The sequence below is a fragment of the Epargyreus clarus genome, unplaced genomic scaffold (genome assembly GCF_041222505.1).
Source record: "Epargyreus clarus isolate Ecla_fem2 unplaced genomic scaffold, WU_Ecla_fem_2.2 ptg000013l, whole genome shotgun sequence".
NCBI classification, from domain to species: Eukaryota; Metazoa; Arthropoda; class Insecta; order Lepidoptera; family Hesperiidae; genus Epargyreus; species Epargyreus clarus.
The window spans coordinates 1,119,575-1,191,663 of record NW_027332221.1 but is presented as its reverse complement, the minus strand read 5'-3'; the positions used below and the strand labels follow the sequence as shown (position 1 = coordinate 1,191,663).

Here is a 72,089-nt window from a genome sequence, read left to right as displayed (position 1 = left end):
TTTTCTTCAAATGTTATGAAATTTCGATATTTGGTAGATAAAGATTAACCATCAAACCGAAACTTGGCAGCCTAAAAGTCTTCTCTTCAATCTTAATCGCAAGAAACTGGATACGCCAAATGCGGCGGTCAACCTCTTACTCGTTTGACACTGTACGTGGTGAAACAACTAAGAAGTTCAGGGCCGCAATCGCGAATTGGACATCCTTCTTTCTTCTTAATTCTTTCTCTGTTTACCGTTTTACATATACCTAAGTCATATATGAAAAAATACGAAATTAATTAACAACTACTATTTTAATACAATTAATAATTATTAAATCAATATAATAAATTAATCGTACATAACATTAGGTATATTAAAATTCAAATTCAAATCATTTACTGCCTGAAAATGGGTAAGTACAATTGATCGACGGTAATAGAATAGGTTCGTCAAATTCCACCTGTCAAGGCATGCAATTTATAATGGGTTACAATTCATTATTATATTAATTTACATGATAAGTCATGGTTAAAGTACAATCCTTCTTTAATTTTATATGTAATAAAACGGATTCCAAATAATTAATTGATTACAATATAAAATTTCAAAAACTTAATATCTAGATAATGTCAGTACATAGTCAATTCAATTAAAATTTAGCCATTATTATTACAATACACATAGCATTATTACATTATTGTAGTAGGTATAGTTTTCACATTTATTGATGTAATATGATATTATAATATGATGAGTTGCGCAAGCGCAATAAAGAAATAAAAGATATTAAACATCAAAAAATAGGTATTGAGACATAAAAAATATAAGAATCTTCAAACAAATATTACATAATTGATTAATAAATCAAATATAATTTAATAATTAATCTTCATACCCAAAATATCCTTGGCAATTTGTTTGTAACATTTTCACATCACTTGTTTCTTCTTTTTTCTTCTTGAAACTATAAAACTGCCAGCAGCGAGTCCTTCCTTCTCTGCCACTATTGATGAAAGTGAAAGAGAAGCAAGGCCTCGCCACCGCATACTATTTTCTTTTATAGATACTTTTGAATTGATATCTTCTTTGTTTAAAAAAGTTCTTCACTTGTCTTTATCACATAATTTTCTACAGTAAAATTTTGTTGTTTGTTAACAAAAACAAGAAATATAACAACAACACATTAACGACAACATGAGAAGAAGTAAGATACGGAATATAAGGTAGTATAAATGGAGAATAAATAAATAAATGGACATAACATCACGTAATAGGAATTGTTACCTACATGAAAAATCTACGAATAATACAATAATTATTGTATCATGCATTCATAAATCAAGTACTTATAATTTCATAATTTATTTTCATTCCTAAAATATCTTTGGCATTTTTTCCCTAATATTTACACCTGTTTGTTTCTTTCCTTCTTTTTTCTTAAAACTGTAGAAACTGCCAACGGCGAGTGCTTCCTTCTTTGTCACTATGGACGATAGTAGAAGAAAAGGAATGCCCCACCGTGACGATACTGCATCCATACTATTTAATTTTATAGAAACTATAAATTGAAATCTTCTTTCTTCTTTATTCCAAAAGTTCTTCATCTTTTTCAATAAAGAATATATATAATAAAACTTGTTTTATCAAAAACTTACAACAACAGATTAAAACTATTAATTGGTGCGCCAAAAAAGTTACGTTATTAGTCGCGCGGGGTCGATAGTTACCCCAATATGTTTGAGGTTAAATAAAAAATATTTTAAGTAATTATTAATATTATTGATTTTTATTTTATTACTTAACTATTTGTATTTAAGAAAATTGCTAAAAATATTTAATATATTTATAAATTTTATTTATTTAACAGTAAATAAATAAAAAAAAATTTCGTGAGTATAAGTTTAGTTAAAAATCGTAATATTCTTTTTTCGTGGGGTCATCACATATAAATTTGGCAAGTTTATGTCACTTAAGAGTTGTTTTTATATATCAACAAAATAAATGAACAGTAAATCAACAAAATAAATGAAAGAAATGCATAAAATTAATAATTTTCAAATATATTCCTAACTAAATTTCAACTACGTTGTTAGTCGCGCGGGGTCGCAGCAGCACCCCAAGCATTAATTTACAGCAAATCTAATCACTTCTTCTGCATGAGCAACACTAAGGCGAGAGGGACTGAGGAGTCAGGAAGCTACCAGAAATATCCATTTGCTATTGTAAAAAACAAAAAAGTTAACTAGAATTTAAAATCACTTGAGGTCGCGCGCACCCCGCGCGCCTAATTAAAGGTAATAATAGTAGTACATTGTAGTTTGCATTATTTACACGTAAACGTCTTTTACACATTAAAAGATATTTCACACATAATTTCTTTCCTCCTTTTTTCTTGTTTCTTTCCTTCTTTTTTCCTAGCGACAGTATAAGCCGCGTTGGTGGCCATCATGTTAATTTATTATTATGCAATGACTTATGTAAGAACATGCAGAACAAGAAAGTGCATGCATCATGACGTGCTTATTATTTTCATCTTATCTCGAAGATCTTCTTGATTTTTTTCAATAAAATGTTAATAGGGGGTATTTCGTTGTTTGTTTCTTTCTTTATCACTCATTTCCGTAGTGAAGGAGATGGAAGAATCAGTTGCGACGTGCGTGCGTACTTAGTAGTTAAAACGTCTTGCCCATAAACTAATAAAAGCGTTCCACTACGCTTCAATAGCACAAAGCAATTATTAATTTATAGACTCGCGTTCTTTTCTTTTTCGGTGACATGAGCTTGTTTGTCTTCTTCCTTCTACTATGCTGTGTTTAAACAAAAAACTATACAATGTATACGGACAGTGCGCTAATTATGTTATCAGGGCCGGGGGAAGGAACACATGGGGCTACTGCCCCGGGACCTCCAAGAGAAGGGGCCTCCACAATCGAAATAAAAAAAACATCCAAATTACAACAGGGCATTAACTTTTAGTTTTTTTCAAACGTTATGAAATTTCGATTGTTGGTAGCAGGGTTGTTGCTGATGCAGGTTTTTACTAGATCAGCGGATGCTGATGCTGATGCTGATTTTTTCAGATTAATATCAGCTGATGCTGATGCTGATATTTTAAAATACTAAATAATAAATATATTTTATACTGAGGTATTTGTACGTCCCTTACGAGAATAGTCTTTTTTAACCAACTTCACAGAATGAGGCGGATTCTCAATTCTACCGTCTTTTTTATGTTTGTTCGCGGATAACTTCATCGTTTATGAACCGAACTGGATGATTTTTATTTTGTTGGAAAAAAAGATATTTCCAAAGTAGTTCCATTATAAGAAAATAAGGGTCTGATGACCAGAGAAATCGAGGGGAACTTTCAAAAATCGTAAGGGCGACTAGTCCATTTGTAAGATTTTTAGTACCTATGTCATCACTAAAAAAGGTGAAAAAAAAATAATTAAAAAATACAATCGACTTCCATGTCACTACAAAGCAAAAATCAACTGAAACAAATTTTGGCCCAGCACATATCTCCGAAGCCGGCGCTCATATTGAACACGCTGTCTACGCCGTTATCCAACGAAATATATTTAGCACCGACTTCAGAACCATGTACCAAACCAACATCCACTTCAGCTACCCTCCACTCTGCAGTGACACAGAAGTCGGCATTTATTTGTTATTTTTTTTACAAAAACTACACTGTGTCGTATCTTTGTTCAATAACGAAATATTTGGTCATATTGCACTTTTCACTGGATGTGGCATTATGAATTGAATACATAATTCTGTTATTGAGTGATTGAACTATGATCGAAAGTTATTGATGTCTGACCAAATTACGTTGTCAATACAAGCGAATGATTGTTGGATGACAACTTGTGTTTATAAACTTCTGCGATTGGCTAAAACTCCACGTGATTTAAGCTCGGCCCGCCTTCAACGAACACGTTACAATTTCAATTTCACGTTTCAATTAAATATCAGCATCTTTTGTTGCGGATGCGGATGCTGATGCTGATATTTAAAAGAAAGCTGATAATCAGCGGATGCTGACGCTGATGCTGATGCTGATATTCGCAACAACCCTAGTTGGTAGATAAATAAAATCAAAAGAAAAAAATATTTTTAAAAACAAACTTTTATTGCTTGTTAATAAAAAAGAACTAAAAAGTTAAAAATAATTTAAACCCGATTTATTAAATATTTGCGTTTTTATATCACACATTTTTTTCAATAAATAAAAGCGTTATATTCTTCAAGTTCAGCCATCCTATTGTATACCCATATTGGATGTGTTGTCTTGAAATATGTACGCCGCCATTTTGTTACGGCGGCCATATTGGATTGACAACAAAACTAAATTTATACGACTGTATTGTCACGCGTAACAAAGATACATGCCAAATTTCAGCTCAATCGGATACTGGGAAGTGGGTGAAGTTTGTTTGGGTCTCACAAGATATTATTACAAACACCGGGACAGGTGAAACTATATAAAAGCTTGTAAAATTCAATTGATTTATTATTATTAGATGCGACTATTGATACACCTCGCGTGTCCTTCCCTTCCTACAACCGTCAAACGAATTTTGCAGCCTATAAGTCTTCTCTTCAATATACAGTTGCAAGTGAGTACGCAAAAGGCAGCAGTCAACTTCTTACTCGTTTGACACAGTACTTGGTGAAACAACTAAGAAGTTGAAGGCCGCCACCGCGAATTGGACATCCTTCTCTCTTTCTTCTTCTTTCTCTGTTTACCGATGTGTATGTACCTAAATCATTGATATAAAAATACAAAATTAATACACGATTCATTACAAGCTTAAATAATACAATTAATTATTTTTTAAATTAAAATGATAAATTAATCATACATACCAACCATTAGGTACATTTTAGCAATATTACATTATTATAGAATAGATTTCACATTTACTGATACTCCGAGCAACAAAAACATTACAATTATAATCTATAATTGTAATGTTTTGTATAATTATAGAATTGTAATTTATTAGTCATATCATAAATCGAAAATATACACAATACAATATACAATGTACAATGTACAATGTACAATATACAATGAGCTGCGCAATAGGTATAAGAACAATTCAATTATTAATATAGCACTCGTACCCTCTCTTGGTGATTTGCAGAAAGTCGTCACATAACCGCTAGCTCAGATCGGAGATTCGTAACAGTTGATGATCCGTGAAGTTGTCGTTCAACTCATACTTTGGAACAACCTTTGTTAGCGGTAAGTAACGAAAGATTGAACCAAGGTCTTAAGTTAGAACGAACATAAAAAGGCGAGTAATAACTTCTCAATGTACTTGATAAGATTCTGAACTAACACTGTAATTGTAATCTGTCCCAGGAGAAGAATTGCCATGAATTAAGTTCTGGATGTTTTCTTGTCTAAGGTCGATTTAGCAAAGGGCGATCTCCCGCCAAACTCACTGATCGTATCTAGAGGGCGTCCATGTTCCAACAGTTTCAGCTCAATACTTGTTACAATATCGTGTGGCGCCATCTCTCGGTGAGTCGTGGTAAGTCGCCACAGTTCATACTTAATTGTTATTTCCCAAAGTTCGTTCAATGCGTCGAAAGAAGTTTTCATATCAAACATCGGTAAAATTAATCGCCCATAATCCTTTTTGTGTTTCTTTATTATAATTCTTCTTTCTTCAGTCTGACTTAACGTCGATTAGTGACCAAGATTTGCTTATAATTGTCAAATGTGGTTTAGTTGAAATTGACAATTATCCCAGATGATAATTATTGGCATAACGATCAAACAATACTGAAAAACATTGCATTACGTTATCTTTTAACATACCTAGTAAGAATGTGGAAAATCAATCATAATCATTCATAAAAAATATAATTTATTGTATTGATATCACTCAATTCGTGAGTAGACACCGAACAATGAAGTCTATTTCATAGTCAGTCATTTTCACATACATTTTTAAAAATCTAATAATGCAGTTTTATTTATTTATTTAAAATTTATTGCATCACCTCTAAAAAGAAATGCACAAAAGGGCAAACATAATGCCTGATGGCATTCTCTACCAGTCAACCCTGGGTGGATGTAGAGAATTTGCAGCAGGTGTTACAAAGCAACAAAAGAAAAAAAAACGACAAACAATAATGAAAACAGCAGATATTATAAAATATATATATATATATATATATATATATATATATATATATATGGATGACATAATGGTCAATTATGTCATCCAGTTGGACACTTCAAAACTATACGTCATAAGCACTGGTTATGTTTGTTCGTTGGCGCAAGGCACACATAAAACACACACACGAAACAAATAAATACGTTTTGGTGCAATACCTATGTGCCTCTGAATCTTAGACTACTATCGCTTGAGCGATAATTGCTAAAGCTATCATGTGGCCGGTTAAGCTACTAAACAGCTACAATGCCAAGTATTTTTATACAAGCATTGCTTTTGTTACATTGGTAAAGACTGGGAACAAATTGGTTTGAGAAAAAAATCCACGATTTAGACCGGAGCAGGACATAACGAGAATACTGGCGTAAGGAAACATTTAGTTAGGAAAACTTAGAAAGAAAGGAAAGAAGCAAACAGAAATTAGACTCAGGTCTCTAAGGTTACGAAGATGTGAGGGGTTAGAAGAAGGATTGAAGTGGGTTAGGATGTAGTGGGGGGGTAGGCGTGGGATTTAGGAGCCGGTGGAAGTGAAGTGGTGTGTGGGTTGGGGGTGTGTGGGTTGGAGGTATATGGGAGTTAAGAGTGCGTCACAATTAGGTGGGGGGGAGGAAGTCGGGTGGGCTGGGGGTAGGAATGAAAGGAAGTCGGGCGGGGTGAGTATTGGAAGTGGATTGAGTGGAAGTTAAGAGGGTGGGATTCGGGTCGGGTGGGGGCTTAGAGTGGGTTGGTCATAGAACAGGACAGGCGTTAGCATGATAATTTTAGAAGTACGTGGGATTTAGGTGGGATGAGGGATAAAAGTGGGTTGGGTTTAGGGAAGCGTGGGTGTTTGAGATGACGTATGTATTTGGGGTGCGGGGGGTGCGTAGTGTAGGAATGGTAGTTGGAGATTGAGAAAGTGTGGAGGTTTGGGAAGATAAGTATGGCAAGGATGGGATTAGCAAGGGCAGAATTATTCAAATTGTTCAAGACATGATTTTGTGATAACAAGTTTTCAAATGCAAAGAAAAGGAAACAGTGGAAAGTAATACAAGTAGAACATTAAATATTCTAGGTATAAAATAAATGCTACCCTTAGATTTTCTCATCCCATTAAAAAAAAGAAATTTTTCTAAAAACATCCCTATAATAATTATAAATTAACTTAAATTTAACGCCGAACATAGGCACAAAATAAAAAGGTTATTTTGTGACATACATACGTAGAAGAGAAAAGCAAGCACACATAGGTCGCCGCGCGCCCGTTACAGCGTGAACGCATTGCTACCGAAAACAGTATACTACATAAAATAGTATGTTTTTAGTTAAAAATATAAATTTAAAAAATTGAAAATAATATCCTGTCATCTAAACATGTTAAAAATAAAATCCCATTATTTTTTTAATAAAGGTGATTTTTCGAAAAGTTATACTCTTTCTTTATATATTTAAGGAGATCACGAAAAACACTATAAAGTTGACATTTTTTTCTCTAAAAAATATTATATTACATATTCTCTGAGAACTATTTTTTTTACCTCACGGATGTTCAGGTTTCCTTACGACGTTTTTCCTTTATCGATAATGCAACTAATTATTATAGTAAGTTTTTATTGCTCTAATTGAATAAAAGCAAATACTTCGCTGAATATCACTCATCAAACCAATGAATAATTATGACGAATTCCAATTTTTCCAAAATTTTCCAAGTTACAAAAGATTTTTTTTTTTATAAAAAAATATTTTATTTTATACAGTCAAATGTTCTTAAGATATTAAAATATTGCTTTATATTGTAAATTTTAAATGTAGAATCCAAGTTTTGTATTGCAAACGTAATTTTAAATTTTGCTTTATATCAGCAGAAAAACACCGCTTTGATGAACGATCGCAACGGAGATATCGAACATTCAAAAGACGACAAATTAAGATTAAATTTAAAAAATCTAGACCGCAATAATATCGCGACATAGTCCACCGTTACCCAAACAATACGTCAAAAATTTTAAAATATAATTTAAAAAAAAATAATAATTAATAAAAAATAGCCACCCAGTATGTAAAACAAATCTTATTCCAGCGCATTTATACGGCGACTTGTTTAATATTAACACAATATATTAAATCAAATTCTGATAAGAAAAATATAGAACAAATTATTAAGTACTTACCTTAAATATTATAGCGTCGCCGCACCCGGCACCAACCAACAATCAGGTAAATTTGATAGACACCTAATATACAAATAATTATATCCGATGACGTAGACATTAAAAAATAGGCGACCAAAAATATTAACACGAAGGACTTCTATTGAGAATACACAAATAAAACAGTTATAGGTACTTACCTAAATCCCTCGTCTTCTCCTGGCGCCATCCCACTTTTTTTAACGATTTCGATTTATTTATTTTTATTTAACACTCACAACCAAAATTTACTTAAAAACTTTTAATAAAAAAACGAGCAATGTATTACCAATTGCACAAAAATATATAGCTTTTAGAAAAATGTTAAGGTACAAAAATCACTCAAAAAAACTAAATTTCAAGAAAAATCACTAGCAAAATGAGAAAATTCTAGCTTTGTTCTAGATTAAACCCGTCCAGTTCTCTCCAGAGCGTGTTGCTCGCTCTGGGACTGTGCCGCGACTGTGCCCTGCAGAGCTCGTGTCCCGGGTAAGCTGAGGGGATGCAGAAACGTTCGTGGGGTGAGCAGGAGGGGTTGGGCGGAACTACCCCCAACCCCCACTACCCCCCAATACCCCCAAGTGCCAACCAATAGCTGTACAGACACGTGCAATGAAATGTATACACGGGCAGATTTTCAAATAAATGTCCACTCTGAAAATTTTAAAAACAAATAGCCACTTAACGATTCATACTATATAACCACAAGAGTTTCTCACAATAATGTATACATTTTTGTCAAAAATATGGACACAGATTATTTTCAGATATTCGTATATACGATTACATGCAAAAATATGTATCCATTATGAATTACAATAATATGTAAACGATACTATTTCATTACAATGTATGCAATGATGCCTGTGTTTTTTTCTTAAATATGCATACACTTTAGAATTCCATTTAATGTAAACATTAATATTTATCTTTTGAATATTGTTGCGGCGCGGTGATCGGTGGCGTGGACTGTTTTATTCGGTTATGCTTTTCCTACGAGTATCTACCCTCAACTACGTGTTGCAGCGGAATTCAGATAAATCGTTACTTATAGCATTATCATTAATAATAATTATAGTATTATTTTAATTAATTATTTTGGGTTATATTTATTGATGTTGTGTTATTTTTATAATAATGCCCATTTATATAGTCATTGGCTGTATGGGTTATACGATTGTGTGCATTAGCAAAAAAAAAAAAAAAACGCGCTTGGCGCGAGACTCGTATTTTACGCGGGAATAATAAAAGTTGTAAATTGGACCAAGCAAGTAGTTTATGTTATTAATAGTTTATAGTTTAGTGCCATTATTGCAATTATTGTAGTGTTTATTTTTATTGTGAAGGACAGAATGAATAACCATAATTTAATTGCTCAATAAGTTTACCTCAGGAGTAAATTTGACCTGATATTAATATTAAAGTTGTACCTTAGATAAAAAATATATGCGAGCAGATGTTTGATTTCTTCATTCATCTCCTTTATAGGTCTGTGCCTTTACATTACCGTCTTTCCTCTCCAGACAAGCAGAAAAAGATAAATTAGAGACGATATTGATGGAAAACTCTCGCCCAACATTGACTCGGGTGAATTTGAAAATCTTAAACCTCCAGACCTGATCCTGATCTAAGTCAAAATTTGCCTGATGAATTACCTTTGACGCAAAACAAAATTACGACGTTTACGTTATTATTATACGAAAACAATCCATCCATCCCATCGATCCATCTGCCTTTTCAGGTCCACTGCTGGACATAGGCCTCCCCTAATAGGCGCCGCTGCCGACCGGAACCGGTCCCGTCCCCTTTCAATCCAGTGGTTTCCCGCAGTCTTCTTCAGGTCAACGGTCCACCTGATCGGGGAGCGGCCTGAACTCATTTTGTCTACACATGGTCGCCTACTCGAGGACCTTTCTTCCCCATTGGTTATCAGTCTTTCGAGCAATGTGGTCGGCCCATTGCCACTTCAGCCTGCTAATGTTTAGAGCTACGTCGGTAAGCTTAGTTGGTCTACGGATTTCATCGTTGCGAATCATGTCTCGTAGCAAAATACCAAGTAATATCTCTCTCCTTAGGAATTTTGAGGAATTTTGGACAAGAAGATACTCCGTATTTACCCAAACGCAGCCCAGCCGAGTTGGATCCGGATCATTTGTCCCAAGTCGTCCACAACTTCGAGAGAAGTGCCTTCAACAAATACCGGTATGGGTGTGACATGGACATTGGACATGATTTTCGTCTTGTCTATGTTACGCGTTGTGAGGCACTGTTGAGGTATCTTAGCATTGTGCTGAGGTCTCTCAACGAATCTATCAAGAAGAGTATATCATCGAAGGTGTGTTCACCATTAATGTTAACGCCAACACCTTTCCACTCCATCAACTTAAACACATCTTACAACACAGCAGTGAACAGATGGGGTGATATGACGTCGCGATATAATGATATAAAAACAATAAAGACACCAAAATATAGAATTGGTATACTAGAAAGAGAAAAGGATGTTTTACGTAAACGAACTAATGATAATCAAAAATTGTGGAAATCTGTAGGAAAAAGAGTGGAGTTGAAGTAATGTTTGATATTCAAACAAAAAAGAAGAATGAAATAAAAAACAAATAGCTGTTTAGTGAAACTTTGTGATGAAATCTAGAAGAAAGCTATAAAACTGCAAATCAAAAAGACAAAAGAAGCATTGTGGATAAAAGATTAAGAAAACATAAATAGCTTCATAAATTGCTATTTTCTCGGAGACAAGAAACTGTTAAAAATGATACAAAAAACATTATGATTATTTGAATCCTATTAATAAGATACAAATAGAATTACAGGAGACAAAAGAGAATATTATATATTATAAAACAAAAAACTAACTAATTCACAAATTTATTAAAATGTTATTTATTTTTTCAAAAGATGACTGTTTTTTTATTTTTTTAGAAAAAAAAAATATTGCGTTTTTTTTAAGTTTTTGATTATTCTTAATAATTCTTAAATAAAATCATTATTGTGATCTTATAAATTATTGTGGTTCTTAATAATTCTTAAATAAAATCATTATTATAATCTTATTATTGTGTTCCTATAAAAATTCTAAATTTTATTAACAGTACCTATAGTAAAAACAAATCATTTTCGAAGTTTTGTTTTCAGAATATAGATTTAATGGAAACATAAGACTGACTAGAAATACCTAAATGTTGATTATTTGTATTATACTTGATTTATTTACATTGTTATTAGGCATTCCGATCATTCGCTTCAAAAATTACCATCGTGCTTCAATGCATTACGTTCCTAACCCTTTTTAACCGACTTCTATTACCATCCAATCATGAAATTTCAGTTATCATTTTCTCCGTAACTAAACGGGCCCGGGGCGGACCGCTCTTTTAATTAATCCGCTAGAGCTATGTGCTCTGTAATTTGTACCTACATAAAATTATTAAGTAGGTATCCTAATCTTAATTGAATCCTAATAACCCAAAGATGAAACCCAAGTCACTAATGAAAATACACATCAAACTTCTCAGAAAATATAATCTTACAACGAATAAGAAAGCTCCTTTAGAAGTATTTTCATGAGAAAGTTAAAAAAATCAAAGTCAAACGCATTAATATATATAATAATAATAATTTCTTTATTTCAGACCCTTTTTTTTTTACAGTCCATAGATTTGGTTAGTACATATTTTCTTAAAACTATGTTAGTGTACAGCAAACAAAACAAGGGGGTTAGTGTTAAAGACAACTTAGCCTATGTTAGTACAGACAATTAAAACAAAAAACTTAAATTCTAAATACACACACACTTGTTGGCTCGTGTGTGTACACCATTCCAGCGGGCCCAGAGAGGGCTGTCTGGTTTGCATACCAATGTGCTAAGGAGGGCGTTGGTGGTCCCCATAACCCGCTTCATCATCGACGCCATACGTTTGCGGACGATTGCGTAAAAGTCATCGATCCGAGCCTCCGCAAACATGGCAGACGCGCTACAGAAACACGGCTTCCCCAACACCACCCTCAGCACATTGTTATACTGCACGCGCAGAGCTCTGAGGGTCCGCTGCTTATAGTTCGCCCACAGACTGCAGGTGTAAAAATTTTGGCAATAAGCTCTAAAAAGTGACAGTTTTACCTGTTTACTGCAACGCTTAAATCTGCGGGCCAACATATTGCCTCGGACCGACATCGCCCTCCTCTCTCTTTCTATGTCCCTGTCGTCCCCAAGGCACTCGTCAACTATGTGTCCGAGGTACCTGAACTCAGCCACCTGCTTCAGTGGGGAGCCGCATAGTTGAAAGGTGGGTTTAAAAGTGGATTCTTTGTTTCTCCCCCTGAACACGAGAATCTCGTTTTTTTTTCGCGTTATAGCTGAGTCCATTCACCCCGGCATACTCCTCGCAGATCTTTAACAATCTCCGGAGGCCACTGACCGAGGGACTCAGCAGAACCATGTCGTCAGCATAACTGATGTTGTTGATAAAAAGTCCATCGATCGAGCATCCGACACCCGCCCCGCTGAGCCTCTCTATCAGCTGGTTGACGTAGAGATTGAAAAGCCTCGGTGACGTCAGCCCACCTTGCCTTACTCCACAATCCAATTTGTAGGGGTCACTCATTGCGTCTCCCCACCTCACTACATTTGACTGATTGTTGACCGTACCAGTACTGGAGCAATGATAATAGTTCCGGCCGTAGCTCTGTTTCAGTTCTAAGTTTGTGCCATAGAACTTTATAGGACACCAGGTCAAATGCTTTAGACAGGTCCAAAAAACACGCATAGACCTGCGTTTTTCTGTCAGTGTAGTACTGGACAGTCTGCTTGAGACACATAATCGCACTCTCAGTTGACAATTCGGGTTTGAAGCCAAATTGCGCGTCGTGGGTCTTCATAGATTTACTTAATTGTGTATCGAGCAAACTGTCCAGCACCTTAGCGATAATAGTCGCGAGGGAAATGGGCCTGCAGTTGGATCTGTCTGCCGCATCACCTGTTCTATCTTTTAACAGGGGTACAACCACCGTCTTCATCATTGCTTCCGGCAGATAACTATGGTCGATACACAGATTGTAGAGCTTAGCAAGGACCCCTGGAAGGTGCACGCCAGCGTGCCGTAAATGCTCGACACTCAAGCCATCGTGACCCGGCGATCTAAGCTTCCACCACAGTCGAACTCAATAAATAATATACCTATTGAAGAGCCAATGTTGTCAATGAGCCATGAACCATGTCTATGGTGGGATGATCCATTTCTAAGATAAAAATATGTTTTACTGCCTTTACCACATTATAAAATCCCCTTTTTGCTACAAGTTCCTTTTTTTCACGAGAGGGAAACCTTCAAAAGGTAAGCAGTGCCGTGGGAGCGACACGGGTTATGTGGGAAATTACCGCACTAAAATCCCCTCGGTGGCCGTCCTCAGCGCTTGGTGGAGAACTCCGGGATCTCCAGCGGAACCCAACCGGAGTCCTCTAAGCACGATGCTCTATCAGGACCTGCCCAGGGGAAGCAATGTACGTTTCTCCCGCACACCAAGTGTTTACGACGGTATGCGACCACACATACCATCGTTCTTCCCGGGGTAGCTTGCTGGACGGTTCGAGCTCCCACTCTTGCCGCCCACAACCCGGAAGCCCCCTTTTAGTCATCTCTTACGACAGGCAGGGCATACCATAGTCCTATTCTTGTCCCGGGACTACAGGTACAGCTACAAGTTCCTACTTCTTTGTGAGGGAATTCCCTTCATGGGCGGCCAGATAATTAGAGATACGAGAACTCGACTCGGTAAAAAAATAAGAAATTATGTTCCTGGCTCTTAATTTCATAAATTCTTAGTGACGGATTATAATTATTATTTTATAAGCCTGTTTTATTTGTATCATTATTTTTTTAATAAAGAAGTACTTAGGTATATTTATTTCGATTATTTTGACTGATATAATTTTCATAACGCTTCTAACTACTTCATTTTGGTAGTTTTATTTGTAGAAGATGTTATAGATATTTTTTTAGTAATTTGCGAAGTACCTACCTGAATAGATAATTATTAAAATTACGAAAGTTATTAAAATTAAGAAAGTAATAATATAAATTGGATTTATATTATTGTATAACTATTATTGTAGTGATGAATCAGTCGACAAAATTCATGAGAATCGTAGCCTTAATTTTTTTCGCTAGGCTCATCCACAGAATGACATCGAGCCCCCGTAAGTATAACCATTTGCACTTACCTAGATGACCCCCCTGGGCTCATCAGAACAAATTATTTTGATGGAGTCGCCATCTTTTGGTGAAAGCGAGAAGGAATTCTCGAGTTATATTGAATGAGCGCCATCTAACATTTTCACGTTGAACAACTTTGGATGTACGAAAAATGTTAATTGTGTATTGAGTAGTGCCATATTGTCATCTTTTTTTATAATATAGGAGTAGCAGATGAGCATGCAGTCCACCTGTTGGTAAGTGGCTACTGCCGCCCATGGACATCTGTAATCAAACCAGATAGGCGTAGATATTCCTACCTGAGGTCGGCCACAGATGCGCGGCTTCCCTTGAGGACTAAGCTGGAACGCCTCGGAAAAGTATGTCTCCCTTACCATACCCTTCAAAACGGAAAACAGCAGCGCCTAACGCTGCCGTTATTAGGCAGAAATAGGAGTGGCGGTGGTGCCGCCGGAGTCGAACCACAAAGGGTTCTACAACCTTCGAAATCTACAAACGATATTCACAATGCCCCAACAGATGTCGCAGAATTTGCATTTTTTCATATTGAACTCTATCCTAGCTATTTAGGCTCTAGGCTAAGGTGCTAAACACAGGTTCTAGATGTTCGGGCTCAAATAGCAGTCAAATCTAGCGTTCGTATTTTGTACATACATGCTTTTATATAATTTTCATGCTTAAATACTAAACTGTTTTCATTGAATGGCAAAAAAAAACATCGGAAAGAAACCTACATAATTATTACGTGGTCTCCGTGTTTTGTAACCCTACCCCACGTAGCTTTTCATAGTAAAAGGAAGCTTCGCCCCATCCAGCGGGTACATGTGTTAATTTTTTTAAATAAAAAACGATTTTAAAGTTTAGCTTTATTAGAAACTCAATAAAAAAGTATTTTATTTTATCTACACCACAGCACCATAAGTTGCACAAAATTGAGCATCAGTTACAAAATCAATTACACAAAAAAATAATGTTCTTTTGAGTACATACAATTTTGATCAATCAATATGACTAATTAACACTCAAATGTTACACCAATTGGACCTAATTATGCACAATAGATCCAACCATAAAAACTAGCCTTTGAGAAAATAGGTCTTTTAGTAAAAGTTAAATTGCTTAATTTATGGTTGGTATCACTGATATATGTATGTTTGAAAAGAAAAAATGTACCATGCATGAATATTTTTTGCATATACGAAAGTTGATGTGGAGATGCTATTTGTGATAGTAACTAAAAAAAAGGTTTTTCTGGGTTGGATCCATTTTGCATAACTACGTTTAATTGTCCTTGCATTTGTGATACATTTATTCTATTACTAATTTCAATATTATACCAAGGACAGACAGACCTTGTGATGTTGGTAATATTAATTTACCATGAACCACTTAAATGCTAACAACTGCCATTGCATTTATATGAAATTTAAGCTGTTCATAACACCTATAAAAACACTTTAGCAAAGGGAGCTCTCCCGCCGGGCTAGGTGATCATGCCCCGCGCTCTGAGTTGCTGGCGCGATCGACTCATGGAGCCACATTGTATATGTCGACGATATCCCAATACCGCACTTTATTAATAAACTGAACGAAACGACTTTAATATGAGAATCACTTTTATTCACTTCTATTTACAATTCGAGCAGAGTAACGGCTTACACGACTAATTAAATGCGAATGTACCACGCTCTAGTCTCTACCACGGCGTTTGCACTTAGAACATTCTTCGTTCCATACAATATCATCATAGTAAATTAATTCGTCAATTTGAAGACAGATGGCAGTAATACATATTTTTTTATAATACGTGCGGAAATCTTAAAATTGCGTTTAGTATTTTTTTTTTATATTCCTATTATATTGTATTCAAAAATATATCACCACATTATCCAAATAATATGTTTTACTAACATAAGCTATGTTAAAATTCTGGATTAATAAAATAACATAAGATAATGTTTGTAATTTTTAAACATACAATTACAACTGACAGATTTGACAGTAAAAAATCAAAACGTCATTATGATTTATGACGCCATTTTTGTTTGTTGATTCGTGGTGTTTGCTGTGTACTGACCGGTTTGCGTTTACTCCGTGGATTTATTGAAAAAAAACTGACTTTTGGCTTTCTCCTGACTCCGATTTGACCCTGCTACTACATTGTGACCTTGGCTTCGTTTGGACTCCGATTACCTTCGTATAACTGTTAACCTGGCTTTATAACTGGACCTACGGATTTTGCAAGTTTAACGGATTAATACAATGGCTGCAGACAGAAAATGTTGTGTTCCTAATTGTGATAATACGCGTAAGTAATTTTTACAGATGCCTACTTTAATAGTCTCCTTCCACTTGCTGTCAGTGGACATACCAATGTACAGTACTGATATTTCTAAGTAATATAATTGTTCTGTTAAGTTTATTGATTGTTACTTTTGATTGGCGTGTATAATATAAGTAACAACATTACTTATTGCCTATGAAATGGTCATTAATCAACAGAAATCATTCTTGATGTCCTGTTTCTGGGCATGGGTATCCTCTTAGAATTAAATAGCTTTTAGTCAGTAGTCCACTTGAAATCCACGCTGAACTTCAAATACCAATAAAGGGGTACAGTTTGTGAGTTCATAAATAGCTTACAATTATGGTCTGTGCTTTAAAGTCTTTATTGGTATCAATCTCATTTTGTACTTGTTATTTGCAGGTGAGAATAGTGTTTTACATAAATTTCCACATCCACTGAAAGACTGCAATCGCTTCCGGACATGGACTTTCGCCATTGGCGGAAACATACTCGTCCTAGAAGATTTATATGTGTTTAATTATCGTAGAGTATGCCATTTGCATTTTGAAGAAAAATATTGGACCAGGAGTAAAATGCTGAGCAAAAATGCAGTACCTACTCTTCACTTAAAAGGTTTTTTTTTTTTAATTAATATAAAATGTTTTCTGTGACTTTTTACTCGTTATATTAATATATTACCTAAAAATATTGCAGGTCTTGTATTACGGAAGCCTTTAGCAGATACAACTAAAAAAAAATATATTGTTGAATGTAATGAAGAAACAGCTACAGCTTCCACATCTGGTAAGCATTGCTTTCAATAGATAATAAGTTGTTTTTATAGATTTTCTAACATATAAGCATAAATGAAGTCTCTTTTAACTGTGTATTAAAGTAAATCTCTGTACCTATTCGCACAGTTAATAACTAAAAGTCCTATCAATTATAATATGTATTTTGCCTGTCAAAAAAGTGATATTATTGCACCTATAATGTTAAAGTGCACATACAACTCAGAAAAACCACTCATAGCTATACTTTTTGAGGATTGATATTATTACAATTGCCAATACTTTAAATCATGTTTATCATACATTCACAAAGCCTATATCAATATATATTATATATATGTATGTATATATATATATATATATATATATGTGTCAATAAAAGACAGTATATGAATAATATGATTTATTTATAATTACATAAGTTACTTATTTTCTTTGCAGGAACCATACCAGTTTCAGAAGACTTGCAAAGTTTACCAAAAATGCAGGTCACATCTCCTCAAATAGGTATAATAGCTATCTACATATTAATATAAAAAAATGTACATAATCTAATATTACCTACCAGATTTTATGTGTTTTCATTTCAAAATAATTTATAATTTTGTACTTATATTTGAATGTGTAATCCTTAGTCTGTATATAAATTTTATTGTGTCTTTTCAGATTTAAAAATTATTTACCCTCAAAGAACTTCAGTTCCTAAAAAAGTAAATATCCTCCAGAAAGAAATTCAAAAACTGACAGCAAAAAACGCGAAATTTGCTGTTAAAATCAAGAGAGCCTTAAAACTTTCTGAAAATAAAACATTCCAAGAAAGACTAAAAAAATTTACTTCTTTGGCTGCCATTTTTACTGCTCTGCAGTTTAGAGAAATAAAAAAAGACAAAATGGGCCGAAGATTTACGGAGGAAGAAAAAATAATGGCACTATCTATTTATAAGCTGGGCCCTAAATGCTACAGATTTTTGAAAAACATTTTTGTATTGCTATCACCAATTACATTAAGTAGAATGGTATCCAGAGCTGCATTAAAACCAGGCATTAATGAGAATTTATTCGAACATCTCAAAAAGCGTGGTAAGACAATGAAGCCAGATGACAGATTAGGCAGTTTATTATTTGATGAAATGGCCATAACACCACATTTTGATTACAAAAGGAAACACGATAAAATTGTAGGATTCGTGAATAATGGAATGTGCACTCGAAAAGACATTGCCGATCATGTGCTAGTGTTGATGATCAGAGGAATTTTTAAAAATTATAAACAGCCCATTAGCTACACATTCTGTGCAGGAAGCACTAAAAGAGATGATTTATCTTCGATAATTAAATCAAATATTAAAAAACTCCATTCCATTGGATTTACAGTTCTGGCTACTGTCTGTGATCAAGGCTCTTCTAATGTTAGTGCCATAAATGATTTAATAGAAGCAACAAGAATAAATTACTTGAGGAACGGAAAGGAATTAAACAGAAAAACTTTTGAAATTGATGGTACAGAAATAATTCCACTTTTTGATGTTCCTCATTTATTGAAGGGCATACGAAACAATTTATTAACTAAAAATCTTATTTGTATTTTTGATGGAGTACAAAAAATTGCCAAGTGGGAACATATCATAAAATTTTACGAAAATATTCCCACATACAAGGGCATAAAATTAGTGAAAAAAATTAATGAGTATCACTGTATTCCACAGAAAATACAAAAAATGAAGGTTAAATATGCCTCACAGATTTTTAGCCAGACTGTAGGAACAAGCATGGGCTACTTAGCAGGTACATTTTCATTGCAATTGTTTTGTTATTTGTATTAACTTCTTGTTCATGTTATTAAGGATATGAGAACTATTACAATTTATGAAGTATAAGGGCAACCTAATTATTGGATTTAAAGTATTTGTTCTTGGAAATATTGATAGATCCATCTTGCTAGTAGTGGGATCTTTCTTTATTCTACATTACAGTTGAATGTAGAAAAACAGAATTAAATAATATGTTGTTAAAAATAAAGATCTTATACTGTATAAATTTTACACATTTTCTAACTTATCTCTGATTTATTTTATTTTTCAGAAAAGGGGATATTACCTAAAGAATGTCAAGACACGGCCGACATAATTATATTCTTCGATGAATTGTTTGATTCAATGAATGGAAGTTATTTGAACTCATGTAAAAGAAGTGGAAAACCACTACTGCAATCGTTAACGCCTAAATCAATACATAACCAAATCTGGACTAAGGCTAAAAGGATTTTGAAGTTGATGAAGTTTGTGTCTAAAGAAGGAAAAGTATGTGTAGTGCCTTCTATATATAATTGGTCCCGTACAATAGAAAACATGGAGTGCCTACGCAATAAATTATTTTATGAATATAATTTAAAATCGATTTGGTGTAGGCACTTCAACCAAGATCCACTGGAGAATTTTTTCGGTAGTATAAGAAGTCATGGCTACCGAAACAATTCTCCAACATGTGCAGGTTTTGAAGCTGCGTTTGCATCATTACTTGTTAACAATTTAAGTAGCAGTTACTCGCCAGATTCCAATTGCGAAAAAGATTTATGTCATATATTTAAATGAATGAAAAAAATATTTTTTATCAAAAATAATATTGCCAGCAAATCGCATGCAGACATAGATTTAAATCACGTATATAACGACAATATTATTATTGATATAAAAATAAAAAAGAGGGATCCGCGAGTAATTGCTGCTTTGCAATATGTAACAGATACCCTGTTACATATTGCAAATTTTTTTAAGGCAATGCCATAAAAGAATTTTCAAAAAATGTGTAACTTGCAAAAATAATTTATATGATGCAAACAAGGCTACCGAATACCTAAAAGTACGGGAATTTGACAAAAATAAGGCATACCTAAGTTACCCTTCAGAAAGGCTGATAAATACATTTTCGACAATTCAGGATTTAGTTCACTATATCCTTGAAAAAAATTCATCAATGGAAAATATCCAAAATTATATTAAGGTGATTTTGCATGCTAGAATTACAATTGATTATTTAAAATGTAATGAGCATAGTTTTTGTTAATTTGGTCAGTGAGATATTTAATATATCTACTATGTTTTTTATCTTCAACTGGTGCAGAAACATTAATAAAATACTTAATGGATCTATTACAATTAATAATAAAGAAGATACAATTCAAGTACTAGCAATGAAATATTATAATAAAAGAAGAAGGAAATTGTATATTCTGTTTTATTGTACCCTAAGTTCCCATTATCTCAGTTTTTATTAAATCTGCCATAAGTAAATAGTTTGTGCGACTTATGGCAGAATATTTAAATATATATGTAAAATAAAAATGAAACCTTATCAGAGGTGCTATACAATTATTATAGGTATACGAAGAGGTATACTGATGTATATTGGTAGAAAGTTTATTCAACTTCCCACTAGATGGCGCTCTTGCCTTGAAATTACTGACGACTCTATTCCTAATATTATAAAGTACTCTGTGCGCTCTACCAGCGCGTGGACTTAAATACTACTCGAGTGACAAACAGCATAAGAACTACCTCACATCACTTGTTTTGTTATAACAAGTGACGTGATTCACAATAAATTTAACTGTTAATAAAATAACATTATATTGAAAATATTGTTTTAAAAATACGAGAATAAGTATTTTAATATTATTATAATTTATATAATTTATTTGGTATGACTAACAAAGTGTTTTGAAGTACTACCGGAAATCGTCCATATTTTAATCTAAATATTAATTCCACATTGACAATCAAAATTGACATAATAAAAATTAATATTATAATGAATTTTACGTTACTCCAAATAATTTATCTTACACAAATTACATTTGTTTTAATAAACAAGCGCGTTACAACACGCAAATATTCCTTACAAGTTTTCATAAATCGCCAAAAGAGGGCGCTACTAGTAGGATGCAAATTAAACAAAGTTTTGTTTATAAAACAATAAAATTAGAGTCATAATAATCTAATTGATTTTTACTTTGAAGGTTTATGCAACAATATGAATTATTAAAAATAAATTACAAAATCAATGTTTTAAAATCAGTCGAAAGAGTCAGTGCAATGTCTAAGAGACATTGAGGTTAGATCAATAACAGTATTGTAATTACGAATAATTATTTTAAACATTAAATATTATAAAAATATAAACGTAAGATACAGATTTACACCCATAAATAATTATTTTAAACATTAAATGTTATAATATAAACATAAGATACTGATTTGCGCCCATATATACATCAATGGGTGGTTGACGCGATCCTGCCGAACCTTGTGGCTTGGCTGAGGAGTAAAGGTCGAGTGACTTTCCACCTGACTCAGATACTCACCGGACATGGCTGTTTCGGTGAGTATCTGTGCAGGATACGGAGAGAGGAGACGGCCCGTTGTCACCACTGTGGGAACGACGAGGATTCCGCACAGCACACGCTGCAGTACTGCCCGACATGGGAGTCTCAGCGTCGGATCCTCGTCCAAAAGTTGATGAAGATCTCTCTCCGGCGGCCATTGTTGGGGCGATGGTTCAGCGCAAAGGGGCCTGGGACGGCATGATCACCTTCTGCAACGAGGTCATGTCTGCGAAGGAAGACGCCGAAAGAGCCAGGGAGCGCGCTGAACCCGCTCGGAGGAGGCGCCGCCGCGGGCGCACGTAACGCCTGCCGGCGACGTCCCTGTAGTTCCGGGATCAGAATAGGGCTACGGTATCCTCTGCCTGTCGTAAGAGGCGACTAAAAGGGGGCTTCCGGGGTTGCGGACGGCAAGAGTGGGAGCTCTAACCGCCTGGCTAGCGACCCCGGGAAGAACGATGGTATGTGTGACCTCATACCGTCGTACGCTCCACACGGAGTGGCGAGCTTCATAAGCATCTGGACGGAGCCAGACGGGGCCACGCGCCAAGAGGACTCCGGTTGCGTTCCTTTGGAGATCCCGGTGTCCTCTACGCAGCGCTGAGGACGGTTACCGGGGGGGTTTTAATGCGGTAAAAGTCCAACATAACCCGTCGTTGCTCCCACGGCGTCGGGTACCTTTTGAAGGTTTCCCCCTCGTCAACAAAAAAAAAAAAGGTGATCATGCCCGGGAAGCGGCTGTGCTCCGATAGTCTCAGTTCGAAATTTATAAATGTACAAGATGTTTAGAAAACTTCCATAGCGTGATTCAGAATACTCATTGCGCCATCTATTGACGAGTAGCGGGAAGTCGCCACATCACTAACTTTGCTTAATCAATACAACCACCTTATACTTAAAAGCATTACAATTAAAATCTATGATTTTATATCTTAGACTTAACGCTATTTTGCTTCTCAATAATTTTATTCACAATGACATGTCCTTCTTCATAGTGAGAGCTGAAATGCTGCCTTACTTTCTTCAACCAAGTCGCTATGTTGGAAAACTTCTCACTGGGATCATAACCTGCCATTCCTGTTGAATACATTAATATGATAACAAAAGGTTTCACTATAGAAATCAGATTGAATGTGGATTAAATGTAATTAGATAATAAAGAATAAAGTTTCTAAATTCAATTCCTTCTGTACATAATTTTGAATTGATGAAATGAACTAAATAATAATTACTCTGCTTAATAATATCTAAAAAAAAAAGTAAGAAATATCAAACAGACATTTAATATAGGTTATTCCTAAAATATTTCTGTCTTTAAATTTCAACACTTTAAAGTAACAAGCGACAAGCGCTTACTAAGCGCCATTAAGAGACTTATTTAAATTTTAAAGTTGAAATATTTACCAAAAAAGTGTAAGTAAGTACTTTTTGTTACAGGACTTACTAAGTTTTACACTTACTTGGTTGTTCTAACTCACACGCCGCCAATAAATCTGCAACAGTGATAGAATTGCCTGTGATAAACGCATTGCCCTGGCCTACCCATAGTTTGTCAAAAGTCTCCAGGGCCAGCACCATGCGTTGCTCGTAGTTCGCCACTGTGCTTGGGTTGGGAGGTTTGCCTGATATTCAGGGTTTAAATGCTGGAATTTACAAAAAAATCAAATATCAATTATCAAAGATGAATGCATCTCAATACCCAAGTGTAGCTTGGTAGACTATGAACATACCTTTGAAAAAAAAATCCTACAAATATTTGACTATAAAGGAAACATTGAAAATACAAGAGTTTTGTGTAGGATATGCAAGATAAATGATGGTGATTTTGTTTTAAATATAATAGTAGCAGACGAGCATGAAGTTCGCCTGATGGTTAGTGGCTACTGTCACCAATATCTGTAATCAACCCCAGGTAAGATTAGATTCCTACCTGAGGTTGCTTACAAATGCACCTCTACCCCTGAGATCTAAGTTGGAATGTGTTGGACCATGTCCATATCTTCCTTACCATGTTCATCAAACCAGAACAGCAGCATTTAACACTCCAGTTTATGAAGAAGTAGGTGTGCCGGTTGTGTCGCTGGGATCAAACCTCAGTGGGTAGAACCTACTGTGGTTTGATGGCACCTTCACATTTATACAAAAAGCGATTTAAAAAATGTACCTTAACTCTGAAATACATGGAAAGGTGGAGCCTCAAGCCTATGTGTTGCCATTCCAAATATTCATCCACTCTCGCCTGCAACTTGTTATCCTTTGGGTACAAACTCTCTGGTATTAAGTTTTCTCTACCCAAGTATTTTATTATGGCAACACTGAAAAAAAATCACAAAATCATCGGCAAAACCACAAGCATTCTGTATAGATTAGTAGACTTCAAAAACTGTTGAATATGTTACAGTGATTATTTCCCCTCTAAATTTACCTACTTTTAAGACGAAAAAATTAAGTTCTACTAATCATCTATTAATAATAAACTTTCTAGTTTGGCAAAGTAAGATCCCCCACCAGGCTAGGTGTTTATGCCTGGGGAGTGGCTGTGCTCCAACACTCTCTGTTCGGAGCTTGTATATGTACGAGATGTTGAGAAAACTTTGATAGCGTGATTCAGAACACTTGTGGCGCCATTTGTTGACCAGTAGCGAGAGGTCGCCTCACTTGTAACAATTTACAAAACTACATAACATTTCAAATGTATATAAATAACATACTAAGATTATCATGAGCTTTTCATCAATGGCCAAGAAACTCAATCTCATTAAGTATCCAATAACAACGTACCATGTTAGCGCCATCACCCAGGGTCGATTGGCAGAGAATGGCATTAGGCATTAAGTTTACCCTTTCTAACCCTTAGATTAAGGTGTACAAAATAAATAAAATAAATAAATGTATAATATACCTTTCTGTAAGAACAAAGCCATTGTGTTCAATCAAAGGGACCCTCTGAAATCTGTTGATAGCCGTAAATTCCTCAGTGTAGTGTTCACCTGGAATATTCATTAAATTGTCCATTGCTATTTTGTAGAGCAGTAGTGATAGCCCCTCATACAAGGTTCGAATCCCAGGCATGCACATCTGATTTTTCAAAGTTATGTGAATATTAGAAATTAATTATTGCTTACTTTAACTGTGAAAATATTGTATGAAACATGCATACCTGAGAAATCTTAAAAAATAGAAAAGGGCCTCAAGGGCTATGTGAAGTCTACCAATACATGGTCATAGCCAGCGCAGTGGACTATGGCCTAATCCTCCTCATTCTGAGAGGAGGCCTGAGCACAGCAGTGATATTTTGTAAAGCAAAAGAAGCACTATCCTAAATACATATCATCATAATAAATTCATAGTTTTTAAAAATCTATAATTCCATAGGCTTAACGCTTGTGACACCATTCAAGTGACTCTCATAGAGCAGTTAAGGAATTATGGTTTATTATTCTACAGCCATTGAGCGCGTCATACGCTTATCGTGAAAACCACCAATAGACAAATTTAATCTTGAAACTATAAATCCGACTCTCATGCCTACGCAACAGCGTCACGTCTAGGAGTGGTCTGTAACAGGCAAAACAAGGAACCTGTTCCGCCTGTTCCTGTTTCAATAAGATAACAGTTTCAAAAACCTGTTCCAAAATAACAGCCTGTTGTGCTGTAACAGTGTGAAAAGAAATAGCTATTAGGTATAAAATCAGTGCTTAAAAAGCGTTTTCAGTGTAGGTTCCAGAAGTGAAAACCATCCTTCATGCTTAACAGGCTTAGGACTGACAGCTTGACTTTTAAAAATGAACATTAGATTTTTTTTGCAAAATTTATGACACTACAAAATACTGCTAATAATCAAGCTGGCGCATTTAAAGGTTTTCAATTCAATATATACATAATCATATATTTTGTACATTATATACAGTTATATGTACAATATTTTCTATGGTTATAGTTTTTCTATTTACATATTTACATGTTCTGATTTAAGAATATCAATTGCTGCAATTTTCTTATTCCTAGTCGAGCTCTTCTTTCATTTAAAATGTTCCCTGCAGCCGAAAACACTCTCTCACAGGAAACCGAGGATGCCATCGCGTTTAACCTTTGTATAGCAATTTGATAGAGGTGAGGATAGATTGCCCTATGTGTTTTCCACCACTTAAGTGGGCAGTCCTGTCTACAGAGGATTTTTTCATCTAGGTATCTCTGTACTTCCACAATAGCTCTAGAGTGTGCAGTACCATCAGGCTGAATATTTTTCATTTTCTGATGATAATCATCCCATATAGATTTATTTCCCTGAGTTGGAGTCGGCAATGTGTTGTTATTATCCTCAGATGTTGTATTATTATTTTGAAGTGCTTTATTTTGTTCTTGCACAACTAGAGCAATTATTCTACGTTTTGTGTCTTCTGCTGTCGCCGGATCTTCAAAATACAGCTTGAAACGTGGGTCCAAGAACATACAATTTGTGTATGTTCTGCTACGGCTTAGATTGTTGAATCTATTTTTAATATTCCCTAGTATGTCTTGCCTTACTTTTTCAACTGCTGGCATAAAGTTATCAGACTCCAAAGTTAGCAATGCCTGTGTTAGGCCCATAGTTATAGGAATAACTAGGCTCCCAGTAACATACTTTTCTCCACTGAGCTCCCTTGTTACCTCTTCACAAGGTGCAAGCACTATACAAAGTTCCTTGCACATTTGCCACTCATAAGATGTTAAAACCTCCATGCTTAAGTTTATCATGGCACTATTAAGAGATTCTTGGAGTTCTACACACCTCTGCAACATGTAAAATGTTGAATTCCAGCGAGTGGCCACTTCTTGGATTAGTCTTCTTGGAGGATTCCCAGACTGTTCTTGATACTTTTTAAGCTTCTGCCAAGCCACATTGCTTTGTTTGAACTGTCTTACTATTTTCTTTACTTTGTTAACAATGTCATTTACCTCATTTGCTTGTAAGGCATCAGTTACAGCGAGATTGAGCGTGTGGGTATAGCATGGAAAACGTTTCCAACCAAGCTCCTTTTCTATGGCATTTTTAATATTGCTACCATTGTCTGATACCCCTAGTAAAACTTTGTTTGACAACTGCCATTCATCAATTATTTGCCTCATAACTTTAGCCAAGTTGCTGGCAGTGTGAGCCTCTTCTAAAGGTATGCAGTCTAATAAGCAATAGCGCAACTCACATGACTCTTCTTCAATATAATGAGCCGTCATAGCCATCATTGCGTCATTAGCTAGTGTTGACCAAATGTCAACAGTGATACATACAGACTTGACGTCCCTTTCTAATATTGATTTTAGTTCCTTCCTCTTTGATTCATATAAAGATGGCAATAAATTATTAGCAAAGTATTTTCGGCTGGGTATGACGTAGTTCGGAAATGCTAGATGCATAAGGTCTCTAAAGCCCCGGTCCTCTACCATGCGAAATGGTTGGTAATCTAATATAAAAAGCTGCATAACTTTTTCATCTATGATTTTTTTTTCTATATTGCCGCGACGTTTAGGCATATAATCTGTTATAGCTGGATGACCGTATGTCCTTCGTGCAGAGCCCTGAGTAATTTCTGTGCTGTTAGTGCTGTTGGTAGGTTCATGGCTGCTACCACTTGGTACAGGAACACTAGTCTCTTGAGTTCTACTGTTTGGCAATATTTCGTTGCGCCTTATAACGCAAACAGTGGGATGTTTACGCTCTAAATGTTTTTTTAAATTGGTTACTGACGATTTATATGACATTTTTAATTTACAAATATTACACACCCCCTGAAAGTTCCCAATGTCTGTGAAATGATCCCACACGACACTGATTTTCTTATTCGACGACATATTATATACAAAACACAAACTTAATTAACTAACGTAACTAACTATTTACATAAGCAATATACAACGCGAATTTTTTATGAATCATTTGTTAAATGTTTTCGAAATTTTGTTAATTGTTTTCCAACACAACCAAAACAAAGTTCGTACACAACTCTCCAAAACACAACAAACACAAACGTCAAATAAATTTGAATTTATTAGGAAAAAAAGTTTGGATACACGCATACGCAATCATTCCCGACAAGTTATGGTAATATTAGTTTTATAATATTTGTCTACACAACAATATGTGAAGATTAAAAATACATATTTCAAATTTAAAGTATTAAATGTGTACATTTAGTACGTGTATGCTTTATAATGCATATATTTTGTATGAGTAATAATAGAATGTTTACATCTGTTTTTGTATGTCATTCAGTTCGTGTATCCGAACGAATGCAACAACACCTGTTCTCACCTCGTAACAGCTGCTAGCTCTCTCTAACAAAGGTAAGCTCCGTAAGTTAGAACAGAGAAGAGCATGTTTCGTAAGTGCTATCACTTTTTAACAAAGGTAAACTCCATAAGCTAGAATAGAGAGGAACATGTTTCGGTTGAGATTCAGGCTGTTGTGGAACTGGAACAGTTTCCTATAGGTATAGATAACAGTTCCACAATGCATTTCAATGACAACTGTTGTTTTTAACTGTTCCGATATATACGCCTCACTCCTAGTCACGTCATTACATCATCAATCGACCTTCTTTAGCGTAGGGTTTGGCCGTCTTAATGTATTTAATATAATTATAATGCACAATTAAGGTACCTTTGCGCAGATCAACTCGTTTCGGTATAAAATCACATTTCGCAGTTTTCAATAGTATATACAACGCTCTAGAAGGCTGGGACATAAGGTCGTAATACAGTTTGAGAGGCATTTTTATTTAAAAAAAATTAAATGATCTTATTGTATACACTCTCTCAAATTTTGGTGATAATATTTCAAATTTGAACTTTGACAAGACAACGTAAACAAAAACAAACGAAAAATCAAACTTTGACCGTCCGTAATTGACTTTGACCGCCAGAACCGGAAAGAAATCCACAGACTTATAATTTTAGATAAATATCACAAAATTTCATTTATGTTGGTGAACTTAGCACAGCATTTGCCAGCAGAGCACTAAAAATTGAAAATTAGACGAGCTTACCTGTAAGCGAAGTCTGATTATAATTTTATGAATGGTGATCTGAAATATAATTGAGAATTACAATGTAGTATCCTTCTTCCCACTCGTCGGCATCGCGATTGTTTAGCCTTTAAAAACAAAAAAAGTTTAAAGACCACTGACACTGCGTATGACAGTGACACTATATTGACAGCTACCTCACTTAATTTAGAGTCTATCATTTCCAACTTAGTCTCCTTGATAATATGCATGCTGTCTATATCTAGGAGACTCTTTTGTTCTTATTGTTGCAGTATGGGTTTTGATTTTGGGAGGGTGGGTAATTATATTTCAGATCACCATTCATAAAATTATAATCAGACTTCGCTTACAGGTAAGCTCGTCTAATTTTCAATTTTATTTCATGGTGATCTGAAATATAATTGAGAATTACAATGTAGATGTTTAGAGACAACTGCAACAATGGGACATGTAATTAAATTAAAGATTTATTACCATACATATATATTATTATATGGATTTAATTACATTGCTGAATATTTATTTGTTCTGCATCATATGGATGAGATGTTGTGAAATCCATAGTGCTTAATGAGATTTATTCTCAATAATAAAATATATATATATATATATATATATATATATATATATATAAAAATACAATATGAAAATATGATATTAATAAGAAATTTTTCTCTTAATTAGGTATAATTATAAAATATACATAATTATTAGGATTGCTAACTGAATATTTATTCTTACTGTATAATATGGATGAAATGTTCTGAAACACATAGTACTAAGTGAGATTCCCTCTGAATTAGATGAAATAATATTCAGTGCAATAATAATGCAATATTTTTCTCTAAATATATTATTACTAAAATTGGCCAATAATAATAATAGTAATATTGTAATTTAGTCAGTATTAATGATTATTCAATTCAAGCTTTTGCACCTTGCAAAAAATAAATACATACAAGGTCGAAAATATGTTTTCTACCCTCCATAGTATGTCATAATTATGTGTAGAATGAATTACTTGGTCAATTTTATTGACACAAATAATACTATTTCCTTTGCTATATAGCAATATACGTATAAATATGTTTCATATGTGATGTGCATTATATAATAATGTACTTTTATATAATACTATACTTAAATGTACCAGTAGGTACATCGTATGTATTCCAATATTATTAAAATAGGAAGCCATCCCATGTTGAATATTAAGGAATTAATACCATTATTTATTGACAAATTATGATTGGGTATTTGATTTGATCTTGGGATGATATATGCCCCATGTGAGATAAATTTATATTTTATGTTGTAGGTATACCCGGTATAATATTGGGTGTTATACCTACTTTGTTTCTTTATATTAGTGTGCATGTTCAGGAGGGACATGATCATTCTTAGATCAATGAAACATTTTAGTTTTATATGACTTCCTGTTTTTGTAGGTATATATCAGATTTGCAAAAGTTACTTATACTTTTTGCTGTACCATGCTTATGCATGCCCTCTGTAAAGTTACATATCTATATGGTTGGTTGGAAAGCTTATGATGTGTTTCCTTTTGAAATCCAATCTGACTTTCCATCTAACATCTTTTCCTAAAAATGTGTGTAACTATCAGTTATGTGTATGTAAAAGTTGATATCAGTTTTCATAGCAGTATTTATGTATATGATTATTTCAAACCCCATTCATGACTAGACCAGAAAAGCTTATCTTGACTCAAAAGTATTTATGCTGAGCATTCCCAGGATTAATTCAGTTTTAATAAGTCAAATATTTTATAACTTCCATGGGGTTCTGGCTTACTTAGCCTGTAATGATTACTAACACAACTGGTTCTAGTTACAGCTCTGACAGTGATAAATTATAAAGTTATTACCCACATTTTTCTCCATCTTAATTCTTTAAGAAAAGGAAAGTAGATAAATCTTCTATATATAATAATTATAATAATAATTTGTATATATAATATAGTTTTCTTTGTTCCAGGCCAGATGTCTGCCATGTGTGTCCTATATAGTAACGTTCATCACACATACCCCTAAGGAATTCCTATTAATTCTAGGGATGCTAGATTTACATTTGAAAATTGATTGGACATGCAGCTTACTTTCTTTGTTTTATGTTTTATAAGAGCATCTAGGTATACACACTAGGCATAAAAGACCCAAAGAAGATATCATATTAATGGCTGGCCATTCACATGATATAATAATATTGTTATTACTTTTATATCATTAATGTGTCACATATTACCATGGTGGACATTATTTACCCTTAGCCTAAGCTTCATTATGAAATGAGAACAATTTCAGTTTTAGTGTAACTAACATAGACATTATGAAGACTTAAGTGCAATAGCAATTCTCATATTATGCTTGTCTTTATTCCAGGATTAATGGACTGCTGTGTTATTTTTTGACCTGATGACTGGTGTATAAATGTATGATGCATGTTTCTATATAAACCTGGTGTTGCTAAAGGAAATGTTTAAGCAACAATATAAGTAGTATGTTAATATTTGATTGCTTTTTGTAATGTTGGGAGTACCAGGCTTCTGTTGTAGAGCATTACATAGGCACCAATAATCTTTAGTCAATTTTTTCATGATGATCAGCCTCATATTTTAAGCAGTTTTACTGTACATGTAAAAGTGAAAAATATGTGCAGATATTTAATAATTACCCATATGTTTGTGGACTGAACTTCCAAACCTTTAATTATTACTGTATTTATTCCTATTGAGTCACTGAAACATAAGTGTAACGAAATCCAAAATGTTAATTTTGTATAAATTCTCACATTTGTACATAAAGTTCACTCTTGACATTCACATATTTGCATTTATGTCACATATGCCATATAAATAAGTAATACTTAACAAGGTTTTTGAACTATTTACAAGTATGGACATTTATTATTTAGCACATTTGTATTGTTATAGTATTGCAGGTATTGTTATAGTACCTGGCCTTAGAATAAATCATAAAGGTATTTGTGTCCAAAGACAACTCCAGACTTCTGGATTGATTATCACTGTAAACCAATGTATTAAATAGATAATTTAAAAACTTCAATTCAAGTTACATCTTTATATAATAGAGTTATATATGTTATGTAAGCTCAATGACTTTAAGTAGGTACTCTGTACCAGTAGTTAAGTGGTGCATTATAGTTCTGATTGTACACTTGATACAAATCTCCTTAGAGTTATACCTTAATAATACGAGTATTTCCTGAAATCCGCAATATCTTGAAATACACCTAATCTGGATGTTAGGATATTCATATACCTAGCCCACAAGATATCAAATCAAACAGCTTTATATAGCTGGTAACTGATTAAATTTTACTATACATAATTTGTATATATGTGAGTAAGAGGTACTACAATATAACCCATGTAATATTGTTTACTTTGAGCCATGTATAGGTACCTGTTATTTGCTTATAAAACAGCTGAAATTGAGTAGGAACTATAGAGTATCCATAACAAATCAATGAACTCTGCTCAATTGTGTTGAGGTATTAACACAGAATGCTACTATCAAAGCTAGGACTTCAGACGCTGGTTCCAATATATGAGATACTTATAGTATTCTTTCTTCATGTGACTAAAAATATATTGGACAGATATGTGTCAGTATCAATAAGCCGGAGTCTTGTTTGCTTAATCATTGTCCTCCTGAGGTGGTTCTTTTGAGAGAGCATGCCTTCTGTTCTATTTCAGGTTAACATGAAACAGTTGTCATGTATATACACCAGTGTGTATGTGATATGATAATGTGAGGAGCACATCTATTACCATTTGAGATCGAGCATTGGATTAACTAGTATACAAAGATAATTTTGTCATCAATGTTGTAAGATTTTTATCTTGACGCCATATATTAAATTTTAATATCATATAACACAATTGATTTGTGTGGAACGACCAATCTCAACCAATTTCAAATTGGCAACGGGGTGCTGCATAAAACATTTATGTCACAAATGTCTATTTTAGACATTGTTTTCTGATAAGATAGTTAGTCTTCTATCATTTGTAATGCAGCTAAGTGAGTTTCAATGTCTTCAGTATGATTCCGTTACATGAGCTCATAAGCATCATGCTGTGCGGTGAATCCTGATAAGATTCTTATATGCACGGGGTTATATTTGTTATGGGTTAGCGCACCAGCAATATGATGATTCCTATTTTCTGTTCTCCACCATGTATTGCACATATTTTTATCGTGTGTATTGTGGTGGAGCATAAATTACCTATTATGACCTTTATAGGTAGCACTAGTTAAAGTGTTATTCTGAGAAGAGCATCAAAATGTACCAGGTTGATTTCCTCAGTTCTCATTGGAATATGTTATTCATCCAGTTGCTTCACATATACCTCCCAATTTTAGAGAACTCTGATGATATTATTGTATTCACTCGTTGTCCCAGTATGTTGACATAATATTTTCCATTTCTGTTAGGACACTGTTTTGTCATAAAGTTACAAATATGTTTTGCTATTTGCAATAACTCCATGAATGATTCCTGAAATTATAGCTGGTTCTGAAAATTATTTTGTCAGAGTTGGTATAACAGGGTTGGCATAACCTTGTGTTGTAGCAGCTCTAGCTTGGTGCTTATAAATCATTCATGCTTTATACTGTGTATTGTTAGTGCAATAGCTAGTGATGGAAGCATTCAAGCCATTTGCCACATATAAGTATTAGCGCAGGTATCTCATACTCAATGGCGAATGAGTGAAATGTTTAGTGTCAACAAAGTAACACTTGGAGTATCTCGTACTCGACGGTTCTGATGCTTTGTATATTCGACCACTTGCCACATAGAAATGTTAGCGCGAGTATCTCGTACTCAATGGCGAATGAGTGAACCGTTTAGTGTCAACAAAGTAACACTAGGAGTATCTCGTACTCGACGGTTGTGACTCTTTGAATATTTGAACATTTGCCACATATAAATGTTAGGGCCAGCATCTCGTGCTTAATGGTGAACATGGGAAACATTTAGTGTCGACAAAGCGACGCAACGAGTATCTCCTACTCAATGGCTCGGGTGCATTTTATATTTGGACCATTAATTGCTAAATTATATGCATAAAAATGCAAGCATCTTACGGTTAATGGCGAATATGAGCACTGTTTGGTGTCTGTAATGTGCAACAGCGAGATTGGCGTGCATGAATAGTTTTGAAGTTGTAGATACGAGAAAGTTTTTCGAACAATATAGTTTCTTTCTGAGAATATGTTAGTTATTTAGGCATTTTTATAGTCGTGCACATATACTGTAAAAGGTGAATAATGCATTATTTTCTTACATACCTGGTAAGTAATTTGTACATAACCTCTGAACCGGTGATCCAATCCGAAGAATTGCGTCGTAAATCCCTGCTACTGCGACTACAACTACGCAGACGTGATTCTTCATTCCTAGTTTCCATTTCCTTCATTTTTTCACTAGCTTTGCTTCACTATACACGTTTAACAAAACTTTGAAAAAATAGTATCACGATGCCTTGGAAGCGCGAAAAAGAAGTGAGGTAGCTGTCAATATAGTGTCACTGTCATACGCAGTGTCAGTGGTCTTTAAACTTTTTTGTTTTTAAAGGCTAAACAATCGCGATGCCGACGAGTGGGAAGAAGGATACTACATTGTAATTCTCAATTATATTTCAGATCACCATGAAATAAAATGAGAGTTCTATTCGCATGCACATGAGTTCTATAGTTCCTGATAGTTTTCAGGAATAGTTCTGGCGATTTCACGGAGATAAAGCAGAATGAAATAATGCTCTGCTAACTTCACACCGCAGAGCATTTTCTAGAAAATAGAAAAAAAAGCTTTTGATTAGTGTAATTAGCTAATATCTGGAGTTCCTAATAGTTTTCAGTGATAGTTCTCGCGAAATAAACTTAAAAAAAAGTTTACTGATAAAATAAACTGACAACAATTTAACCAAAAAAAAATATGCAAAAAGGTTATTTAAAAGCGGAAACTCGTCGATTTTGCAAAGCCTAGTAATAAAATGATACATTTGTACAATAACTGTCCCAGGAACTCACACTAAAGTGCCAGCACAGCATACTAGAATAGTACAAATTGGAAAGATTTTCGACAAAACTTTTTTTATTATTATTTTCACGTAACCAGGGGGAAGGAACTCATCGGTTTTACATAGGCTAGTAATATGGCTACAATTTATAAATATAACCAATCCCAGAACTCACACTAAAGTGCCAGCAGAGCATACTAGACTAGCAAAAATCGGATGGATTTTCGACTAATATTTTATTTCAATTATTTCCACGTAACCAGATGGCGGGAACTCATCGGTTTTATATAGACTAGTATTACAGCTACAATACAAAAATATAACCAATCCCAGAACTCACACTAAAGTGCCAGCAGAGCATACTAGAATAGCAAAAATCGGATGGATTTTCGACTAATATTTTTTTTTCAATCATGTCCACGTAACCAGATGGTGGGAACTCATCGGTTTTATATAGGCTAGTAACATAGCTACAATTTAAAAATATAACCAATTCCAGAACTCACACTAAAGTGCCAGCAGAGCATACTAGAATAACAAAAATCGGATGGATTTTCGACTAATATTTTATTTCAATTATTTCCACGTAATCAGATGGCAAGAACTCATCGGTTTTACATAGACTAGTAACATGGCTACAATTTAAAAATATAACCAATCCCAGAACTCACACTAAAGTGCCAGCACAGCATACTAGACTAGCAAAAATCGGATGGATTTTCGACAAATATTTTTTATCAATCATGTCCACGTATCCAGATGGCGGGAACTCGTCAGTTTTATATAGACTAGTAACATAGCTACTATTTAAAAATATAATCAATCCCAGAACTCTCACTAAAGAGCCAGCAGAGCATACTAGAATAGCAAAAATCGGATGGATTTTCGACAAATATTTTTTTCAATCATGTCCACGTAACCAGATGGCGGGAACTCATCGGTTTTATATAAACTAGTAACAGAGCTAAAATTTAAATATATAACCAATCCCAGAACTTACACTAAAGTGCCAGCAGAGCATACCAGAATAACAAAAATCGGATGGATTTTCGACAAATATTTTTTTTCAATCATGTCCACGTAACAAGATGGCGGGAACTCATCGGTTTTATATAGGCTAGTAACATAGCTACAATTTAAAAATATAACCAATCCCAGAACTCTCACTAAAGTGCCAGCAGAGCATACTAGAATAGCAAAAATCGGATGGATTTCCGACTAATATTTTTCTCAATCATGTCCACGTAATCGGATAGCAAGAACTCATCGGTTTTATATAGACTAGTTGCGTAGATACAATAAAAAAATATAACCAATCCCAGAACTCACACTAAAGTGCCAGCAGAGCATACTAGAATATTAAAAATCGGAAAGATTTTCGAAAAATATAATTTTAATGATTTCCACGCAACCAGGGGGCGGGAACTCATCTGTTTTACAGATGTAATTTAAGTAATATGGCTACAATTAAAAAACATTTTTAAATTGTAGTTATGTTACTAGTTACTAGTCTATATAAAACCGATGAGTTCCCGCTATTTGGTTACGTGGACATGATTAAATGAAAATATATGTCAAAAATGTATCCGATTTTTGCTATTCTAGTATGCTCTGCTGGCACTTTAGTGTGAGTTCTGGGATTGGTTATATTTTTAAATTGTAGCTATGTGACTAGTTTATGAAAAACCGATGAGTTTCCGCTATTTGGTTACGTGGACATGATTGAAAAAAAAATATTTGTCGAAAATCTATCCGATTTTTGCTATTATAGTATGCTCTGCTGGCACTTTAGCGTGAGTTCTGGGATTGGTTATATTTTTAAATTGTAGCTATGTTACTAGTCTATATAAAACCGATGAGTTTCCGCCATCTGGTTACGTGGACATGATTGAAAAAAAAATATTTGTCGAAAATCCATCTGATTTTTATTATTCTATTACGCTCTGCTGGCACTTTAGTGAGAGTTCTGGGGTTATTTATATTTTATTGTTGTAGCTATCTTACTAGTCTATATAAAACCGATGAGTTCCCGCCATCTGGTTACGTGGATATGATTGAAAAAAAATATTTGTTCAAAATTCATCCGATTTTTGCTATTCTAGTATGCTCTGCTGGCACTTTAGTGTGAGTTATGGGATTGGTTATATTTTTTAATTGTAGCTATGTTACTAGTCTATATAAAACTGATGAGTTCCCGCTATTTGGTTACGTGGACATGATTGAAAAAAAATATTTGTCGAAAATCTATCCGATTTTTGCTATTCTAGTATGCTCTGCTGGCACTTTAGTGTGAGTTCTGGGATTGGTTATATTTTTAAATTGTAGCTATGTTACTAGTCTATATAAAATCGATGAGTTCCCGCCATCTGGTTACGTGGACATGATTGAAAAAATATTTGTCGAAATTCCGTCTGATTTTTGCTATTCTAGTATGCTCTGCTGGCACTTTAGTGTGAGTTCTGGGATTGATTATATTTTTAAAATATACTTAAATTACTAGCCTATGTAAAACCGATGAATTCCCATGCCCTGGTTGCGTGGAAATAATTAAAAAAAATGTCTAAAATCCTTCCGATTTTTACTGTTCCAATATGCTCTGCTGGCACTTTAGTGTAAGTTTCTGGGACAGCTATTGTTCAAAGGTATAATTTTATTACTCGACTTTGCAAAATCGACGAGTTTCCGCTTTTAGAGAACCTTTTTGCATATTTTTTTTTATTTAAATTGTTGCCAGTTTATTTTATCAGTAATTCTTTTTTCAGGGTATATCGCGAGAACTATCGCTGAAAACTATTAGGAACTCTAGATATTAGCTAATTACACTAATCAATGGCTTTTTCTTCAATTTCCTAGAAAATGCTCTGCTGTGTGAAGTTAGCAGAGCATTATTTCATTCTGCTTTATCTCCGTGAAATCGCCAGAACTATTCCTGAAAACTATCAGGAACTATAGAACTCTTGTGCATGCGAATAGAACTCTCATTTTTTAGTGCTCTGCTGGCAAATGCTGTGCTAGTTTCACGGACACTCACTTGATTAACCGATCAATCATATATTATGTGCTATTAGTTAGTTGATGCAGATGGAAAACCAAGTATAGGTTAAAGTTTAAAGTGCAGAAGTTCAATTTTTGCTGAGTTTTTGTTATATCTAATCCCATGTCCCAGTAATTATAGTAACCATGGATTAGATAAAATTATATCAATAACGATGTCTTTTAAAATATAAGCAAGAAATAAACATTATTATTATATCTTGTTCCATGGTGTTTTTATTGACATGGCAACATTTGATGTTATCGTAAGTTTATTGACAGTAATATAGGTTTCTTTTTTAATATGGAAAGGGATGTCCCTGATATATCGAATCGCTAAAGTAAAAGTTACAAAATCGTTTTCAAAATAAAAATTGCTTAATAAAATTATTCCCTTCATAAAAAAACCTTTTAATTTAGAATCTTTAGTTTATGTTAAATATAAATGTTGATTAAAATAGTACCTGATATCAAATCAGTGAAAAATATCTAGGATTGATCAAATATAAGTCGGATACACTGAAGACTTTTATAGATAAAATGTTACTATTGTTAGTTGTTACTAGAACTCGAAGTTATTAGAATTATTACAGCGGTTATTTCCGTGTATATCTACTGGTCAAAGAAAACAATATGTACACTAAAAGTGCTATATGTTCTGTGTTATTGAGAACTTAATAATTATATAAATACCTCATATATTTCTAACGCTATAATTAGAAGGTATTCTTGGTGTAATATCAAATAAAGTTATCGATTAATAACTAAAAGAAAAAAGCAATATTAATTTAGTTATTTACTAATTTTACTATCACAACACTAATTGATAATTTTAGAACGACGCCGTGTCTCCGCCGTGATAGGATAGGAACGAGTATAAAAAATAGAATTTGCTGAATAATAGAATTAGTGGAGAAAAGCTGCACGATGGCTTCTCTGGATCTTTTGGCGCCGCATTTGCCGAAAATTAAGATTCCTGAATCCCAACAATTGGTTTAAAAGGACGAGTGTGTGTATTCATTTGACAACCCGGTGAGTTTGCAATTTGTTTTGTAACCTACAAATATGTTTCGAATTTACATTTAGTTACTGAGATTAATGTCTACAACGTTACTTCGGAAAGTTTTCAAAGGCTCGTTTATTGTTTATGTTGTTACTTATTTAGATAAGCTTTTAATTTATAAACTTTAGAAAAAATATTCAATATAAATTTCGTGCGTGAAATAACTTATGATTAAGGGTTGATATCGACTGAAAATAAACTAATAATTTAGTAAATAATGAACTTAATTAAAAAACAAAGCAGGTGTTTAACTATGAATGATATTGGTTTACAAAGTATTTTACTGCATACTGCATACTGAAAGTTTTTAGATTCATCTAAGGTATGTTGAATAAACTTGGATAGTAAGAATTTATCTCAATTAATCTTGTTAGATAGCAGTCCATTTAATAGTTGTGTGCTATATCTTTAACAAATTTTAAGTATACTCCTGATCAAAAGAATATTATAAATATTAATGCCTACCAGACCTTTGTGGTCATGGACCAAATGTCTTGCAATACATAACAATGCTTTAATTATAACTTGCACAAAAATGATTACTGTAAATCCCCAGTTTACACTTCTATTGGCCATTTAGTTATAATTAGTAATCTGGCTCTACCCAGGATACCAGGATACCTGGTCCTGATGTACCTTCTTAGTATTCGAATTACTTGTTATTACATTGTATAGAAATCCACTATTATTATTATTGTCATGTTCTATATGTCTAGGTGCTTACTTAAACATTTCATTACTTTAGGTATAATTTTCTTCCACAAGCTGAGAAAAAAACCACTAATTTAAATATTTAATAATATTAACATATAATACAGATAATGACATTTAAAAATCCCAGTTGAGTTTATAAGATGTATGTATATAGAAAATATACATATATCTATAAATATCCAATTATAAACACATAGTGCCCCTTCTGTGTCTTTTTTATTATAAGTTCTGCTGTTTTCTAAATAAACACTAACAATATTTTCATCAATATTGTATTCATTCTAAATATTCTTAAAATTTATAAACAATTCAAATAATAAGTATAGATTAGATGTGCACAACTATATTTCATATAATAATACTATTCTGATAACATTCAATTAATTGTTATGTATAACAAATTGGCAGTACTGCCTTTTCTGTATGTGATCATGACCAAATGCTATCTTAGTCACATTTTTGATCTAAATAGTATTTGTATATACACAATCAATCAACCTATCCTTGACACATATGATGAATATATGAAGAATGTTTAAACTGAAACAATAACATTCTCTTTAAAGTATTTTGTATTCATAAAATTCTTAACAGCCTGATATATGTTGGCTACGGTGTTGAATATGGACGTTCTAACACCGTGCATTGAGTATGAACAAAATATAAGAGACAGAAATGTGTCAAACATTACCGGAGTCCAAAATAAAATGTTATACAGCAATTCACGAGTTATATACATCTTCGTGTTGGGTTTTTTTACATCCATAATATGTATTTTAGTGAGAATAATAGCAGATATTGTAATTGGTATGAAGTAACTTACAAATGCCAGTACAAACATATATAACAATAAACTCTTGTTGTCCGTGTAACACATTTTCATACATTTCTCATTGACTTTTGGATGTCTGAAGGATTTATATGTAGTATAGTTGAAATTGGTGTGGTTATTAAAGTTGTTGATGATTCTCAACACATTGTTTAACACTGTATCTATTTCTCGTGATCCATTGGATTTGCCTTCATTGTCTTGAATTTCGAAGAAATTTACCGGTGATTGGGATATATTTAGGCAGATCCATTGTGTAATTTTCAAAGTCCGTTACGTTGCACTCTTTATTATTGAAGTCCAACATCGCCATACACGATTCGTCCAAATTTCGAGCTTGTGCCATAGTAATCTCCTTCACTCCCACAGGATACATTGCTAGAGCTGTTATAATTGGTACAATCCATTGTACCGCAATAGATACAAAGGAAAAATTTTTCCTCCAAAATTTGCAAAGGTTTTCACATTTCAGCTGCCTCTCTGAATCGTCCTCACGAATTTCACGCACAATATTTTCATCAGCCTTTTCCTTTAGGTTTCCTAGCATTCTATAATGCATGTAGTTATCGATGATTAGGCTAAGGAAACTGTTCACCATAGATACTACTAATGGTCCGTAGCTTAGCAATAATGACGAAAATCCGCAGCCCATTGCATTGTCGACAGAACTGACGAACTCGGCTGTTCTTTCTTCCATGTCATAGATTTCCATGTTGGTAAGGTTTAGCGAGTACGCAGCCCGATTGACGAAGGCTGCACCGATGCACATGAGGAGCACATTCTCTGATAGCAACAGGGAAGAGAATGCAGTACCTTTAACCACGCGTCGTAAGTTGAACAGGCTGAGAGCGAATCCGCACAGAATGAGAAAGGTGCCGAGGTACAAATCGGTAGTATAGTACATTTTTGCGACTCTATCAACTGCTCACTAACGACTGTGGTCGAAATAAATGTATAAACAGTACCCCCATGATTTGCGGACTTCCGTTAAGGTGATATGCATTATCGCAATGCAAATTATAGGGGTTCTGAAATGTAAACTTAACATTTTTTGTGTTTTCACTTCGGATCGATATTTTAAAGTGAATGTATAACGTAACCAACACTCAAAACCAAATAAGTACTTAACGACGTACGACACGACGCGACAAAAATTGAAGCCAGCGCTCTCTAAGTTTTAATCCCGTATCGCACCCGCACTGTCGTGTATTTAAATGATACGAGTATTTGGAGTTTACTCCTTAAGAAACGATTTGAGTTATAAGGCCTGGTACGGAAATTTTATGAGGAGTAAAATCAAGTGTAACACGAAAAGTTGAGGCGTTACGTAGAAAGAGACAAACATATATATCTGTAGGATTGAACGTGTAAAAGAATGAGATGGAATACATTACACAGCGTATCTCATTCTCGGGGTCTCCTCTTTGCGCGATACTTCGTAGTCTCACTGTATAGTTCACTACCTCCAGTCTGAGAGTTGAATGTGTGCGTATGTTTGTACGTGTGTGTTGCGCGCTAGATATGGTACAACTATTGATGCGGTGTTTTCACGTTTCATAACTCATGTAACTTTCGAAGTTCACGTATCGTATTTCAGTTACCACAAACCTATAATTACAGTATTTAAGAATGATATTATAATTCAAAGTGAAAGAAATCAATCATCCTAAAATTGGATTTGTATAAATTGAACACAATTATTATTATTATTATTATTTATATTATTTTGTAACATACTTTATGTAATACGCATTATTGAAGTAATATAAATAATCCGAATAATTACAGATATATGTTTGTTTCTCTTATCATTTTAGCAGATGCGTTCATTTACCCTTTTTTTCTATTCGATATATATCACAATTATCGTTCGTAAGGAGTAAACTCCAATCGTGCGTCGTAGCTGACACACACACACTTTTTATATATAATATTTTTGTTTTAATTTTGTGCATTGTATTTGTTTCAGGAATCGGAAACAGGGCTGTACGTCTCATTGACATCGTTCCTGGGTTTTGGCCGCAACTATCTGGAACAGTACTTCCAAAAGACGGGCAACGCAGTATTTCTGCACATTCGCAGGGAAAAGAAGCCTGTAAGCATATTTTTTATGAAATGTACGAAGTAAATTAGCATGCAGTCCAGTTGATACGAAGTGGACATCACACAATATGAACTCTTATCAACCACATATAAGATTGAAGTTTAAGTTCTGATCGACCATGCATGCGTTGCTATCCCTTCTTTCCTTTGATTTTATCACTGAAGTATCTCTTAAAACCTCTTTTAACGCCTCTAAAACCAGAAGAACAGGGAGAGAGAGAGAGAGATAAGACTCAGAACCATTAGGGAGAAATAAGTGTGGTGGAGTCGAAGGGAGGAATAGGTGAACGGAGTTGAACCTTTAAGGGCACTGCAACCTCTACAACACACGAAACACGTATTTCGCGGAGTGTCAGCAATTAAAAGCAAATGTCCCGACACTTGCTACCATATACCAAACCAAGTTGTTAAACACAGCTGAAACAAACTTCTTCGTTAGTCAGGTAGCCTTATATTGTACTGAAATCAGCATCCATCTCTAGATCCCAGAGCCTGAGCAGACCGGCGACGGTCCCGAGAAGAAGATCACGCGGCTCGCGATCGGCGTGGAGGGCGGCTTCGATCCCAACTGTGGCAAGCCCAAGTACACGTACACGAACCACTACAGCGTGGTCGTGTTGCCCGGCTTCCACACGTACCCTTGGCCGGACCCCGCGTTACCGGACGTGGTATAACAATTAGTTGGACTTAAGTACATTCCAAAAACCCGTGGCAGATAATTATATATAGATACCAAAACCAGAGTAATACAGCGAAGGTTTCCATACGTACCCGTGGCCGGACACCGCCTTGTCGGACACGGAAAATATATTTGTACTGACGGTAAGTTAATATTTAAGAAGATCACGTGACTCGCGATCGGCGTGGAGGGCGGCTTCGATCCCAATTGTGGCAAGCCGAAATACACGTACACGAACCACTAAAGCGTGGTCGTGTTGCCCGGCTTCCATACGTACCCGTGGCCGGACCCCGCCTTGCCAGACGTGGTAAATATAATTTATCTTATTAATTAGAACTTACTTACAGTGCAAGAAACCGTGATAGATATATAGATTCGATGTCCAGCGACGATTTCCATACGTAGCTTTGCCGGACGTGGTAAATATAATTTTAATTATTCAAATTTAAAAGCTTGATAAATAAGTGATCTTATAACTGGAACAGACTGACGACGGTCCAGAGAAGATCACGCGGCTTGCGATCGGCGTAGAAGAAACCTTCGATTCTAAACAGGTTCTGTGTTGCCGACCTGTTAATGGGCATGATGACAGTATTAGAAAATTGGAAATTAAACATTTTAGTGAAAAAAGGTAAAACCATTTTAAAAATGAACTGTGATGTGTTGACTCATGTTGTCACCAGTGGGCGACATGAAACAGAAACAAAATGATATTATCTGTGTTAAAACTTAATTGATTCCCAAAACAATGACATTATAGAAGAGAATATCAAAATCAGTCATAATGATTCTGTATTTTGTTTTATCACTCTGTTAAATAAATACTGTAATTTACTGTATTAATTATGTGTGAGCAAAAATTTCGGTTTCCAGGTAAATAAGGCGGTGCAAGCGATCATAGACGCGGAGTCACCATTTAAGATTGCCGAAATGGCTTCCCTCCAGGGCACATGGGATGGCGAGAGTCGTGAAGTGTCTGTGTGCGTATAATTTTTGTACTTACTTATTACAAATGGTATTATATTATTTTAAGTTAGTATTACGTGCTGGTCACAGCTACGGGCGGTGCGGCGAGGGGCGCGGCGAGCGTTTTAAATTTTTAAAAATGTCGCCTTTGCCTTGAAACGAATGCGTTCTTATGTGCGCATCCACTTAACAAAAAAAGAAGAGAACTTGGCGAATTTCCCACTCTTCATAATGTATACAGGAACTATGCCATTTATTTAATATACCAGACCAAGTAATACACGAGAGCAAGTCACTGATAAATTTTTCCGTATACATACTTTTCAACTTAACGCGCGACTAAAACAAAATTATTTGTTTCAACCGCCCGCCGCGCCTTTGTAGCTGTGGCCATCTTCATACATAGTCCTACATTTGTTTTCGCCGCTCAAGGTTCGCCGTCCCGCTCGCCTTGCCGCTGTTGGCTGTGGCCAGGCGATTAATGTGACATATCAGATTTACAGCTATTTACACTTTTAATTCAGTATGTCCAAATAAATTCTTTATGGGTCTTGAGTAGGTTTTTGGGGAGTGAGTAGTTTTTGCTAACACCCTCAAAAACTAGTTCAAATTCAAATTAATGTATCTGATTGTTAATTACAATATTTTTGTCTTCTAGTAGGAGTACCTGTCTTATTCAAGACTTTCCAGAACTCTTTATTTTACTTGGATTTTTTAACCCAACGTGTAGAAAATAAGCGTTTACCCTCATTTTCAGTCACGCAGTGAGTCTGAAACAACTGGACAACGGCGTGAAGATACCGCCGTCCGGCTGGAAGTGCGCCAAGTGCGACCTCACCACCAATCTCTGGTTGAACCTCACGGACGGCTCAATCCTCTGCGGCAGGCGGTTCTTCGACGGCACTGGGGGGAATGACCACGCGGTAAGATACAGTAACAAGTAACCAACTATAACGACTCATAAATCGACTGTAGATGACACTAGCCATTCCTGAATCACGCTACTACAAATTTCTAAAACGTGTTAGAGCAAGCACTGAACGGACGTTATTCTACGCCCCCGGAAGGAATGACCACGCGGTAAGTTTGCGGTATTTATAAACAACAAACCAACTATAGCTACTTTTCGCATCTTGATAATAGATGGCGCCACTTGTTCCTGAATCATGCAATTGAAATTTTCTAAACGTCTTGTATGAGCAAGCTCCAAACTAAGCTTCGTAGGAGATCTCTACTAAGTACTAAAAAATTATATATGGATTCATTTATTTTTCTTTTGAAAATGTATTGAATTTTATCTTCAAGCTTATATTGAACAAACAATGCAATCTTAATGGATACACAAATGTTAATTACACTTTAGTTTCTAATAAAATCCTCAAGATACTCTTGAGATAGGTAGGGTAAGCTTTAAAAAACTACAGGATGTATTGGCCACTTAAAATAGGTACATGTTATAAAAGTTTATGTTTGTTAGTCTGTAATATATATATAATATTGACCACTGTATTCACTTACTGTACTTGTACTTATGTATCCTTGTTGTCTGAAATAAATGATCAATTAAAAATAAATACAAATGTTTCATAATTTTGTTACCATCCCCAGGTGGAACACTTCCGCGAGACAGGCTACCCTTTGGCGGTGAAACTGGGCACCATCACGGCGGAGGGTAAGGGCGACGTGTTCTCGTACGCCGAGGACGACATGGTGGAAGACCCCTACCTCGCGCAACACCTGCAACACTTTGGGATCAACGTGCAGCAACTGCAAAAGGTAAGTGCCACTGTCATTGCAAAAGTGAAGGTGGTAGAACCCTTTGTGGTTCGACTCCGGCGGCACCACCACCACACGTATTTCTGCCTAATAACAGGAGTGTCAGGCGCTGCTGTGTTCCGTTTTGAAGGGTGTTCCAGCATAGTCCTCAGGGGTAGCGGCGCATCTGTGGCCGACCTCAGGTAACAATATCTAATCCTATCTGGGGTTGATTACAGATGTCCATGGGCGGCAGTAGCCAATTAATATCAGGTGGACTGCATGCTCATCTGCTACTCCTATATTATAAAGAAGAAAAAAAAAGAAAAAGGGCTCGATTATCTGGAGATGAGTTTACTAAGAGTGATAAGTTAAAGTAATAAGATCTATTTTGCTTTCATTACTGGTTGAATTAAGAATGAAAGATTATTTTCTACAAAATATTTACTTTGATTTGACTGTAGCATGGTTACATCTTATTTTCACTTATAAAGTAGTATTAAGCGTCTTTAGTTTGTGGTAAGAGGCATTTGCGTAAGGTGTTGCAACTTAGTTTTCGAGTATAGCAATTTATCTGTGGCCTGACTGCAGTCCTATTAAGCGTTGATTGTGGATTGCAATTGAGGATTGCAATTTGCATTTGTATTTGTAATGTGTAATAATAGAATTCATGTGTTAACATATTTTGTCTATATGGTGATAAAATAATATTAATATACAGACATACATACTATTATTGATGTCATATATTATATTTTTAACAAAATCTTTTCTTATTTACAGACAGATAAATCAATGGTCGAGTTGGAACTGGAGCTCAACCGGCGCACTAGTGAATGGAGCACCCTCCAAGAGTCTAGCAGTGAGCTGAGACCGCTGCAAGGGCCTGCACTGACAGGCCTCAACAATCTGGGCAACTCCTGCTACATCAATAGTGTTGTACAGGTAAAGTATAGATTTTTTGCCTAATATAGGAGTAGCAGACAAGCATGCAGTCCACCTGATGATAAGTGGCTACTGCCGCCCATGGACATCTGTAATCAACCCCAGATAGGATTAAATATTCCTACGTCAGGTCGGCCACAGATGCAGTGCTACCACTGAAGATTAAGCTGGAACGCCTCGGAAAATTATGTCCCTTCAAACCAGAATACAGTAGAGTTTAATACCGCTGTTATGAGGTAGAAATAGGGGTGTCGTTGGTGCCGACAGAGTCAAACCACAATGGGTTCTCCACCTTGGTGGTTTAAAACAATATCACGACAATTCAGACTTAATGATGTTATAACTTTAGAGCTTTATCTTTTTTTCTTTAGGTAATTTTTCGCATCCCTGACTTCATTCGTCGCTTCGTCGAGGGTGCTCCGGAGATATTTTCCACTTTCCCTGAAGACCCTGTCAACGATTTCAATGTACAAACGTAAGTATAATTTGTAGTAGTGTAAAAGACTTTAGCCTACAATGATCCCTTGCATACACCATAAAAGATCTAAGTAAAATTGTAATTTAACATATTATGGTTTTATTAATTTAGATGATATTTTGATTAAACCAAATTCATTTTTAACTTAATTTGTAAGTGGGCCCATGAGCATCTGTAATTAACCCCAGATAACGTTAGATTTCCACCCAAGGTCGATCACAGATGCGCCGCTACTCCTGAGGACTAAGCTGGAGTGTCTCCAAAAAGTATGTCTTCCTTATGACGCTCTTCAAACAACAACACAACAGCGCTTAACACTGCTGTTATGAGACAAAAATCGGTGCGCCGGTGGTGCCGCTGGAGTCGAACCACAAAGGGTTTTACCACCTTCAAAACTTGTTGCTTTATTGTCACGATTCTACATTCACATTGAAACTAATGTATATTTCAGGGCGAAGTTAGGCGTCGGTTTGCTCTCCGGGCGCTACTCGTTCCTGAACGAGGAGGAGGGGTCTCAGCGCGGCGTGTCTCCGCACATGTACCGGCAGCTGGTCGGCCGCGGACACCCCGAGTTCATGAGCAAGCGGCAACAGGACGCGCACGAGTTCTATCTGCATCTGCTCACGCTCATCGAGGTTGGTTTGGGGTTGTTGAATGTGATTCAACATTTTCCCATGTTGCGCATGTGGATAAGAATAATTAGTCCATCGCGTTGGCCAAGTGCGATTGCGTAGTAGACTTGTTATATTAGATAACTTTTTAAGCATATTATTACTAATACGCACGTATAAAAATAGAGATGCGTGTCTGGGATTTAAACCTCCGATCCCCACAAGTAAGAGACTGCATTGCAACCTCTAGGTTATCGTTGATTATTAAACCCTAAGCGGGCGTCATTCGCGGATAAATAGCGATATGTATTTGTTCAACTATTTTTGAGAATATTATGCGAGCGTGCGCCTGCAGCCCGCTGTCCCTGTAAAAGCCGCTGTACGCGTGCGCCCCACGGGCGCTGCTCAAACTGCCAATTTTAACGGACGCCCTAAGTATAACAATTGTCTGACAATGTGAATGTCAGACATTTTTCAGTAGATATGAAAACTATTCGTGCATATAAAATCTATAAAACCTATGATGATGATGATGTCTGTGAGTATGAACAGAGCGCAACCTAACGCATCGCACGTTGCAGCGTCACAGCCGTCACAAGGCGAACCCGGCGGACTGCCTGAAGTTCAGCGTGGAGGAGCGCGTGCAGTGCGGCCAGTCGCGCGGCGTGCGCTACACGCGCCGCGTCGAGCACCACCTGCCGCTGCCCGTGCCCGTCGCCGCCGCGAGCAACGCGCCCGACGTGCGCCGCTACGAGGAGCGCCGCGCCGCCGCCGAGGCCGCCGGGCAGAGGCTGTGAGTGCAGTGTGTAGTGCCGCGCGGGGCCCTGCGCCCCCGTGCCCGTCGCCGCCGCCGCCAACGAGGGGCCCCTGCGCATGATGCGATAAGTGCTTCGTGTTGGGGGATTTTTAAGCAAGGGCATCTGTCACGGTCCCACCTTTTTTACAGGTGTGAATTGTCATACAATAATATCATAATATTATAACATTGTTTCCAGGGATCCGTCGCAGGTGGTTCGTCCGCTGATCCCGTTCCAGGCGTGTCTCGACAGTTTCATGAAAGAGGAAACTATTGAGCAATTCAACAGCAGCGCCCTTAACAACAAGGTTACCGCATTTAAGTAAGTATAAAATTTCTTAAAATCAAAATATATTACTTCAGATAGAGCGGAATTTAGCATTCACTTCTGAGATTTTGTAAAGAGCTCTGAAGCACTTTATTCTCAGTGTTTATGTTCATCGTTAAGCGTGTGTTAATAAATATTCAGAAAAATTCAAAAAGCAGAGATCTGTGTCTAAGATATGACCTATAGCAACCCAACGTGAGAAACTTACATTATAATCACATATACCAATTGTTTAGATTCTGTATTCATAAGGTATATAAAAGTACTTAATAAATAAATAAGTGTAGCATAAAAAGTATGAAATAAATGTGTTGTGCTGTAACGTCATACTACTGTTGTACAGGAGGACGCGGCTGGCCACGTTCTCGGACTACCTGCTGGTGCAGTTGAAGAAGTTCACCGTGCGCGAGGACTGGACGCCCGCGAAACTAGATGTGGCTGTCGACATACCTTGGGAGGTTAGTTTTTATATATATTCTATTAGTTATAAGATGGTTTAAATATTTTGTCGTAGCTAAAATTGTTTACGGTGACAATACATTTTTTTAATTATTGTATCTAATGAGCTCACTGAGATCCAAGGATATCTGAAATCGCCCACTCATAGGATATAAATCCGGCCTGAGTTGATACCTCTGAAGGACTTATGTAAGAATGTCTCATATTAGTATTTAACCGACTTCAAAAAGGAGGTGGTTATCAATTCGGCCGGTATCTTTTTTTTTTTTTATGTATGTACACGAATTACTCCGCCGTTAGTGGACCGATCATAATAATTCTTTTTTTATTGTGCAGAGACGAGCTGGAAGTTGGTCCCATTTAAATATAGTTAGGATCCATCGATGGGTTCTGGTGAAAATGAGGGGAACTCCTCCACCCATGTAAATATAACAGCCATAACTTCGCCGTTTATGAACCTATTTTAATGCCTTTAATTTCGTGTGTGGACAATTGCTACAAGTTGGTCCCATGTAAATATGATGAGGATCAGAGTGGGTTCTGGAGACAAAATATGTAACTCCTCAACCGATGGGTATAATTGAGTTTTGTTTGAAGATATTTGGTGTAGGTTCTAATGAAATTGCAAAACCAGTTTATCATTGACTATTTAAGGGTCTGATAATGTGACTGGGAGTCTAAATATGTAACTCCTCAACCGATGGGAATAATTGAGTTGTGTTTGAAGATATTTGGTGTAGGTTCTAATGAAATTACAAAGCCAGTTCATCGTTGACTATTTAAGGGTCTGATAATGTGGCTCGGAGACAAAATATGTAACTCCTTAACCGATGGGAATAATTGAGTTGTGTTTGAAGATACTTGGTGTAGGTTCTAATGAAATTGCGAAGCCAGTTCATCATTGACTATTTAAGGGTCTGATAATGTGGCTCGAAGACAAAATATGCAACTCCTCAACCGATGGGAATAATTGAGTTATAGTTGAAGATATTTGTTGTAGGTTCTAACGAAATTGCAAAGTCAGTTCATCATTGACTATTTAGTTAGGTTAGGTTGGAACATATAAGACAATATAAAACTAAGCGAGCAGGGCGCGGCAGCGCCCTGCGAGCGGGCGGTTCCAATCAATGTAAATTCAGACCTTACCTTAATTCATCACGTTTATATAATTTTATATTGTATTAATAGGTATTGTATTAATATTGTATAAAAGGTGGTAGAACCCTTTGTGGTTCGACTCCGGCAGCACCACCGCCACACCTATTTCTACCTAATAACAGCAGTGTAAAGCGCTGCTGTGTTCCGGTTTGAAGGGTGTGGTAAGGGAGACAGACTTTTCCGAGGCGTTCCAGCTTAGTCCTCAGGGGTAGCGGCGCACCTGTGGCTGACCTCAGGTAGGAATATCTAATCCTATCTGGGGTTGATTACAGATGTCCATGGGCAGCAGTAGCCACTTACCATCAGGTGGAATGCATGCTCGTCTGCTACTCCTATAATATAAAAAAAAAAAAATATATATAGATGTTATTATGTCGTCACTAAAAAGGGTAAAAAAAAAAATTTTAACAAATACAACCGACATTTATTTTAATTATTTTTTACTTTGTAGTGACATAGAAGTCGGTTGTATTTTTTGTTAAAAATTTTTTTTCCTTATCTCCTCAGATCAAAACCTATTATTGACGTTTGGAGCTATTTTTAAGATAAAAATAGGTCTTGCAATGATTGCCATATTCAAACCATGAACAGTACTACAACCTTCATCTAAAAACGTTTGTTTATCTTTATATCGAAAATATTTAAAACAATTAAACATTTGATCAAATTTGAGAATTGTATAACGGACCTCATATTAATGTGACCATAAACAGGTAGATCTAAGCGCGTTACGCGGTCGTGGGCTGCAGCCCGACGAGACTCCGCTACCCGAGGCCGCGGCGGAGACTCCGCCCCCGGAGTACAATGAAGCACTCCTAGCACAGCTTGTGAGTATTTTTTAATTTCTTGGTTCGTTAGGATCTAGTAAGCATACGTCTTATATGGAATAGCAGAATTATTATCGCACCTATAACCCTCTGCTTGTCAGACTTTTCGTATTGAGTGGCTACTGCCGCCCATGGACATCTGTAATCAATCCCAGACGAGAGTAAGGTTAGCCGCACATGCATTACACCCCCTCAGAACTATATAGGAACGCCTCGAAGAATCATGGTTCCTTTATAGTTCGCGCCAAACTGCTAGTCATACAATTAGCTATGGCGACGCGATTTATTTCTATATTCAGAGGGGTCTAGCAGTTTTACACGGACTATACCATTATTTTAAACGGGAGCACAGTAGCATTCAATGCTGCTGATATTAGACAGAAGTGTGTATGACTGTTGTTCGTCCGAAATTGAACTGCAAAGGGATTCTATTACCTATAAAAACATGTTTTTTTAACTTTTTAACATAAGTTTATTTTGCATATTGAAATGTTATTGTGCGCCCACAGCTGGACATGGGTTTCCCAGTGGAGGCGTGCAAGCGTGCGTTGTACTACACGAACAACGCGGGCATGGAGGCCGCGTCCAACTGGCTCATGAAGCACATGACCGACTGGGACTTCGCCAACCCCTTCACGCCGCCCGGCTCCAGGACAGAGGGTAACTACTGACTACACGCTATATTTTTTTTAGTAACGAGAATACGGTCTACCTGAGGTATTATATAGGAGTAGTGAATGAGCAAGCGGTCTAGCTCATGGTAAGTTACAGCTCACTTGATGGTAAGTGTCTAGTGTGGCCCATGGATTAAAATTATTCGCTGACGTTGGTTACAAAAGTAACCGCTGTCTCTGAGGACTAAGCTGGAATGCCTTAGAAAAGTATGTCTCTCATACCCTTTAAACCAGAACAATAGTGTTTAACAGTGTTGTTAAGTAGAGATAGGTGTGGTGCTGTCAGAATCTAATTACAGAGACTTCTACCACCTTCAAAGATTTCAAAATCTAAAAAGAGATTTGCTAGTTGTAGAGAAAGTGAGAAGTAAGTGAGAAGTAGAAGTCTATTGAAAAAAAATATGCTGATCTGGATCAGTTTGACAGTAAAGCCCGCTCCACATCATCGCGATAATCTTGCGAGAATCTCGCGAGAACGCGAGGAAAACCCATTTCGTATAAGTTCCACACTCTCGTGCTTTTCTCGCGTTCTCGCAAGAATGTGAAGCGGGCTTAAGAATAGAATGATAATTCCTTTCTAAATGTGTTCTTGCGGACGAGTCACGTTCCCATGAATAATAACATAACAATTGTTTCGTTCGATCAGACTCCGGGCCGCCGGCGGACGAGGCGAGCGTGGAGCAGATAATGTGCATGGGGTTCACGCGCGAGCAGGCGGGCGCGGCGCTGCGCGCCACCGGCGGGGACGTGCCGCGCGCGCTCGACTGGATCTTCAGCCGCGCGGACGAGCTGGACGCGCCGCCCGTGGCGCCCGCGCAGCCCGCCGCGCCCGACCGCGCGCTCGGCTGCCGGGACGGCACTGAGAGTGAGTCGTCGTTGGTGTCTTCTCGCTTAGGCCTTGAGGCCTCAGCGGGGTGTCCTTATTAAGGCCAAGCCTTCTGAAGGAGGGTTCTTCCGCTGCTCGTAAACGCGAGCAGGTCTTGGGGGGTTGGAAGACAGGGATCCCCTGTCGTCCTGGCTGGTCGCGGAGGTCTGGTGCTGCTGGCGCTGCAGGACGGTCTGGTGTTATTCTTCCCCGCATTCTGCGGGGGGAATCTTTGTAACAGGCGTAGGGCCCGCTACTCGCAGTGGGCGGACATCATTATGATGCCGCTCCGAACAGCCGGCCCTACGTCGTGGCCCTCGCTTAGTGCAGAGATGATGGTCTGCAGCATCTTGGTTAAGTCCTGCAGCAGCCTTAGTTGGTTGGTGCAGGCCTCCTGGTAGCTCCCCCGGCTCTGCTCCTCTCTGGGAGTGGGAGCAGGGGTTGCGGTGGTCGTCTTCTTCCTTTTCTTCGGCAGCTGTTGTGGCTGCTGAGCAGCGGGTGCTGGTGCGGGTGGTGCTGGGAGAGGGGCGGCCTTAGCCTTCTTCCTCCTTCTCCGGCTCTTCTTTGGAGCTCCGCGACGGTCAGTTGGTCCGTTAGCTGCGGCCATGAGGGAGCCAGCCTGCTGCTGCTCAACCTCCGGCTGCGGCTGTACAGGACCGGCCGACGGATTCGATCTTGGCCTCTCTATCGGTCTGGTGGAGAGGGCAATCGTGCCAGCGCGCTTGTTGCGCGCCTCCCGCCGAAACACCGGACATGCGGTGTGGTTAGCGGGATGCGGTCCGCCACAGTTCGCACAGGTGGCAGGTTCTTCTTTAGGTCTTGGGCACTGGTGGGCCGCATTCTGCTCCCCGCAGCGCACGCAGGCCAAGTGCCGGTGGCAGTTATGCGAACTATGTCGGAACTGCTGGCAGCGGTGGCATTGGGCCGGTCCTTTCTTCCCGCGCCATGCCTCGATCTTGATACCGGGCATACACAGCAGCTCTCTCACTGCGTATATACCCGGTATGAGGTCTTCTGTTCGCTTCAGAATAGCGAGATGGATGCAACCGGGCCGTCCTCTACGGGCCCGGATGGCGCGGGCGTACTCTGGCGAGTACCCCAGGTCGCGGAGCTCTTCAATAATGTCCTGCGGGTCAGTGTTGGCAGGCAGCCCCCTGATGGCCACCTTCAAACTCTGTTCTTTGGGCAGGGAGTACGTGTACCAGGAGATTTTCTCCCGGGCTTCAAGGTCGGTGAGGTACGACTGAATCAGTCTGTACTCACCGGCATCCTTCGGGGAGAATCTCACTCCCTGCCCGAAGGGGCGTGCGTTGAGGGTCCTCCCTAACTGCTCCTTAAGCACCTTGAGGTGTTGGTGCCAGTTAGGGAGTTTCTCCACTATAAGTGGAGGAAATCTTCCGGCTGAGGGGGCTGCAGTGGGCGATGTGCTGGTGTTCGGTTGCTGCGGCGCGGCGGGGGGCGCGCTTGTGTACGCAGACTCGACGGCTGTTGCTGGCCGCGCGTCAGGGGTGCGCGGGATCGGCGGGGTCTCCTTCGCGGCGGATGGTGGGCGCGATGCGCCTGCTGTCGCTTCCGCGAACGAGAGGGGGGCTGGCGTTGGTGAGGCGCACGGCGTGGCGATCTGTCCTCTCAAGTCGCAGGGGCCGGGGTCGGAACCACTCCGTGTCACCCTCGGGTCCCTGCTGCGGCTGCGTAGGCGGGGGTCGCGCAGTATTGCGCGCTTGGCTCGTGAGGTGTCTGGCTCCTCTTCTGGACTCCTCGGACGCCTCTGGGCTCGGTCGGCGTTGAGGCTGTCCCAGAACGCGTGGATCGCGTCCAGTTCAGGCCTCGGTCCTTCCTGGGCGGTCTGGTGGAGGTTGGCTGCGCAGACATAGTCGAGCAGGCTCTCTGTGATATCTTCTGGGCAGTACTCGTCCTCCCGGAGGAGCTGCATCCTCACCAGCTCTTCGCGCCTCCTCCTGGTCTCCGGAGAGAACTCCGAAGCCCAGTCAGCGGCGGATGCCGGGGGGCGCTCGACTCCAGGGGTAGTTTCTGCCGGTCCTGCTTCTTCCGCGATGATGATGCGGGGTGGCGGGAAGGCTGGGCGCGACGGACGCGCGGCGGGTGTCGACGGTGTCGCAAGCGTCGGCGTCGGCGTCGATGATGGTCCTGGGCGCGTGGAATCCGGCTCGCGGGGCCCAGCTGGGCGCGGCGGAGCGGGGCTCGTTGGACGCGAGGGTCCCGGCGACCGCGGCGTGGATGGGGGAGCGCGCTGCACACCAGTGAGCGTCTCCGCTGATCCACGAACAGGCGGCGCAGGGACCCCCGTCGCCGAAGGTGGGAAGCGACTGCTGCTTGCGCGACTGGTGGTGCCCGCGGTCTCGCTCCGACTGGTGCCGGGGCGACCGCTGGCACGCGACGAGTCGCGCTGCGGCGGGGTTGGTGCGGCTCTGCCGCGGGATTTCTCGTTCTTGTGGGGCATCTCGCCCTCGCTGTGCTGGCGCCGCGTCCCGGGGGGCGCGGCGCGGATGCGGATTAGCAGGATGCTCCCCTCAAGCGATGTTAGCGCTGTCCCTTTCTCACCCGAATATTAAAAATATTCGGGTAGAGAAAGATATCGGTTGGTGGCACACGTGCGAGCTGTATGGCGAGTTGTGGCGATCCTGAGAGTGAGTTTCACGTACCTCGCAATATATACCGTGGGCATGGAGACACAGAGGCGTGTGCATGCGGTACGCCCGCGAGTGCCGACAGGGCGCTCGACTGCTGTGACGGCACTGAGAGTGAGTGTGTTTTTTTTTACGCCTAGATGAATATGGAATAGGGTAAGCCTATACGGAGGGAGGCTGGTGAATGCTCGAAGCACCCCGAGGCCGCGACGACGATGCCCGGGGATTGTAGGACTCATCCTTAAGGGATGCCTACCCACTAAACACGCCCTTCAAGCTATAGTCCTAGGGGACTCTACAGCCGATGTCGGATTGCGACCTTCTTATTCGGGAAACGAGGCGTTTGCGGTGCTCCCTAGGGAGCGCCGCTGGGTGGTTGACACCGATTGGTGTCCAGTGGTCCAGGTGACTAGTGGTGTCATCGATTGAAGGTTAGACTCATCGGGAAGACGATCATTGTCTGAGAGAAAGAATGAGTATTAAATACCTCGCAATATACAGGGTGAATTTTTAAAACGGGCCTTCAGGGCCAAATCCGAAACTATAAGGATTAGCGAAAAATGCTGAAAGGAGTTACGAGGCCGATTTTGATAAAAACTAAAACTGCATCATTACTTTTTTAAAATAACTTTTTTTCTAGCCGGGAATCGAACGAGTTCATTTTGAAAAAAAATACACCTTCTATATTATTCCACTATCTGATAGTGTTGCTTATAAGGATCAAAATCTGGGAAGTAATGATAAATGACAAACTAAAGGAAAAGCCTCAATTTTAAGAAAATACATATTTTTTTATATTAATTTGGCAGTTAAGTTCCCGCCATTCATCAATTTAAACATTTCGCGTATTAACAATTTTTTGGCTCAATGTTTCAAATCATTCGAAATGGACGTTTTGTTTTCAAGAATTTATATTTTTATGTCCGACTTAGTTAAGGTTACTTTTAGGACCATTATAATAGATTTAACTTGCTATGGACCGAGTTTCGTTTAATACAGATGTAAAATTGACAATTTGCGAGAATGTCTTTTTCGAGTCAAATCCGAGTGATTACTAAACAAAGAGATATAGAAAATTATATTTACTGTTGAAACGTAGTTATAAACAACAAACAATAACAATTTACTATTTAATCACTTATCTATTTTTATTAAAAAAAAACCTAAAAACGGCGGTAATTTACTTGCCAAACTATTACTTACTCATACTAAGCCGTATGTCACGGTTATAACATCGAATAATTAGTTGATTAACCAACAAATTCTTTAATGGCATGACTTACGTATGTTTCTAAAGAATTACACATAAACCATTTGTTATGTATGTATGTTGATTAGTATGGCAATGTATGGAAAAATATGTATTTTCTTCAAAATTTTCCTTTTCCTTTAATTTGTCACATAACATTACTTCCCAGAATTTGATCCTTATAAGCGACACTATCAGATGGTGGAATAATATAGAGGGTGTATTTTTTTTTTAAATGAACTCGTTCGATTCCCGGCTAGGGAAAAAGATATTTTAAAAAACTAATGATGCAGTTTTAGTTTTTATCAAAATCGGCCTCGTAACTCCTTTCAGCATTTTTCGCTAATCCTTATAGTTTCGGATTTGGCCCTGAAGGCCCGTTTTAAAAATTCACCCTGTATATCGTGGGCTTCGCGCCACAGATGTTTATAATAATGTAATAGCTGTACTTTTCAGGACACTGAAAACTTAACTTTTCTCTGCGTCAAACAATATTTTATTGTTTTCTTAAAAATTAATTACCCTTTTATCATGATACATTAAGAGATTATGTATTGACAAATTTGGATAAGTATGACGAATGAATAATATGTTTCATATTGCGTCGTTATTCTAATGATCAATTGATTTTTTCAAACTCAACTTGTTAATGACAATGTGCTCCGCAGGCCAAATTCTAAGCCGTTGCGGGCCGTAAGTTACCTATATTATGTGATGTAGCATATAAAATTCCCGAATTCACTAAAAATACATTTTTATTGAGCATTAAGTGTAATGCAACATGGTTTATAATAATTTAATCTATATTTATTTACAGAGTACAGAGTACAGACTTATCGCGTTCATTTCGCACATGGGCACGTCGACGATGGTGGGCCACTACGTGTGCCACGTGCTGCACGAGGGCCGCTGGGTTATATTCAATGACAATAAGGCAAGTGTTATTACATTTAAACCGCGTCCTTTATATACATTTATTTATATCACGGCGTGCGTAAATTGACGTTTTACGCACGCTTCGCGTGCGCAAAACCCCCATTTCCGACCCCGTAATATAAAATTTTATACAACACGCGGACGAAAAATGTTTTTCTGACTCGTGTGATTGCAGTCCTCGCCTGCGGCTCGGCCTGCAAACTCACACTTGTCAGAAAAAAATTTTTCGTCCTCGTATTGTAATGTACTATTTTACGAAGATATCTTAAATACCTTTTATTGTAAAAAGTATTTAGGATTTCTATATATTATCTGATATAACGATCTTTAAAATGGCAATATTGTTTTGGGCATGTTATTGCACTAATAGATTTCTGTGATAAATAGGTATTACATGGTTCCTATGGTTTTATTATGTTATAGAATATTGTTAATGTGTATGATATTGTTTAGTTATTGCATGTGTTAGTAACAGTTATAAATAACTATGAAAATAATGTTCTTCATCTTAACAGTGTTGTGAATAAAATTCAATTCATTTCTGTTTCAGGTGGCTCTCTCAGAAAACCCTCCCAAAGATCTCGGCTGTATGAAAGGCTGTGATGTGTTTACCAAAAATCATTGATTCAAAAATTTGATGTTAGACTGTGTTATTGTATGTGTTGTGCGAACACAAACGTAAATAAATTACTTCTCGGAAGTTAAATGTTTATATGTAATTTTTATGAGATTTCTATTAGGATCGGTGGAATATTTGAGGTAGCTGTTTGGTATTGTTATGCGCGAACATTTCGCTTATTATATATCGTGCTTAAATGAATTCAGTTGATTTAACTACTAAAATATCGAGCAATGTGTTGTATATTTTTTGCTTTTAACTGCATTTTAAAGTCGCTGATCAGTGTATAAGTTGGAAATAATGCAATAGCATTATACCATAATCTTTAATATCTTTTGTGTGTATAATACACACATGTGTGCTGCAATCAAATAAACTAATATTAGTGTTAAGTCTGGCCACATATCCTGAGTGATATCTTTTAGACAAAATATTACTTTGACTTTGATAGCTCAGTAAGCATTGGTCAAAATTTTTTAAAACATTTAGTTCCGGCCATAAATCATAACTTAGTATATGTACAAGTATTGTAACACCAACTGACAACGAAAATAAATTATTACAAAATTATAATGTTTTTTATTACCCTCTCAGCACCCATATTCCGTCAGACTCAGATCGAAGCTTGTACAAGATGTTGAGAAAACTTCGATAGTATGATTCAGAAACACGTGACGCCATCTTTTGATAAGTTGTTGAAAGTCTCTACAGATACTACCTACTTGTAATCCGGGTTTAAAGTTGCAGTGGTTTTTTTTTATACGTCTAACTACCTATGTAAAAATATGTTTGGATCTCAGAATGGCGAGTAATAAACATTTATTCGAACAACTGAAATCCTAAAGTAACTAAAGATGCTGCCGTCTTTGCAGGTGCTACTTATAATGATGCCATCACAAACCAAACATTTTATTGTTCCGTAGGTGCCAGTTCTTTCTTTCCTTTACTATTTATTTTTAATTGTTTCAAGCTGGAGGTGCGAATACGTAATATCAATACTTTTTACCATAAGATGTTTTCTCATCTCATGGAGAAATTATTTATTGACAATGAAGTTACTAAATAAAACAACAAAATCTATATTTTCATCTATTTAAATAATAATTAAGAACTAATTTCCAATTTCTTAGGTACATATCTGAAATCTTTTCTCCTAAACTGGTCATTGAGTTGTGGTATTCTGCGCCAGAAAATTGTAGACTCGTCAAAGTATGTGTTGAACTTTTTATGTTCCCTCCTTTTCCTTGGGTCCTTCTTGCAGTAAGATGGAGTGAGATTTATCATTAAACCTGTTAAAAGAAATATAATTAGAAATATAAAGGTTCATGTTTTAAGCTATTGACAATAACGGATATGAAGTTAAGCCTCTTTGGCGAATTTGGGAAAAATTAAATTGATTTTTTCCAAACAATTTTGTTAGCATATTGAGGTGAGGTCTTTAAAAAATCATGCAATAATTTAATTCCTCAAGCTCGTCCATTGATACTCATACTCTTTTATTTTTAGAACAAGTTATGTATGTATATAAGTACACACATTTTTTTATATATTAATACTGTGCGGGTTTGAAAATGACAATATGTTTCAGATTGTATAGCATAGAAGATATGGGAATAATAGCCTTATTCTTATTTTTTTATCTATAAATGAATGTTACAATTTGTATTTCTGCATAGGAACTGTTAGTATAGCCAAAGTAACAACAAGCCCTCAAATATCAGTAGTAATGAACAATATGAATCTTAAACAGTTAGCTAGTAGTTGCAATTGAAAATTTTGGTAAACAGTATCTTACTTTTTTACTAAAAGAAAGGAAACTGCATAAACATACCTGCTTTCTGGGCCATAGTAACCATTTTTCCAATTTTCTTCTGTTGCCGGCGGCACAAGCCAGTGATGCGCCGTGGCAGCATGCACCCATCAGATCTCACGAACTGGCTTAAGATCAGCACATCTGTATGTTTTATTTCTAAACCCAGAGAACAGAGGTAACATGGAGGCTTCTCGCTTTCAACTTTCGGAACTAAGTCTTTTATATTTTCAGCGCGTACGAGTAACTGCTTGTTAGGTGACGGTATTGTAACTCCTTCTATAAGCAATGTGTCGCCTTCTTTTTGTTCTCTTACTGTAAAATATTTAAATGCCATAGAACCTCAACCATACAGTAATTTAAAATATTACTGTATGGTTGAGGTTCTATGGCAGAGTTGATAGTAGGTGATAAGATATTGTAGGATACTCACATTCTTTTACATTCAATGGTTTTGTTGTGGATAAAGCACGAATAGAAGTTAAAGTTATTGAGTTTTTAAACAATGAAAATCTGACTCTCATTAATGAAACCATTTTTCTCAATTATTTAGATTTACTATTTTCCACCTAGTGTCATTGTCACTGACAGCCGTCAATTGTCATTTGCTTGTTCAAATATTCACAGTATTTCACAGACTATAAATAACGAAATCCATTTAGCGTTTAGTTTTTACAGAATAGGGAATATGCACATTTTTATTTTATTATTTTAAACCACTTATCACATCGTTTTAACATAGTAAAAAATATAAACAATTTTATTAGTGATTGAAATATGTTTTTAAAAATTATTTAAAGTATCAATAAAATTTGACACATTTGAACGCCGCCATTTTACGCGCTCTTTGAATGACGTCACGTAGCGTGATTTGTATTAATATTGATGATAACTGTATGCACATAAAGGTATTATTAAACGTTTTCAGGTTTCATCGCTATTTACATCATGGGAAAGGCTAAATAACCACTTTTTAAATATTTCCAAGAGTTATTGTGCAAAACCACTACTATAAATACATTATATAGTGTTTTTTCTGCCATAGAACCTCAACCATACAGTAATTTAAAATATTACTGTATGGTTGAGGTTCTATGGCAGAGTTGATAGTAGGTGATAAGATATTGTAGGATACTCACATTCTTTTACATTCAATGGTTTTGTTGTGGATAAAGCACGAATAGAAGTTGAAGTTATTGAGTTTTTAAACAATGAAAATCTGACTCTCATTAATGAAACCATTTTTCTCAATTATTTAGATTTACTATTTTCCACCTAGTGTCATTGTCACTGACAGCCGTCAATTGTCAACAACAAGACGGGACTTCATACCCACCGGTCTCTCATATGCCGCGTCTGCGTTTGCAATATGGGGGTGGGTAGGGATTATTCGGGTCTCGAGGGTACCCTCTTTGCCCGGGCAAATTCTCAAGGGGGTGAATACCCCCCGGATTTTTTAATATTCTTTCATAAAAATATAATATTATTAATAATATGATAATATAATGAGACAACATTAAAATTATACCAACCCCGCTGTTTAGCGGGGGGAACGGGACTCGGTCAAATTACCAAGCTGGCAGTCCCCCTCCTGATGGTCGGAGGGAGGAACCAACCCTGGGAGCTCCCGCGGAAGCGGCCGCCCCTCAGGTGGTCGATCGTGAAGGGGCGCGAACCCCTTTAGGTGGGAGTGTGGTCCGGCCTCAGCTCGCTCGTACATCGAGCGAGCGAGGCGGACCACAAACTCCTCCACAGACTGCATTTTAAGGTCGCGCTCCAACACGTCGTTCCTGACGTAGCGACCAGCCCCCACGATCACTCGCAAGGCCAGGTTCTGCTGCGCCTGGAGACGCTGTCGGTTCGACCTAGAGACCAACGCGTACCATGCCGGCGCCGCGCAGGTGAGTCGGGAACGAATGTAGGTCTTGTAGATACCTAGTTTCGTTCGTACCGGTAACCTGGATGTAAGCACCGGTCGGAGCAACGCTCGGGCCACTCGGGCCTGGTGGATCGAGTGCTCCACCTGCGGGGTCATACGCAACGAGCGATCGATGCTACATCCTAGGTATTTAACATGGGTCTGCCAAGCTACCTCCGTTCCCCGGAGACGTAGCGGCGACGGCATAATACGCTTGCGGCTGAATAGTATTGCGACTGTCTTACCGACATTGACAGCCATGCGCCACTTATCCAGCCACATAGGTAATAGGTCGAGCAGGCGCTGCATCCTGGCGGCAGCTAGTTCAGCTCGGCGGGATGACGCGAAGTACGCACTGTCGTCTGCGAACAACGCGAGCATAACGTCCCGTTCCCACTCCTCCAGGTGACCGCGAAGGGTGGGAACGTCGTTGGTGTATAGCGAGTAGAGCCACGGCGAGAGGCAGCTTCCCTGCGGCACCCCCGCACATATGGGCTTAGGGTCTGAGGCGACGTCCTCGACCGAAATATAGAACTGCCGCTCACTTAGAAACGATGCTATCAACCGTGTCAGCCCCGCCGGGGCAGGTGTATCCATCATTTTGCACACGAGCCCACTGTGCCATACACGGTCGAACGCCTTCTCTATATCAAGAAAGACCCCGACGGTGTGACGGCCGTAATTAAGCTCGGATGCCAAATGATGGATAACCCGCGTGAGCTGTAGCGTTGTAGAGTGGCCAGCGCGGAATCCGAACTGCTCGTCCCTTATATTAAGGAACGGACGCAGTCGTTTCAACGCCAGCCTCTCAAACAGCTTGGCTGTGGTTGACAGCAGGGTTATGGGGCGGTAGCTACCCGGGAGACGGCGGTCTTTCCCCGGTTTCGGGAGGACGATTACCTTCCCTAGTTTCCAGATGGTCGGGAAATGGCTGGTGCGAAGGATGCCGTTGTAGACCCGGGTCAGAGCGACCAGGGCCCCTCGGGACAGCATACCAAGCGCCACGTTAGGGATCCCATCGTGGCCTGGAGCCTTACGCCTGGATAGACGTGAGGCCGCCTTCCTTACCTATGTGGGAGAGATAAACTCAATCCCTTCGAGTGCCGGAGTCGGACCCCTAAGGAAATCCCTTACTCTACCCTCTACCTGCTCATGGTGCGCGGAGACGTACGGTGCGGGTGGGTGCGGTGAGAATTGCACTTGCATGTACTCCGCAAGCACCTCCGCGCGGTCCTTTGCTGCGTGGACCCGCCGCCCCTCGCCATCTAGGAGGGGGGTGACGGGGACCTTAGCTCGAGTTAACTGTCTGTTTAAATGGTGAAGTGACGTCTGCGTCTCGCTCGCCTGGTCGATCCTCATCTCCCAGGCGGCACCTCGCAGCTCCGCCATCTCAACAGACAGCCGCTCGGCCAACGCATTGAGGTCACGCTTGACCCGGGGGCATCGGGTGCGCGCCCAGAGCTCACGCAGTCTACGCTTTTTAGCGAGGGCCTCGCTCAGACGAGCTGGGAGAGGTGTTGAGTAGCGACCCGCCTCCACAGGGATCTGGGTGGTCGAGGCCGCCAGGGCATTCTGTATAGAGGTTTGTAATACCTCGGTGGCGGCCTCGATTCCCTCGGGTGAGGAGAGAGGGCCGCTGAATTTAATAACTGGTAAAAAGTTCTTAAATTTCTCCCAGTCCGTCTTACTGCGGGCTCTGGGGGGGCTCTACACACGCCGCCTCTACACCAAGGGTGACCAAGATGGGCAGGTGTTGTGTGTCTAGGTCATACAACACCTCCACGTGGACTGGACACGGGAGGTTCTTGTGAAATACTATGTCCAGGACATCGGGACGGTGGGACTCAACCGAGGGGATATGGGTGGGAGCCTCGGGCCCCTGTACCTCATACCCTTTGGTCTCGGCGTCTACGTACAGCTTCTGACCCGCGGGGCTGATGACTCTAGAACCCCACGCCAGATGTTTTGCGTTGAGGTCACCAGCCACCAAGGTCGGAGCACCACTGTCCAAGATGTTATGGATGTCCTGCGGGTCAAATTGGGGACCTGGCGGGCGATATGCCGCGTAGAGACGCAGCTCTCCTTCCGCCACTTTAAGTGCGACCCCTATAGAGCGCGTAAACTTAAAGGGCGGTAGTGACAACTCCTCGTGTATTACGTCGTGACGGACCGCCACCGCGGTGCCCCTATAGGGGAGCCCCTCTGGTGTGGTCTCGTCTCGCCGATACACGTGGTAGTTGGGCAACTTCAGGTCGAGGCCTGGCCGCAGCTTGGTCTCGCCCAGGAGCACGACATGTATGTCCTGCTCGTGTGCGAGACGTCGCAGCGCGCTCAGGTGGGATTTAATCCCCCCTGGATTCCAGTACAGCACCCTGAGAGACGCCGCACTGGACTCCAAGGAGGTCGGACACGATCCTACGCACGGCCGTAACAAGGTCCGGGTGCTGGGCCACTGCCTCGCAGATTTAAGTTTATTCTGCCTTATATTCAATACTTTAATTATTTCGGTGTTTGTTTTCTTCCTTTGCACTTAACTATGTAACTGTTGTCAATATTGTTTCTTTGTGCTTTTATTTCTCTCTTCCTCTTACTTTCTTGTATTCTTTTAATGTTGGTTGATCTTGTAGTTGCATTGTTTACTTACTACTTTGAGCGCGGTAGTATGATATTTAACATTTACTTTTTACTTTTACTGTAATCACAATAATAATATCATCTTACTTCAACTTGAAGTCTTCAAGCCGAATAATGACAGCAATCAAACTGACAACTGTCAAACTACTGCTTTGGATTACGGTATTTTAGCCCCATATTTCAATTGGTGTTACCTAGCACAAAATCAGTACCGTACTGATATTTTATTTTGTTGAATATCAAACTATCGTGGTTTTTATTTTATTTTATTTTTGTGTTCTGTAGTTCTGTTTTAGTAATTTTGTAATTTTGATGTAACTAGTAAACTTGATTTGATGTAATTTTGATGTAACTCCTTGTTAATTAGTAATTATTGATTTTGTATTGCTTTTATGGTGTGCTGGTGGGCAGGAGTTAAAGTTAGTTATTTATTTATTTCGAATAAACATATATATTCTAAATCTATATATCTATTATACATTTATATATATTTAATTATTATTATTATTTATTGTTATATAATATAGTTTTTAATTTATTATTGTTTTCTTATGTATGATGTTATTTGATGATAGCAATGAGCCTCCACTTTCCTTTTCCTCTGCCTCAGACGGATTAAGTAGTAACGGCAGTTTTGAAAGTATCCCTCCCTTGAACATAACTCTAGATTCTTATTTCTCAGATGTACTGAAAAATTTTAATGTTGTCTGTGATATATTGGAAATATAGACCGAAATTATTAAGGGAAACACCAAGCGTAATTTAACAAATCACTTTAATCCCGTACAAAACAAATCGGGTAGCCGCTCCATCACATATTCTCATGTACCCTCTTATTATAACATTATTCATATACACACTCCTCCACATTAAATCAAAGGCATAAATATTAAAACATAAATTTAAAAATCATAATTACTATAGATAACAAAACATCATAGTGAAAACACATACAAATTCCTCCTTCCCCCACAATAATTGCCAAGCGACTATAATTATACAATAATATGCCTCTTTCTTAATAGAAATACCACAACGGTTGAGGTAACAGAAATACAAACTATAGCTAGTATAGTGACTTATTATTGCCCCAACAACAAAATAATACTAATAAAATTTACTTCATGCACGTAACGATATGTTCCTACTCGGATAATACATTTAATTAATACATTAATTACTAGCCATCACAATAAAAAAAATAACCTAAAATAAACGTTTCGGAGGAACTACAGTCCGACCAAAGCGTGTGCGAAACGTGCCCTTCGTTCTCACATTTAACCGACTAGGATCGTCGCTTGCAGGCGTACCATAGCATTCTGTCGAATCCTCGCCCGCGCCGTCGTCGCTCGGAGACGCGCGCGCAGGCGGCTCGTGCGGCGACGGCGCGGCGTGAGACGTGCTAGCTCGCGGAGTGATCGGTGCGGGGTTCGAACCCGGTGTGACGTCATATTTATCGTATGACCATTGTTCACTGCTGTTGGTTTCTGGGGAGCAATTGTACTTATTTGCGTGCATTAACTGATTCGCGTGACGCCTCCAAACGATTTCGGAGCCCCTGACGGATACATCATAAAGCACTTTTCCTACCTTTGTAATTATGTGACCTAAAACCCATGTCGGTTTATGTGGACTACCCCTGTAATCTTTAACCCATACAGCGTCGTTCAACTTAAAAATCTTTTCTCTCCCCCGAAAATATTGTTTTTGTCGGTCTTGTTTCACACGCACTCTGTCGGCCGTTGCCACAACAGACTCCGTAGACTGTGCATACTGTGCGGGTGTAGAAACTGTGTCGAGTTTACAACGGAGATTCCTACCGAACATTAAGCGCGCCGGCGACAACTCGGTTGTACAGTGAGGCGAATTCCTATAATAAAATAAATATTCATCTAAACGCACGTTCACATCTCTTATGGAACCATCTTTAAGAGCATTTATAATAAATTTTTTACACGTTTTCACTGCATTTTCAGCAAGGCCGTTGCATTGCGGAGAATAAACCGGTGAGAAAATCTGTTTTATACCATATTTAGTGCAAAAGTTCGCGAATTCTCCCGAAATAAAAGTTTTTGCATTATCAGAAACGATATTCTGTGGTAATCCAAATCGTGAAAATATATACTGTAATTTATTTATAAGCGTAGCAGCAGTTAAATTAGGTACCTCGATACACTCCAACCATTTACTATACGCGTCTATGAGAACGAGATAAGTTTTATTATGTATAGGACCCAGGTAATCTAAATGAATTCTTTCAAAAACAGAGTTAGGCCATTTCCAAGCTTCTATAGAAACCTTTGGTGGTGAAACTCGAGCCGCTATACAACGATCACAGTTAGAGACTACCCGCTCGATTTCGGCATCGATTCCGGGAAACCAGCATCGATCCCTAGCAATCATTTTCATTTTAATAATGCCCAAATGTGCGGCGTGTAATTCCTGCATAACAGCAACTCGATAAACTGTTGGGATGACAACCCGATGCCCACGCATTAACAATCCATCATCAACGTGCAATTCATGTTGACAACGGCGGTACGCCAGCAAATCTGGCCGCACCTTCTTTGGCCACCCTTTGGCCACATACATTAATACTTGGGAAAGCGTTACGTCATCGGCAGTTGCCGAACGTAACTCCCCCAGTGAAGCTGGTAGCGGTGCTCCCGCTGCCGCCAGCAAGTTGACATAACTCCGATCGTCTCCACCATCATTTATGGAAGAATCAGAGTCATTCACAGGACAACGACTTAAATAGTCGGCCACGTTCTTTTCGCTATTCACGAATTCTATTTTATAATTATAAGCAGCTAGGAACAACGCGTACCGCTGTAACCGTGCTTCTGTCATCTGAGAGATGCCCTTATCAGGAGAAAAAATCGACAAGAGAGGCTTGTGGTCGGTGCGCAATATAAATGGTAATTGGCGCCCATAAAGATACTGGTGGAATTTCTTAATTCCAAAAATTATGGCCGTAGCCTCTTTTTGTATTTGGCTGTACGCGCGTTCGCTACTGCTAAGAGAGCGAGAAGAATAGCTGAGAGGACGCTCAGTACCATCTGGGTACCGCACAGCAAGTACAGCCCCTAATCCGGTAGGCGCCGCGTCCACGGTCAGAACCAGCTGCTGTTGTGGGTCATAATGGGCAAGGACTTGAGATGAGCTCAATTCCCTTTTAATCGCCTCAAAAGCTTCTTGATGACAAGAGGTCCACTGCCATTGCACATCTTTACGTAACAAAGAGTGAAGAGGTTCCAAAAGCATTGACGCACGAGGAATAAAGCTGCGATAAAAATTTATAATTCCTAAAAACGATTTCAATTGTTTAGAATTTTCCGGGACCTTAGCCTCTGTTATAGCCCTAACTTTTTCCGGGTCTTTGTGAATACCATCACCATCAATAATGAAGCCAAGGTATTCAATTCGTTCCTGAAAAAAATGACATTTAGACTTCTGTAACATGAGACCAGCATCTTGCAGCCTCTGCAGCACGCGGTCGACTCGCTCCCAGTGCTGCTGTGGAGTGGCGGCCGCAATCAGAACGTCATCCAAAAATATTTCAACACCGTCCATGCGGAGCAGCTGCACCATGGCGCGCTGGAACAGCGCGGGCGCATTTGCTAACCCGAACACGAGTCTCGTGTATTTAAATAAACCCTTGTGTGTATTAATGCATGTTTATTCCTGAGACTTTTTATCTAACAAGAATTGATTGTAACTGTTGGACAAGTCAATTTTACTAAAATAACGACAACCATGCAAAGACACACACAACTCACGTATAGTAGGCAAAGGATAAGAATCAATTAAAAGATTTTTATTAATGGTTGCCGAGTAATCGCCACATATACGTACATCGTTATTTTTCTTAAGAACTGCAACAATGGGCGATGCGTATTGAGAGTACGAAACCGGTTGGAGTATACCTACACGTACCAATCTATCTAATTCATCGCTAATTTTTTCTTTCAACGCGAATGGAACCGGCCTAGCTTTACAAAATTTAGGAATCGCTCCATCCTTCAAGTGCAAAGTTAATTTATACTTATTAAAAGTCCCTAACTTACCCGAAAATAGAACTTTATATTTATCCAAAATAAATTCATTTTCTTTTATTGAACAGTGATTAAGCGCTACGAAAGCCAAATTAAATTTAGATAGAAAATCTCTGCCGAGTAGTGATACAGGCCCGTTTTCAACGATGTAAAAATCTAACAAATGGATTATTTTATTGTAAACAACTGGTAATGTACATATACCTAACGGTGCTACAACCGTACCATTATAAGTGCGTAATGTTTTATTCGCCTTACCGAGTTGCGCAGTGTGCGAGAAAAATTTGCGCCAAGTGGCGGCCGGCAACACCGACACGGCGCTGCCGGAGTCCACCTCCATCTCGAGCACAGTGCCGCGTATGCACACCTCCACGGAAACAGTTTTATCACCACAAAATCGGACATTATTTACGAGGGCGACGTCATCACTATCGCTACACTCACTTTCAAACATGTAATTATTACGCCAGTCACTTTTTTGGTTGCGAAACTTCCTAACACTACCACTTTTCTTACTGGAACACATCCTCTTCAAATGACCCTTCACCCCACAGCTATCACACGCAAGGTGGCGATATCCACAGTTAACCGCGTCGTGTGACCTGGCGCCATAAACGGTGCACCAGACCGTTGCCTCGCGGCGAGCGCCTCCTGCGCCGATTGCACTGTTGACGCTGCGATACCGCGTACCTGCATACAGTAGCGGCTCCGTTTTTACCATTGCGCTGGTACTGCATGCAATCCGCGCCGCACCCTCCACAGCAACTGCTATTTCCAATGCGGCGTTCATTTTAAGATTTGTAGCATCTTCCCTGTACAATTTCTCACGTACAACCGACGAATCTACACCCAAGACAAACCGGTCCGTTAAAACCATTTCTAATGACGTGCCGAACTTGCACTCTGCGGCTAATCCACGCAGGCGCGCGGCGTAATCCGTCATAGATTCTTGACTATCTTTTATAGCCGTATAAAACTTTTCACGTTCTGCGTATACACACTTTTTAGGTTTAAAATGTGAATCCAATGTAGTTACGATCGACGCGTACGTGGCGGTCTCGGGCGCTTCGGGAAACAATAAATCTCGCGTCACGCGGTAGGAGTCTTGTGACATGCAGTTTAATAATATTGCACGCCTCTTGCTGCCGCCGAGATCTGATATCTCCGTGATACCGTTAGCTTCAAAAAAGTTCTTTAACTGGGCCTTGTGCACTGTCCACTCATCCACTTTGCAATCAAAATGGGGAACACTTCCGAAAATAGAAATTTTTATTATTGTACACTTTTTCGCGTGGTCTTAACAACACAAAGGTCCGTTATAACTCGTCGCCACTGTGATATATTGGAAATATAGACCGAAATTATTAAGGGAAACACCAAGCGTAATTTAACAAATCACTTTAATCCCGTACAAAACAAATCGGGTAGCCGCTCCATCACATATTCTCATGTACCCTCTTATTATAACATTATTCATATACCACATTGTCCATATAAATGCACAGAGCATTCCAGCACATTACCCCGACTTGTTGTCAACATTTGATAGCACACATATTCATGCTATTCTTGTTTCAGAGTCATGGCTGAAGCCGTGTCTTCCATCAACGGCTTATTCTATTCCCGGATTTCATCTAATCCGCAACGATCGCACTGCTCGGGGCGGTGGGGGAGTTGCAATTTACCTTCGTTCCCATATCCCTTTTTCAGTCATAAATAAGTCACCGCAGGACAATTCTGGGAACGAATCTGAGCATCTATTTCTGGAAGTCCATCTTTCCAATGTTAAAGTACTCCTTGGTGTTTTTTATAGCCCCTCACTTAACGTTGACTATTTCTCCTGCTTAGACAAACTGCTTGAAGATCTATGTCCTCTTTTCCACCACACTATTATTATGGGTGATTTTAATACTTGTTTACTCAAGCAGGATGTCAGATCTCACAAACTACTATCACTAGTCAATGCTGCTAATCTACACATACTTCCACTCAGTGCAACACACTTCTTCCCAAACTGTGAACCATCTCTCCTTGATTTAATGATCGTTTCATCATTGGATCATGTTGCAAAGTATGGCCAGTGTGCTGCCGAGGGCTTTTCATACCATGACCTTGTCTATTTGTCATACAAAATCCGACCTCCCAAGGCTAAGTCAAGGATTCTCCTTCAGCGTAATTTTAGTGGAATAGATCTTGTTAAACTCCGACATGACGCTGCTAATACTGATTGGGGTATGATAGAGCGATTAAGCACTGTGGACGAGCAGGTGGCACTCTTCAATTCCTTGCTTGTACAACTGTATGACTTGCACGCCCCTGTCCGTCCAGTTCGTATTCGCCATCTACCAGCTCCATGGCTTACTGATGAAGTGAGGACCTTAATTAATAAAAAAAATACTGCCAAATCGAAATACAAGTTAGATGCTAGTGATGGTAATCTTGATCGGTACAAATCCGCAAGAAATCGCTGCAATATGATGTGTAGAGACTTACAACGACGCCATATTCACAAATCCGTACAAAATGAAGACCCTAGTAGGGTCTGGAAATTTCTCAAAACTTTAGGAATTGGGAAAAAACCTAAAAATGATCATCCAAACAATGTAGACTTAAACGATTTAAATCGTCATTTTTCTGCCACTTCTTGCATCGATAGCAAAACGAAATATAATACTCTTAATCACTTATCACATATTCCCAATCCAAATTCTCCTTTATTTTCGTTTAGTCAATTTTCGGATCGTGATGTGGAGAGGGCGATACTCTCTATTTCCTCAAATGCGGTCGGTAGTGATTGCATTAGTCGTAA

The 72,089-nt window shown here is 38.0% G+C and overlaps 2 protein-coding genes and 1 pseudogene across 5 annotated transcripts; 1 reads left to right on the top strand and 2 right to left on the bottom strand.

Annotated features, from left to right (window-relative positions):
- Positions 1-18,049: 18,049 nt before the first annotated feature.
- LOC140746647 (glutathione S-transferase theta-1-like) lies at positions 18,050-29,011 on the bottom strand (annotated as a pseudogene).
- Positions 29,012-38,997: 9,986 nt separating this feature from the next.
- On the top strand, positions 38,998-59,436 carry LOC140746644 (ubiquitin carboxyl-terminal hydrolase 5-like). Of its 3 annotated transcripts, XM_073078761.1 has the most exons (17): positions 38,998-39,193; positions 42,737-42,862; positions 43,353-43,538; positions 44,423-44,529; positions 45,273-45,438; positions 46,124-46,291; positions 47,054-47,215; positions 47,587-47,690; positions 48,145-48,328; positions 48,886-49,097; positions 49,300-49,422; positions 49,772-49,886; positions 51,759-51,872; positions 52,382-52,532; positions 53,193-53,411; positions 58,133-58,242; positions 58,795-59,436. In XM_073078761.1, the coding sequence occupies exons 4-17, from the start codon at positions 44,480-44,482 to the stop codon at positions 58,867-58,869; spliced, it is 1,953 nt and encodes a 650-aa protein (XP_072934862.1). In that variant the 5' UTR covers positions 38,998-39,193; positions 42,737-42,862; positions 43,353-43,538; positions 44,423-44,479; the 3' UTR covers positions 58,870-59,436. The 3 variants fall into 3 exon arrangements, with proteins under 3 accessions (XP_072934862.1, XP_072934863.1, XP_072934864.1); XM_073078762.1 differs by lacking the exons at positions 38,998-39,193; positions 42,737-42,862; positions 43,353-43,538 and adding an exon at positions 43,703-43,856; XM_073078763.1 differs by lacking the exons at positions 38,998-39,193; positions 42,737-42,862; positions 43,353-43,538; positions 44,423-44,529; positions 45,273-45,438 and adding an exon at positions 45,476-45,595.
- A 503-nt stretch (positions 59,437-59,939) lies between these two features.
- Positions 59,940-62,147, bottom strand: LOC140746645 (large ribosomal subunit protein mL66-like). 2 transcript variants are annotated; one of them, XM_073078765.1, is made up of 3 exons: positions 61,813-62,147; positions 60,695-60,988; positions 59,940-60,152 (listed from the first exon to the last, which is right to left on the bottom strand). In XM_073078765.1, exons 1-3 carry the CDS (start codon positions 61,913-61,915, stop codon positions 59,968-59,970), a joined length of 582 nt encoding a protein of 193 aa, XP_072934866.1. In that variant the 5' UTR covers positions 61,916-62,147; the 3' UTR covers positions 59,940-59,967. The 2 variants fall into 2 exon arrangements, with proteins under 2 accessions (XP_072934866.1, XP_072934865.1); XM_073078764.1 differs by lacking the exon at positions 61,813-62,147 and adding an exon at positions 61,107-61,269.
- Positions 62,148-72,089: the final 9,942 nt, after the last annotated feature.

Coding starts and splice junctions, on each gene's coding strand:
- LOC140746645 (XM_073078765.1), bottom strand. CDS start 61,915: ATGGTTTCATTAATGAGAGTCAGATTTTCATTGTTTAAAAACTCAATA. Junction 60,989..61,812: donor ACCATTGAATGTAAAAGAAT/GTGAGTATCCTA, acceptor AATATTTTACAG/TAAGAGAACAAAAAGAAGGC. Junction 60,153..60,694: donor TACTATGGCCCAGAAAGCAG/GTATGTTTATGC, acceptor TTCTTTTAACAG/GTTTAATGATAAATCTCACT.
- LOC140746644 (XM_073078761.1), top strand. CDS start 44,480: ATGGCTTCCCTCCAGGGCACATGGGATGGCGAGAGTCGTGAAGTGTCT. Junction 44,530..45,272: donor GAGAGTCGTGAAGTGTCTGT/GTGCGTATAATT, acceptor CCTCATTTTCAG/TCACGCAGTGAGTCTGAAAC. Junction 51,873..52,381: donor AAGCACTCCTAGCACAGCTT/GTGAGTATTTTT, acceptor GTGCGCCCACAG/CTGGACATGGGTTTCCCAGT.